The sequence below is a fragment of the Malania oleifera genome, chromosome 8, assembly GCF_029873635.1.
Source record: "Malania oleifera isolate guangnan ecotype guangnan chromosome 8, ASM2987363v1, whole genome shotgun sequence".
Classification (NCBI taxonomy): Eukaryota; Viridiplantae; Streptophyta; class Magnoliopsida; order Santalales; family Ximeniaceae; genus Malania; species Malania oleifera.
The window spans coordinates 90,559,548-90,631,636 of record NC_080424.1 but is presented as its reverse complement, the minus strand read 5'-3'; the positions used below and the strand labels follow the sequence as shown (position 1 = coordinate 90,631,636).

The window sequence follows — 72,089 nt, the reverse complement described above, 5'->3', positions numbered from 1 at the left end:
GAAGAGAGGGTGACACATAGATATATTATCGAGTTTCGGCCAATTGCCTACGTCCCCGCCTTGGCTAACAAGCACAAAGATTACCACTATAACTTGCTCACTTAACCGGGTGGATCGGCACTTATACAAACCTAGTCAATTAGCACAGGGTTGACCTCAACCTTTACAACAATCCTTACAAGACTGGATTACCGCCCCCTTAAATCATTTGTGATGTATGTGATTGAACGCATTTGGGTTGACCTCAACCTTTACAACAATCCTTACAAGACTGGATTACCGCCCCCTCAGGCCATGCCTGGAATCACTCAGATATTACAATCAAATGGTACTGACAAAAGTACTTTCAAGCAAAGCAGATATGTACCCAAATGCGTTCAATCACATACATCACAAATGATTTAATATGTAAGCTCAGTGTGGTCGAAATAGTTCAACTCTCAAATGTATTTTCTATCAGTGTAATGCGTACGTGAGATTGTCAATAACAATCTGTGTATCTCAAAATATTCAATCAAATGTGTTCATATAGAATATCAAGTGAGTTTCAAGTATGTCAATCAATAGGATGTCTCAATCACGAATATCGTGTATATGCTTAGTTTGCAAAAACTATGCAATTTTGTATTCAGAAAATGATATATACTTGAATAAATATTGCCACAAAGATTAATGTAACAAACACAAATATCCTTTCACAAATATGTCAATACAGATTCCACAAAATATTTGAGTGAGTTTGAAAATATTTTTGCAAGCCAAAAACAAATACAAACTTCCTAAACTAGTGCAAGGAGAATGCAACACTCGGAAGTTCAACACAAGTCTTCTTAGGGTGGGCTTATTAGCAAAGCCTCCTCAAAATACTTAGGTTATGCTCTTGTTAAAAATCGATTGAAACACTCAACAAATGAGAGAGCAAACCTCTAAATACTAACACTCAATACACTTATAGATGATATAGAGAAGTGAAAAAGATAAGTTTGAGTGGTTTTAAAGAGAGTATGAGCAGTAGGATATACTTTGCTTAAGAGAAAGTATTGGATTTTAATTTGCTAATTAAGTTACTAATTCTCCCAAATGAAGGGGTATAAATAGACACCCCATGAATTATGATCGTTAGGGACCTATTAGGAATTATTAGGAAAGTTTAATGACATTTCAAATATTTTAACCCTATTTAAAAAATGTTTAACCGCGGTAAAAATCAGGGCAATCCGAGAGGTCCAGTCGACCAGAACCATTTTGGTCGACCAGAGTTCATATGGTTCAGTCGACTAGGACACTTTTGAACTGAAGACTCGATCGACTGAAAGTTCCTGTCCAAAGGGCGATTTTCCATTTTACCGAGGATCAGTCGACCATGCCATTTTGAATTGAATGGTTCGGTCGACCAGACAGTTGGGATTTCTCCCGAGGACCCTCGGTCGACTAGGTAGTTACAATACAAATTTGGCTCAGTCGACCAGATGGTCAATTTGTTTACCTGAGGAGGTTTCGATCGACTGGGGGATTTTGAACTACACTGGTTCAGTCGACCAGGACCTTAGTCAACTGTTGACCTAAACCTATTTCAGTCGACCGAGGTAGAATGAACTGCCTTGGTCAGTCAATTGAAAGTGCACCAAGTGAACATTTCGGTCATGTTCTGAATCACACAAACCCCATTCAAGTGTCTAACATTTATAGGTGCAATGGTGTGTGTCATAGGATTATTTTTGTTTAATTAAAGACACCGAAAAAGTCCGGTATCGGTCGATCGTAAACCCTAAGGTCATTCTAAGGTCACTTTAGTTTACGGTTTGTTTGAGCTTACCTATTAGTTCATGCATGTGATGTGTGTGAGCTTATTACAAACCAAATCCTATTTACTATTTCAGACCCTTTGCATATGAATTATATTACAACATGAAATAGAGTACAATATGAATTGGGTCTTTCAACTTTAAGCTTTCACGTGCCATCAATGTTTCTGCTAATATAGACCTGCACATGAATTAGATATTCATTAAATACATGAGTATTTGTCATTATCAAAAACGGGCATCACCTATAAGGTCAACTGTCTCCCCCTTTTTGATGATGACAAATATGATTAGCAAAAAATATAGGGTTAAGCCCAAGAAGGCTCCCCCTCTCAATATGCATCCAATTTATTTTTAAACAAAGTCCTTTTACCCCTTATTTTTGCCCCTTTCCATCTCCCCCTTTTGGCAACAGCAAAAAGGGTCATATGAGTTAATAACCTAGGCAATGGGTATGTATTACATTTATACATGATGAATTTTGGAAAGATTTTTTAAAAATTTCGGCAAAGTGTCGTTTGTAAATCGGACTTTCCAAAATAAATCTTGTATAAGATGTAACCTGTTTGAGTTTATATTTCCTAGCAATTTATCCACAACTACTCAAACAGCCCAGTATGGTCCAATCAAGCAAATAAAATTTCAATACGATTATGAAGTGGGCAAGTTGTGCATCACAAAGGATAACCGATATTCATTTCATTCAATATGATCATGCAATAGATAAATATTTGACATGTGCACACAATCAATAATCAACTTTCACAAAGTCTAAGGCAGGAAGATAAGTCAAAAATAGTATTAGTTGTTAAGACTTGGAAAGTTTCCATTATTGAGCTCCCCCTAAATTTATGCAAGTTATGAAACATTTAAGTTTAGGAAGCTTCTCTACTATGCATTAAGCCTAATTCACATCTAATTTGTATAAACCTATCCTCGGGTAATGGTTTAGTGAATGTATCGGCCCACTGTTCATTAGTGCAGACAAACTCAAGGGCCACATCTCCTTTTTGCACATGATCACGAAGGAAATGATGTCTAATCTCAATATGTTTAGTTCGTGAATGTGAGATAGGATTTTTAGAGATCTTGATTGCACTAGTATTATCACATTTAATCAGTATTGTTTCATAGTGCAATCCAAAATCCACAAGTTGTTGTTTCATATAAAGAGTTTGGGCACAACAACTTCCAATTGCAATGTATTCAGCCTCGGCTGCGGATAAGGTAACTGAGTTTTGTTTCTTGGAGAACCAAGAAACAAGAGATTGTCCTAAGTAATGACAAGTGCTACTAGTGCTTTTTCTATCAACCTTACTACCGGCAAAGTCAGCATCAGTGTAACTAACAATCTCAAAGGTAGTATGCTTAGGGTACCACAATACTAATTCAATAGTCCCAACTAGATACCTAATTATTCGTTTAATGGCTTTTAGATGAGATTCCTTAGGGGCAGCCTGAAACCTAGCACACATACACACTAAACATAATATTAGGCCTACTAGTAGTTAGATATAGGAGACTCCCAATCATGCCACGATACAATTTTACATCAACAGGGATTCCTTACTCATCTTTATCAAGTTTAATGGAAGAGTTCATAGGTGTACCAAGAATTTTACATTCTTTCATATTAAATTTCTTTAGCAAGTCCCTAATGTATTTAGATTGGCATATGAAAGTTCCATGATTAGCTTACTTAATTTGTAGCCCTAAGAAGAAACTAAGTTCACCCATCATACTCATTTCAAATTCACTTTGCATGCATTTGGCAAACTCATTACACAACTCATCATTGGTTGCCCCAAAAATGATATCATCCACATAAATTTGAACAAGGAGCATATCATCATTTTTGAATTTGATGAATAGTGTAGTGTCAATTTTGCCACGGGTAAACCCATTTTCTAGTAGAAAACCACTAAACCTCTCATACCAAACTCTAGGAACTTGTTTCAATCCATATAAGGCTTTAGACAACCGGTAAACATGATTGGGATATTTATTATTTTCAAAATTGGGTGGTTGTTCTATGTATACTTCTTCATTAATGTAGCCATTTAAAAAAACGCTTTTAATATCCATTTGAAAAAATTTAAAATTTTTAAAAGCGGCAAAGGCAAGTAGCATACGAATGGCTTCTAACCTAGCAACAGGAGCATATGTTTCATCAAATTCAATCCCTTCCTGTTGGTTATACTCTTGGGCAACTAGTCTAGCTTTATTCCTAATTACTACCCCATTCTCATCTTTCTTATTTCTATATACCCATTTAGTTCCAATGATGGTGTGCTCATTAGGCCTAGGAACTAAGGTCCACACTTTGTTTTTTTCAAATTGGTTAAGTTTTTCTTGCATGGACATCACTCAAGACTCATCATCTATGGCTTCTTTAATATTTTTAGGTTCTTCTTGGGATAAGAAAGCAGAATGATTCACTATATTTCTCAAAGAGGGTCTTGTGGCTACTCCACGGGATGGTTCACCTATGATTTGATCTATAGGATGACTTCTAATGAATTTCCAGCCTCTAGGCAACTCCTGATTTCCATTTTCATTATCTTCAAGTGATTTTTCATTTACTTCTTGATTTTCACTTGCATTATTTTCAATAGACATTTTCTCTAAGCATTTTTTAATATCAATATCATCTTCATCATCTTTATTAGAAAATGGATTAGACTCATCAAACACAACATGAATAGATTCAATGACAGTTAAAGTTCTTTTATTGAAAACCCTATATGCTTTGCTATTTAATGCATATCCTAGGAAAATACCTTCATCAAATTTGGAGTCAAACTTTCCTAGATGTTCATTATCTCTAAGCACAAAGCATTTATAACCAAACACATGAAAATAGGAAATATTAGGCTTATGGTTGTTCCATAATTCATAAGGGGTTTTATTAATTGATGGTCTAATCAACACCCTATTCATAACATAGCATGCAGTGTAACGACCTGCTCCTTTTTCACATATATATTTATTTTTATATAAATAAATTATCATCACATCATACATTCCAACTCAGTAGGTCACAATCCACCTGGGCCCATGGGCACCAGGGATATAACAAAACATACAGCAGAAGCCTACGCAGCAGAAAGTATAAAATCATATACATCTCATCATAATGTGCATAACACATACCAGAGTCACTACAATTACTATCTCACAGTATATACATCTCAAAAATGAAATCTAGGGACAATCCCCACAAAACCTAACTGTCCCTACCAAAAACTTACCCTTCCAAAGAGGGCAAACAACTGATCTAGATCAGCGGGGCTTTTCCTGCTTTTCTATTAGGGGCTCCTGAAAAATGTATAAGATTTAGGGGTAAGACACCTCTCAGTAAGGGAAATAAACTAATACCAGTGTGTGGCAACATGAGTATTCTGTGTTCTACATATACCATACATAACATATTCAATACTGTTTATCAAATCTGGGAAAACATATGCATATCAAAACATGACAGAACATACTGCATTTTCATAAACATTTCTCATCTCATATCATAATAATAATAACATAAAAACAATCCTGGTAGGTTAGCTGGCTGTTGTCATGTATTACCCTCACATGACTAGGTTGTGTGGCCCGAAGGCGGGACCTGACAATGGTTGGCCGATCACTGCCAAGTCAAACAGTAGTCTGTAGGTCCGATGGGTCTACCTAGACTAGTCCGTACACCAGGGGCGATAAGAGCACACTTCTTGAGAATAACCACATCGACCATCCAATCTCACACCACTCCGTACAGCGGCGTTAACACAGATATCATGATCACGAGGACCATGGACACATAGCAACGGTACCGTGCAAGTGCTAGCCTAGACCAAGCCAACCAGGTTCTGATATCATATACATATACTAAAACCATGATACATAAATATCTCATATCATTTATTTTCACATCAATCATATCATTTCACATATATACGTGTATCATGAAAATCATCGGCCTGTATGTCGGTATTACACATTTTAACATAGCACGGCCCGTACGCCGGCAAATCACATAGCACAGCCCGTACGCTGGCAAACCACATAGCACGGCCCGTATGCCGGTAAATCACATAGCACAGCCCATACGCTGGCAAATCACATAGCACAACCCGTACGCTGGCAAATCACATAGCACGGCCCGTACGCCGGCAAATCTCATCCACATAGCACGGCCCATACGCCGGCAAATCACGTATACATATAAAAATATCTCGACCCGTATGCCGTTTTTCCATCATAGAAATCAATATCGTCCCCATTCCTAAAAAAAAAGTATTTCACAACATTTTTATACTCATGTCACACTAAACAAATTTTCTACGTATTCAACATATCATCATTTAAATAGTATTTTCTAAATATAAATCATATATATAAATATATTTATTTTTCCTAAAACCAGATGCTATATATATATACATACATTTTCTCAAAACAAAACTAGCTTAGTTTATCCCCTTACCTGATTCCTGAAAAGCCCCTAAGAAAATCTTCCCCGTACCCACAAGGTTCTCAACTCAACACCCTGAAAATGAAAACTCGCAGAATTAAAGTTTAATATTTTCGTACGTACAACATTTCCTATAACTACCACTAAGTCAAATTAGACTTAAAAAGTCTTACCTCAACTTAGGGATGATTCCCAACGTTCCCAATCAACACCCTGGAACTGAAAATTTTCAGTATTAAAGTTCAGTATTTTTATGCGTATATCACTTTTTTCAACTGTCAAAAATCCAAATATTGAATATAAAGTCTTAACTTGGATTTGGGATGAAATTCAACTTCGTTTCCCTGATGATCCGCTCTGGCAGACTTGTAGAGAACTTCGCCAGGAGCGTCGTGGTGGCTTCGGTTTGTCGATCCGACGTAAAACTAGCCCGGAATCAAAGAGAGAGAGAGTCATAGAAGAAAGAGAAAGAGAGAGAGAGGAGAAAGATAGAGAGAGAGAGAGAGAGAGAGAGTGAAAAGAGAAGAGAGAGAGTGCACTCACGCCCACCAAAATCCAATTCAATTTGGATTTGACTTTCAAAGCTTCTTAAAGAAGCTTGTGTTAGTTTATATATATATATAAAAAATAGTAAACCTTAATTAAAGTAAAGCTTCTTGAAGAAGCTTTCATACTTTATATATATACACACACACACACACACACACACACACACACATATATATATATATACATGCTTTAATATTTATATATATATATATATATATATTTGTTCCTTATCATACTATTCATTTTACTTGTTAATTTTATTTTATTATTTTATTATTATTATTATTTTTTTAATTTTATTTTTTTCCCGGTTACTACATGCAGTATTAAATGCCTCAACCCAAAAATATTTAGGTAAGTTATGCTCATTCAACCTAGTTCTACCCATTTCTTGCAGTGACATATTCTTTCTTTCTACTACACCATTTTGTTGAGGTGTCCTAGGTGCAGAGAAGTTATGTGATATGCCCTCTAAGTCACAATATTTTTCTATGCTTTCGTTTTTGAATTTCGTGCCTCTATCACTTCTAATGTGAGTGATTTTATATCCTTTTTCATTCTGAATTCTCCTACAAAGTTTGGTGAATTGTTCACATGATTCATTTTAATGTGCAAGAAACAACACCCATGTGAATCTAGAAAAGTCATCTACAATTACAAACGCATAAGATTTACCACCAAGACTTTGTACAGAATTAGGTCCAAATAGATCTAGGTGAAGCATCTCCAAAGGTCTAGTAGTAGATATGAATTTCTTTTTCTTAAAACTAGATTTTGTTTGCTTACCCATTTGACATGCATCATATATTTTATCTTTTATAAAAGACATCTTAGGCAAGCCTTTAACTAATTCTTTTCTAACAAGTTTAGACAGTAAATTCATGCTAGCATGTCCTAAACGCCTATGCTACAACCAACTAGCTTTATTTATAGCAGAAAAACATGTTACTTGTTATGAAGCTAGATTATCAAGAGAGGTAGTATAAACGTTTTCATGTCTATCAACAGTAAAAAGCACTTTGTGATCTGTTTTATTTTCTAGTATGCATTTGTCATTTTTAAAAGATACTTTATATCCTATGTCACACAACTGACTTATGCTAAGTAGATTATGTTTCAGTCCATCAACTAGCAAAACATTATCAATGCTAAGAAAAGAATCCTTACCAACCTTACCTACCCCGATGATACGTCCTTTGGCATTGTCCCTAAATGTTACATAGCCTCCATCCTTGGGAACAATTGATGTGAATTTGCCCTTGTCGCCGATCATGTGTCATGAGCACCCACTATCCAAGTATCATCTGTCCTTGGAGGAGTACGATCTTAGGCATACCTGCAAAATAAGCTAAATGATTGATGCTGGTCCCCAAATTTTGTTGGGTCCATGGGGGTTAGTAGCAGGATCTCCTTTAACTACCCATACCATCCTAATTCTAGCATGCTTATTCCTAAGTGGACAATCAAATTGAATATGACCAATCTGTTTACATTTAAAACATCTTAATCTACACTTAGGTTCTTTAGGAGAAATATGAGATTTTGACTCACGCGTAAAGTGTCCTAAGTAAAGATTAGGTCATCTAACATTTTCAATACCATTAAAACCAAGACCCTCTTTACTTAAGGAGTTTCTTTGGGCACCAAGTAATTTTTCAAAATTTTCTTTGCCCTTAGTGAATTTAAAAATGATTTTGGAGCTATCCTCCAATTTCTTCTCAAGCTCAACAATAGTAGCATAATTTTCTTTTAAAATAGAGACATGAAAGGTTTTTGCAATATTAAATAATTTTGACCAATTTTCACATTTCTTTTTCAAATCATTATTTTCTTTGGTCATTTTGCCTAACAATTTTGAAACACGAATATATTCAAACTGTAATTCTCTAAATGTAGGCATGTTGTCAGAATCACAATCATTAGATGAATAATAAGAAGATGATGAACTAGAAGACAATACCTCATCCTTGTGTGCCATCAAGCACAAATTAGCGACCTCCGTGTCACTATGATCTGAATCCGAGTTGCTGCTGCTGAATTGGTCCCATAAAGTCCCAGCCTTCATGGCTTTCTTCTTTTTCTTAGCCTCCTTTTTCAACAGTGGGCAGTCAGGTTTGATGTGCCCCACCTTGTTGCAGTTATAGTACGTAGGAGCATTTGATTTTTCTTTTCTTTTACTGGACTCTCCATTTTCATTAGTAGTCTCTATATTTTTTAAATGGCTTCCTGTTCTTCCTAAAAAATCTGCTAAACTTTCTGGTTAGGATGGTCATTTCATCATCAGTGTCAGACTCACTGCACTCACTAGATGTGTTATTAGATGCTTTCAGTGCAGTCACTTTCTTAGCCCTATTATGCTCATTAAGTCTTTCATTTATGGACAATTTATACGTAATCAAGGAACCTATCAATTCATCTAAGCTCGTGGCCTTGAGGTCTCTACCCTCAACAATGGTCGTAGTCTTGGCTTCCCAAACGGGAGGTAAGCCTCTAAAGATCTTCCTGATCATCTCATATGTGGGATAGGTCTTTCCTAATGCATGTAGTGAGTTTATGATGTGTGTGAATCTAGTCCACATGCTCTGAATGGACTCACCTACATTCATCCTAAAGGCCTCATACTCACTGGTCAACATATCTATCCTAGTGTCTTTCACATCTCTAGTACCCTCATATGTGACCTCTAACTTATCCTATATTTCTTTTGCAGTAGAACATGCCATAATCCTGTTAAATTCATTTACGTCAAGACTACAGTATAAAATATTCATGGCAGTGGCATTAAGACTAACAGATTTCATATCATCATCATCATATTCATCCTCAGTCTTAGGAACCCTAGCTACACCCTCAGTTTTCATAGGAACATAGTTTCCCTTAGAGACAATCCTCCACACCTTCCAATCAGTATTCTGAAAATAGATATGCATCCTCTGTTTCCAAAAGGTGTAATTAACACCATTGAAAATAGGAGGTCGTGCGGAAGATGGTCCCTTAGGGAAAGGGGTCACGGAGTTATGAGCCATATGTGATCTTTTTTGCAAAATAAAAACTAGTCTATGCTACATGGCTCTGATACCAATTGTTAGCTTTACTGTGATCCCAATGGGGGGGGTGAATTGGTATTTTTAAAATTTAATCCCTAGGTTAATATCCTAACACTAGTATATTCACAATCTTATGGACAATCTAGTGCAAGTAAAGTAAACGTATACCAGAAATTAAATAAAGCAATTTAATCAATCACACAAGCACCATGAAGTAGTAAAGAGAGGGTGACACGTAGATATGTTATCGAGATTCGGCCAATTGCCTACGTCCCTGCCTTGGTTAACAAGTACAAGGATTACCACTATAACTTGCTCACTTAACCAGGTGGAGCGGCACCTATACAAACCAGGTCAATTAGCATAGGGCTAACCTCAACCGTTACAACAATCCTTACCGGGCTGGATTATCACTTTCTCAGGCCACGCCTGGAATCACTCAGATATTACAATCAAATGGTACTGACAAAAGTGCTTTCAAATAAAACAGATATGTACCCAAATGCGTTCAATCACATACACCACAAATGATTTAATATGTAAGCTCAGTGTGGTCTAAATAGTTCAACTCTCAAATGTATCTTCTATCAGTGTAATGCGTACGTGAGAGTGTCAATAACAATTTGTGTATCTCAAAATATTCAATCAAACATGTTCATACAAAATATCAAGCGAGTTTCAAGTATGTCAATCAATAGGATGTCTCAATCATGAATATAGTGTATATGCTTGGTTTGCAAAAGTTATGCAATCTTTGTGTTCAGCAAATGATATATACTTGAATAAATATTGCCACAAAGATTAATGTAACAAACACAAATATCCTTTCACAAATATGTCAATATAGATTTCACAAGATATTTGAGTGAGTTTGAAAATATTTTTGCAAGCCAAAAACAAATACAAACTTCCTAAGTTATTGCAAGGAGAATGCAACACTCAGAAGTTCAACACAAGTCTTCTTAGGGTGGGCTTATTAGCAAAGCCTCCTAAGAATACTTAGGTTATGCTCTCATAAAAAATCAATTCAAACACTCAACAAATGAGAGAGCAAACCTCTAAATACTAACATTCAATACACTTACAGATGATATAGAGAAGTGAAGAAGGTAAGTTTGAGTTATTTTAGAGAGAGTATGAGCAGTAGGATATACTTTGTTTAAGAGAAAGTATTGGATTTTAGTTTTCTAATCAAGTTACTAATTCTCCCAAATGAAGAGGTATATATAGACACCCCATGAATTATGACCGTTAGGGACCTATTAGGAAAGTTTAATGACATTTCAAATATTTTAACCCTGTTTAAAAAATATTTAACCGCTGTAAAAATCAAAGCAACCTGAGAGGTCCGGTCGACCAGAGTTCATATGGTTCGATCGACTAGGACAATTTTGAACTGAAGACTCGGTCAACCGAAAGTGCCTGTTCAAAGGGTGATTTTCCATTTTACCGAGGTTCGATCGACCAGGCCATTTTGAACTAAATGGTTCGGTCGACTAGATAATTGGGATTTCTCCCAAGGACCCTCGGTCGACCAGGTAGTTGCAATACAAATTTGGCTCGGTCAACCAGATGGTCAATTTGTTGACTTGAGGAGGTTTCGGTCGACCGGGCGATTTTGAACTACACTGGTTCGGTTGACCAGGACCTTGGTCAACTGTTGACCCATGCATGTTTCAGTCGATCGGGCCAGAATGAACTGCCTTGGTCGGTCGACCGAAAGTGTATCAAGTGTGCATTTCGGTCCTGTTCTGAATTACACAAACCCTATTCAAATGCCTAACATTCATAGGTTCAATGGTGTGTGTCCTAGGGTCATTTTTGTTCAATTAAAGACACCGAAAAAGTCCGGTGTCAGTCGACCGTAAACCCTAAGGTCATTCTAAGGTCACTTTAGTTTACGGTTGATTTGAGCTTACCTATTAGATCATGCATGTGATGTGTGTGAGCTTATTGCAAACCAAACCCTATTTACTATTACAGACCCTTTGCATATGAATTATATTACAACATGAAATAGAGTATAATATGAATTGGGTCTTCCAACTTTAAGTTTTCACGTGCCATCAATGTAATTGCTAATATAGACCTGCATATGAACTAGATATTCATTAAATACATGAGTATTTGTCATTATCAAAACCGAGCGTGACCTATAAGGTCAACACATCTATTCCAAGTAACATGCAATAGTTATCAAAAGTTTGGGATGTAAACTTACCAGCATTATCCATACAAATTGATTTAATTGGATAATCGGTAAAATGAGCTTGTAATCTAATCAGTTGAGAAAGAAGTCTAGAAAAAGCAACATTTCGAGTAGAAAACAGAGAAACATGTGACCATCTAGTAGATGCATCAATTAAAACCATAAAGTATCTAATTGGTCCAAATGGTGGATGTATTGGTCCGCATATATCACCATGAATTCTTTGTAAGAAACCGGGTGACTTAAAATTTACTTCGAAGCAGATGGTTTGACAATTAATTTCCCTTAAGAGCAGGCAGTACATATCAAATCTCTAGACAAAAGAATCTTCTGGTTCTTTAGTGGATGACCATATGAGTTTTTAATGATTCTTCACATCATTACATCTCCAAGATGTCCAAGACGATCATGCCAAAGTGTAAATAACTTTGGGTCATTGCACTTCTGGTGCAAGAAATTATATGATTCAACTGCTTTAATCTTTGTATAATATAGTCCAAAAGATAAGGTTAGCAACTTTTCTAAAATTTGTTTTATGAACAAGTATCCTCGGTACCCACTCCGGGACCGGGATGTTTGTGTGAATATTATAATTTGGATTAAAAAAAAAAGTAGTAATTTGGGGTTGTTACAAGAACAATGGGCTTAAGAAATACTTAGGAGAATGCTTCAAACTAAAAAATCTTGGTCTCTTGAAATACTTTCTAGGGATAGAGGTGGCTTGCTCCAAAATTAGAATTTTCCTATCACAGAGGAAATATGCCTTGGAGATACTTGAGGAGACTGGTTTTCCTTGGGGCAAAACCGTGTACTCTACCAATGGAGCCAAACCAGGCACTTAGTGAGACGGATGGAGAACTTATCTTGAATCCATCTTCATATCGAAGACTGATTGGGAAACCGATATATTTGACTATCACTAGACTAGCTTTGGTATATGCGGTGTACAGATTGAGCCAATGCATGGATTAGCCTCGAACTTCCCTCTTGGATGCAGCACATCGGGTTTTGCGCTATCTCAAACAGTCATCTGGGCAAGGAATTCTTTTGTCAACTTGCAATGGTATTCAGTTACATGCATTCTGTGATGCCGATTAGGCTCAATGCAGAGACACTCGGCAATCTGTTACTGGATACTATATTTTACTTGGAAAATCACCAATCTCTTGGAAAACCAAGAAGCAAACAACAATTTCATGATCCTCAGTTGAAGCAGAATACCGCTCTATGACATCAACCTGTTGTGAAATTACTTGGTTAAAGCAACTTTTGACAGATCTCCAGATAGCTCACCCACAACCAATCAAGCTGTATTGTGATAATAAAGCAACTATTCACATCACATCTAAGCCAGTTTTCCACGAGCGAACAAAGCATATAGAGATTGATTGTCAACTTGCACAGAAGAAGACCCAAAATCAAGTTATTCAAACTATTCACATACCCACAAGTTAGCAGCCTGCAGATTTATTCACAAAAGCTCGGACCCACACAATTCAACTAGTTACTGAGCAAGTTGAGTATGATCAATATCTACTCCAACTTGAGGGGGAGTGTTAAGGAAATAACAAGATTTCCATATGAAGATCATACGCATAAGGCAACTCAAGATTCACCGTGTGGCAATAAAGACCGAAATTCTCTCTGGAGATTGGTCAAACCACCAAACACGGATACTTAATTGGTGTAATCAACATGATTTACTTTAATTGTCTATTGAAGAAATTGTATAAATAGGAGCACTGTACAATGTAAATACATACCAAAAAATATAGAAAATCTCTCTCAATTCTATTCTCCAAATTCATGTTCATGCCGGCAGACACACGAATCATATTAGCCTCTCAATAAGAACACTAACATGAGACATGAGAGTTAAATAAAATATGACCACAGTTTCATATAATTAAAGAATCAACCATACGGAAGACATCCAAAGATGAGTAAAATGCATAACAATCATAGATAGTAAAACGAAACAATAATAATGTTTACTGATTTTATACAATCAATAAGACAACAATACAAAACACTAATAGAAGCAATTAATTTCTCAATACAAATAACTAAGAGTTAAACATAAAGTCATTATCATCCCCATGCTATCCCATTACAATTTAATTTTATTATTTCAATTTCACATTTTTAAATAAATAATGATAATTTTCCTTGCCGAAAGTGGGAGCTAGCCAGCAGTCCATCCCTTTTGCCAGAGACTCCCATACAGCTTCACATTCAAAAGTGCAAACTGCAGGACCATTGTTTACTTTGGTCCAGTGGTTGCCAATTTTTTTGACTTGGTTTTTAATATATGAACTCATCATGGCATCATAACCAGTGGGGTTTGCAAATGCAGCATTAGTGAACTTTAATGAGGAAGAAATCCCAAAAAAAAAATGAAAGCAAAAAAACCTTTTTCCCCTTTAGAATTGACAATTCCTTTGGTGGCCAAACCGTGCCTTTAAGCATTTTTTAAAATTGCAAGCAAAGTCTCTTCTTAGTATTGAGAAATGGGTTGGTGCCATTAATCATATGTTTGGCCCATTCCAACATTCCCTTGACCAAATTATAAATCATGGCTTCATTTAACTATTCAAAGGAGCCCTTCCAAAAGTTGAGTCCTCCAAATACAAACCCAATTCCTCAAAACAAGGTATTTGCTCCCCTTGTTTTGCTTTATGCACATATATATATATATATATATATACCTTGAGAAAGAAAAGGGTTATAGCATTGCTCTTAAAATACAGATGTTATTTAACTATCTGATTAATTCAAGCGGTGCATGTATCACAATGTGAAAGTTGAATGATCAAATATTGTTCTTTGTAGGTGTATTTTTTTCTATGAAAAAGACTTTTTATTTTAAAAATTAAGAGGTTAGAATAAAACTTGATTAAAAAACGATTCTTAATTTGTTTAATCTTATAGTCGAGAGCCATCAGCTCACTTCATAAGTTAAGAGTTTTAAAGAAAAAAAAAATTCCTGAAGCAACCACTAATTCCTATTTCTTTTGGCTGATTAATACTAAATTTTCTAATATAATTAAAAATAAGGAGGCAATAGTTTTCAACAAATTGAAATTTTTTATTTGAAGTTGAAGTTAACATTTAGGTGTAGTTTCTTTTTGATCTATCTGATAGGACCACCTGTCTGGTGTGCTCAGGTCAAAGAAGAACGTGGAATTTTTGAAGGGATAAATTAGAGATCTGTTCACATTTTCAGATATGAGAATTTTTCTTTTCAATTAATTAACAAGTGTGAGCATTAATTACATGACATTTGACTTAGCTGTTGACTGGGTGCTGAATGGTGAATAGGCTTACTAGTTGAGATGGTAACTGGCGCAACCTCCCGTCCAATATGGTGGAATAAATTTTGGTACAAAATTTTACTTGTGAATTTCTCACGCATTAGCACAATATTTAACCTAATAACTTAGTAATTGAATTTAAGTTATGAATTTAGATAACAAATTGTAAGCAAACCATGGTAGAGAATAATATAGGTTTCACATCTTTCCTATGAGAATTTATTAAGTAGATTGAATCTGCCACGTCTAGGGGTGTATTTGAATCAAGTCGAGTCGAGTCAACAAGTAAAATATTAAAACTCGACTCATCTCGAAAGTGTTGAGCTTGAAACTTGATTTGAATTCGATCAATTTTATAATTGTTCAACTCGAACTTGACTTGACTATAAGTTCATAAAATTCAAGTTCAACTTGATTAAACTATATTCAATTATAAATAAATATTAAATGCATATATGAATATATTTAATGTATATATTATATTACATATATTTATAAAATATATATTATATGACATATAATATAAAAATAATAAAATCAAAAAATTCGATTATGCTCGAAACTCGACTTGAGTACTATTATTGAGTTCAAACTTAACTCGTTAAAATATTCAAGCAGAATCAAGTCGAATCGAGTGAGTGGATGAATCAAGTCCAAGTAGCTCGCAAGTAAATTTGACTCACTTACACCCCTAACCACGTTATTTATAAACATTAATCCAATATAATAGTGATAATGTTAGATCCGGAGGATTTCATGGAAGAGCTTGATACACATTGGCGAGCAGCAAATTGATCCAAAAGCATAAACCTATTTATTAGGTCTTGGGTCTGACTATGTATATAAGCACCCATTTTTCATTTAAAACTCATGAGTGAAATTCTCAAGTGACAATTTATACATTAGATCAGATAAATAAATTATAATTAATTTTATTAAAAAAATAAATTAAAAAAAATTCATGAGTTATTACCATTATCTGTAGAATTGATCTATTTAATATATATATATATTTCAAAGGTAAAGGTCTGTGGTCTCCGTGACCCAACAGGACCACAAGACATGCAAATATAGTAATTTGGCAATTTCCACAGTAGAGTAGCCAGAGGATGTAGCTCTGTGGCAGTTCGACAAACGTCATTCATCTCCGTCCCTCCACAGTTTCGTATCCCTCCATCTCTGCAAATTGCCACCGGACGTTTTCTCTCGTCCTCGAATAATCATCTGCTGCTCCGCCTGCCGTCCGGTCGCCATCTTCTGTAACTCTCCCGGTCTTATCATTGGTACTGTCTGCCAGATTAAATTACTGTTTCCTCTCTATCTCTCTCTCTCTCGATCTGCATATCCAGAGATTAGATTAATTGCATTGCTCCCATCAACAGCTCTCTGTTTGGACGAACTCCCCTGTTTCTTGTTCGGTGCTGATTCCCATGCTTCAACTTCGCTTTCACTCACCCTCCTTTCAATTTTTTTTTTCTTTTTTCTTTTTAAATTTAAATAACAATGTTTTCACTTGTTTACTTTCCAACAGTAGCTCAAGAAAATTAAATTCCTTCATGATTTTCAAGGGATACGGTTGGATTAAAAATTTTATTCGGATAAAAAAAAACATAGAAAATTCATTTTTCAATATATATTCTTTTTATATTAAATTTGATTAAAAATAAAAATTTATTTAATATGATTAAAAACGGGGAAAAATTAAGTATTAATGATGTGTAAAATTATTTTTTTTTTCATGAATTTAGTATATTTTTAATTTTCTTTCTTATTTTATAACCAAGCATGACAACATTGATTTCTTTTTCTTTTTTTTTTTCATTTCCCTAATAGTTTTGCGTTTCAAAGAATACCTAAATGTAAGATTTTATTTGAGAAAAGAATGAAAAAAAAAAATAAGAAGGAAGATTATTTTTTATTATATTTTTAATATATAAAATATTATTAAAAAATTAAAACTTCAAAAATTATTCTAATATAATAAAAAAAATTAAAAGGTGTAAAAATTTTGTTAAAATATTCTCTATTTATTAAATATTTTTAAGTTCCAAATGAGACTCCACTATTTACCTTACTTTTTTGCTTAACTTTGACTGTGCCTTATGCTATATAGTTAAAATTGACTTAGGACTCCCGTTTCTTTACTACCTTTTATTTTAATAATGTCTTCTATTATTACTCTAAAAAAAAAAACATTTACAAATTCATGGTAAACCAAAAAAAAATTTAAAATTTCAAGTTGTGGGATTTAAAGGATAAGAAGGTATTTATGAGTTGAAATGTGGTGTTCGATGACATATCAACATTGAGATACAAAGAAGATGGACAAAACAATAAATTTAACAAGGAGTCAAAGGTGCATGTGGAGCTTGGTAAACTTTAGGACCAACAAACAAAGGTTCCTTCAATTGAGCAACATAATCAATGACAATCATATGATCACAGTGTAGCTACAAACAAACCCAGACACACTATAAAGATATGGTTTTAAGGGTATGGTTTCTTTTGTTCTAGTTAGTGGTAGTGGAGATCCATATTCTTTCCAAAATATATATTTCAATCTAGAGAGAAATAGGTGAATGGTAGCTATAATGGAAGAGGTGGAGTTTTTGCATAAAAATCAGACTTCAGAGTTGGTGGAGCTTCCTACAAGAAGAAAAGCAGTGAGATGTGTTAGAGATGGAGCCAAAAACACAGCTGGAGACGCGGCATTGCTGAGTTAGAAAACGCGTGGTGAATTTAATTTCATGTGGTGGAATTTATTCTCCATTTAATCTATTCTTTTAACTTCCAATTTGTGATTAAATTGTATTGATTATCATGTAAAATCCAAGCCTATATAAAGAGGCTGTGGAAAGTGATATAATATAACAACACAGCACAGTGCAGAGAGAGCTGTGAGGAAGAAGGGAGGAAAAGAGAGAGAGAGAGAGAGAGAGAATTGTAACATTTTCCAGCGAGTTATTGAATAGTTGGTGTGTGCTCCGTGGACGTAGGTCGTTCTTGACCGAACCACGTAAATTTCTTGGTGTCATTTTCTTTTGGATGCTCACAGGGTCCTAACAAGTGGTATCAGAGCCCGGTTGGAGCAGAAAATCCAGTTTGGAAGTGATCCCGAAATTCAGAACTCTGTCCAATAGATTGAAAGTGTGTTTTGAGGCCACCAACGTATTCTTCTCGCTGAGACGAAGAGAAGGGTGCCCCCTGGAGCTCGAACGGAGTTCAGACAAGCCCCCACGCACCCCTACGCGCCTTGTCGGAGAAAGACGCCTTTTCACGCGCTGCACGCACCGCACGCATCTTCTTCGCCCGTTCCGCCTTGACCCGACCCAAAGAGAACCCAACCCGACCCTGCAGGTGACTCAGATCTGGGTGAACCCGAGATCCGGTTCCTGACCCGGGTCTAACCTCAGTGCCACGTCAGTGCGCATACTGCGCACGCGCTAGCAGGGCCACGTTAGTAGGAGTGCCACGTGGCAGAGGCGCCACGTCAACAGACCACTGCCAGGTAATCAAGTGGGTCCCACTACCACGTCAGCAGGTGGACTCCATTGCCACGTTAGCAGTTTGACCAGGTTTGACTGAAAACTTTGACTGAGCTTTTCGAGGTCATTTTGTGTCCGTTTTTCGAGTGACTCAAACCATTTTTAGGGTTTTTGATCGTTCCGAATCCATCTGTGCTATCCATTTGAGATAATTCCATCTCTAGATTAGAAAATCAAGATGTCGAATGAAAAGAGCTCAAAAATCGAAATGTTCAATGGGAACAATTTCGATTTCTAGAAGAAGATACAGATAGAAGACTATTTGTTTGGGAAGGAATTGCACTCACCGTTGAAGGGTAAGCCAACATCCATGAACGAGGACGAGTGAGAGTTGCTTGATCGAAAAGCCCTCGGAGCCATCAGAATGACGTTGTCGAAATCTGTGGCATTCAATATCAAGCATATAACATCCACAAAGTTTCTGATGGATGCGCTCTCAAATATGTACGAGCAGCCTTCAGCCGCAAACAAAGTACATCTCATGAAAAGACTATTTACGATAAACATGTCTACAGTTGAGAGTTTCAGCAGGCATCTGAATAATTTCAATGAGTTGTCTAATCAACTCGCCTCAGTCGGGATAACGTTTGATGATGAGATTTGGGCTCTACTGATTCTTAGTTAGCTGCCTGAAAATTGGAATGGTGTCGTCACTGCCATCAGTAGCTCCGCAGGAAAATCGAAGCTTGTATACGATGAGGTCGTCAGCATGACTTTGATGGAGGAAATAAGAATGCAGCCAAACCATAACTCCAATTCGATTTCAACCTTAAACATGGAGAATCGAGGCAGAGGAAACAAGCATGGACGATCAAATAACCGCGACAGATCTAAGCCCAAGCGATCTCAATCCGAAAATCCCAGAGGTACTCAGGACACAGGTTCCCAGAGCACTAAAGTTATTAAGTGCTGGAACCGTGGAAAGACTGGTCATTACAAGAACTAGTGCAGGAGCCAGAAGAAAGAATTCGAGATGAGGGCAAAGACAGAAGCAAATATTGCTTCCAAGAATGATGAGATGTTAATCTGCTTTTTGAAGAGTAAGTCGGAGTCTTGGGTCATAGACTCTAGAGCCTCATTTCATGCCACATGCTGTAGAGATTGCCTAGAGGAGTATACACCAGGTAATTTTGGTAAGGTGTACCTTGGCAACGATTAACCTTGCGACATAATCGGCAAAGGAGTTGTGAAGATCAGTATAAACAGGTCAGTATGGAAACTGAAGGATGTCAGGTATATTCCAGACCTGAGAAAGAATTTGATCTCAGTTGATCAGCTAGCAGATAAGGGATACACGACGAAAAATTCATTGGTGATGAATAAAAAGTCTCAAAGGGTGTACTAACGATTGTGCGAGGTAAGAAAAGCGGAACACTTTTTCTAACCTCCAATGCCTCCATGTCTATTTTAGTTGCTGTAGGAAATGGCGATAGCAACATTTGGCACCAACGACTTGGTCACATGAGCGAGAAAGGACTCAGGGTGAAGCACTTAAAGGAAAAATTGAGTGGTCTACAGTCAGTGCAGGTTGACATGTGTGAGGATTGTATAGTCAGGAACCAGAAGAGGGTTAATTTCCAGATAAACACCCATGAATGTGTTGGGACACATCAGCAGAATACCGAGAATCCTTAGGTGGAGGAACCAGTGGAGCAGATCGTCGCACCACCATCTATTACTCCAGTTCCGGAGCTTAGGAGATCTACTCGGTCCCATATACCAGACAGAAGGCATATTGATTACTTATTTCCTACAGATGGAGGAGTGCCCGAATGCTATGATGAAGCATGTCAGGTGGCAGATATGAGTAAGTGGGAGCTTGCGATGAAGGATGAGAGGAAGTCCCTCACCTCCAACAGAATGTGGAAGTTGCCCAAAGGCCTTCATAACAAGTGGGTGTATGGAATCGAAGAGGAGCATGACGGCTCCAGAAGGTACAAGCCTCAATTGGTAGTCAAAGACTTCGAACAAAAGGAAAGGATTGACTACACCGGCATTTTTACACCAGTTGTGAAGACAGTCATCAGATTTGTCCGCAAGAATCGAGCAGACAGGAAGGTGACGACTATAGAGAAGCTGAAGTTGTGTTCAACTTCAGTTGGTCTTAATGCTTGAAGATACATATTATGAGCACATAATTTATTCATGATACTCTGGTTGAGGAGGTGTCTCTGTCTCCAAGTGGGAGATTGTTAGAGATGGAACCAGAAACATAGCTGGAGACGCGGCATTGCTGAGTCAGAAAATGCGTGGTGAATTTAATTTCATGTGATAGAATTTATTCTCCATTTAATTTATTCTTTTAACTTCCAATTTGTGATTAAATTGTATTGATTATCATGTAAAATCCAAGCCTATATAAAGAGGCTGTGGAAAGTGATATAATATAACAGCACAACACAGTGCATAGAGAGCACAGAGAGTGCAGAGAGAGCTGTGAGGAAGAAGGGAGGAAGAGAGAGAGAGAGAGAGAGAGAGAATTGTAACATTTTTCGGCGAGTTATTGAATAGTTGGTGTGTGCTCCGTGGACGTAGGTCGTTCTTGACCGAACCACGTAAATTTCTTGGTGTCATTTTCTTCTGGATGCTCACAGGATCATAACAAGATGCAAATCAGTGTTTAGGAAGAAAGATGATATTTCAAAAAGAGATGGTAAACGATTTAAGGATAGACTAGTAGTAAAAGGGTACTCTCAGCGAGAAGGGATAGACTATTATAAGGTATAGACTATTATAAGGTATTTTCTCCTATTGTTCAACATACCTCAATTTGGGTTTTATTGGCCATGGTAGCTCAGTTTGATTTGGAGATAGAGTAGTTGGATGTCAAAGCAACATTTCTTAATGGTGATTTGGAAGAATAAATTTATATGGAATAGCCGAAAGGTTTCATGGAACTTGAGAAAAAGAATTATGTTTGCAGATTGAAGAAATCATTATACGGTTTGAAACAGTCGGCAAGGTAGTGATACAAGCACTTTGATTTTCACATAATGAGTATCGATATACCAATTGTGAGTATGATTGTTGTATTTACTTTAAAAATATATCTGATTATTCATTTATCTTTTTACTATTATATGTTAATGATATATTAATTGTCACAAAGAATATCCATGATGTCAATGGTTTAAAGTCTTTATTAAGTAAGGAATTTGAGATGAAGGATCTTAGTGCTACAAATAAAATCCGTAGGATGGAAATATGGAGAGATAGGAAAGACAAAAAGTTTTTAAGTCTCATAAAAGGCTTATATAGAGAAGATGTCAGAGAGATTTAGTATGAACAATGTTAAGCTAGTGTCCACCCCATTAGAAAATCATTTTAAGCTATATTCAACACAATATCCACAATCAGAGGAGGCTGTGAAGTAGATGTCAACGGTACCATACGCTAATATAGTGGGTTGCTTGATGTGTTTCATGGTTTGTACTCATCTAGCTCTTGCACATGCAGTTAGTGTGGTAAGTTTATGAAAAATCTAGTTAAAGAACATTTGGAGTGCTTTGAAGTGGATCCTTGGGTACTTAAAAGGCACTGTAGATTTTGACATTGAGTTTGGTACATGATAGGATTCAGTTCTAGTACAAAAATTTGTTGATGCAAATTACGCAGGAGATTTTGATGACAGAAGGTCCACCATAGGTTATGTATTCACTATAGTAGGTGGACCTATTTGTTCGAAATCAATGTTAGAATCAGTTTTTGCATTATCTACCATTGAGGTAGAATACATGACAATGCCAAAGACTGCAAAGGAGGTTATGTGGTTAAAGGGATTGATAATTGAACTTAGCATAGAACAACAGACTATTTATTTGCGTCATGACAGTCAAAGTACTATTTACTTAGCAATGAACCAAGTTTATCATGTCAGAACAAGACACATTGCAATTAGATATCACAAGAGACAAGAGTTTATTAATACTAATGAGATTCAGTTGGTTAAGATGGCTACACAAGAAAATGTAACTGACATGTTGATGAAAGTTGTTACTAAGGAAAGGTTCTTGCATTATTTGAACTTAATCCATATTACTAATTATTAAATCAATGATGTGCAACTTCAAGTGGAGGTAAAGGTATGAAAGCTCCAAATGGGTGATTATTCGCTAAGGTGGGAATTGTTGAGTTGTGGCTCGTATTCAGAGAGTATATATTTGGAGGTTGTTACAAATGGGAGGGATGGGGGTGCAAGTAATTATGCATCATATGAGGGTACTTTGAGATTTTTCATATGAAGATATATCTACACATTGTAATCAAGGGTTGAAATCCTAAGACAGTTTTTTTATTGCCGAACCACGTAAATTCGTGTTCTTCTTCTCCCTTTCAATTTTCTCTAATTTTTGTATTTGCTTTGCTATGTGTGTGCACACATAATTTTAGAGTTTAATTATGCAATATAAATTTACTCTAATTGAAATTTAAAGTTTTTTAAAAAAATTTATTTGTAAATGTTGTGTAATTTCAAATTTTATATTTGAAAAATTGAGTGAATTAAAAAAAAAATTATTATTCATCCATATTTATACAAAATCTAAATTTAAGTCTCACAATCTATGTTTTACTTACATTTTGTTAAATGCTATTTTTTTTTTTATTGTAACACTAGTCTACTACTTTTGTTGTTGTATATTTATGAAGTATTTGTGGTAGAATTATGCAAAAGAAAATAATTAAAAAGCATACTTATTTTGTGCTTGGAATCATAATTCTAAATCACACAAATTTTAAAAAAATTATAAGACGCCATAAATTTTAACCAAATGACATGAAAAATAAATCGTGTCATACGCTCCAATTGCAAAGAGTATATTTAATTATAAAAAATAATTTTATTTTTGAATAAAGGATACTCACCTTTATTGAGATTTGACAAAAAAGATACTAACCTCCTTAAGGTTTCAAAATCTCAAGAACTTCCTCTAAACTTTCAAAACCTTCACAAACTTCTCCTAACATTTGATTTTTAGGATAGTTACATTTTTCAAAACTTTTGTAATTTTACAAATTAAATACATGGGAGATTAGTGACTTTTTGACAAACCTAAAGGGAGGTATGCCGAATTCACAAAATCTCGGAGGAGGTTACTATCTTTTTTCTCAAACTTTAAGGGAGGTAAGTGTCTTTTACTTATTACTTATTATCATTTTTTAAAATAATTACAAAATTACCGTCTTTCTTTTTAATTGTCGAACATTTGCATAGGAAAAATAAAAAAAAAATTAAAAATTTTTCTAATTTTTGTGTACAAATATTGAGAAACTTAAAATAAATGTTGTTTTTTTAATTAGTAAAAAAAAATGTAAAAAAAAAATTTGACACAAGTTCTTATAAGAAGTAATTTTCTCAAAAAGTACTTATTATTATTATTTTAAAAATATATATATGCTCCAAGCGCGGGCATAGTTTCTAAATCTAAACATGTTCTTAATTAATGGAAATGTATTTAATTTGCAGAAGGAGCCTAATTAGCGCGGCCACATGATGATGGCTCAAGCCGAGGCCCAACCCAATGAATTACTGGGCTCTGAATTCAACGAGGGCCCAATAGGCTCGGAGTAAGCCCACAAAGAGGCTTTTCATTTGTTGATTTTGAGGCCTCAACCAGAGCTCAGAATTCTCAAAATGCCCCAACTCCCAAGCCCAAGCCACTTTGTGTCCATCACATTTCTATCCCAAACTACTTTTTTTTTATTTTCTAGGAAAATAAATACTTGTCTTAAGCAAAAATAATTACTTTTTTGAATTTTTTTTTTTTTAAGTATAAGTAGTTGGAAACAATTTCAAAAGAGAGGTACATAAGTGGATGTGTTCCAATTTTAAATTTTTTTTTATAAAGAAAACCTCAACTAATATATTTTAGGATAAAATTAATCCTAGCTAGATTTATATTAAAAAAAATGTAAATTGGGTGTAAAGAAGTAGATGCCCATGAAATATTTTGTCACAAAAAGACTGTTTAGTGATGTAGGAAAAGAGAAATTATTAAGTCCGAGAGTCTAACATGCCACATTTTAAGCAACCAATTATATTTTTGAATTTTGAATAAAAAATTAATCATTTCAAAATTTAAAGATATAATTGATTATTTAAAATACAACGTGATTAAGTTACCTAACTTAACAATCATAGGGATTTAGTGTCATATGGTAAATAGCCACTTATGCAAGCCCCTCAAATTGCATGTTAAGACAAATGATTTTGTTAACGTAAAAATGTAAACTTGATCATTTGCAATCAAGAAGAAGAAAAAAAAAAGAGAGATTGGAGAGACATCTTGCAGCCTTCAGGAGCCTTCTCGCATATACTTAAGTTAGTATTTTTCTAACCCCCACGGGGCATGGTGTGATGGAAAGGCATCAGCACGTAAGAAGGAGTATTGGGGGTTCAATTCTAGGTAGATACACTCACGGAACCAGCGGTACCTCTGGATGGTGAGAATTTACTCTGTGAGCCAGCGGGAACCGTGGATGGTGAGAGTTTGTTCTATGAGCCAGCGGAGACTGTAAATGGTGAGAGTTCTCTATGAGCTAGCAGGGACCGTGGATGGTAATGAAAATGTATCTTGGGGGTCAAGTTGACCGAACATCCAACTGATGCACAGAAGTCATGTCCGCATTTCGAACTTTACCTGATCAGCGAGACTTAAGGAGAGGACGTTGATTCGTAAGTTTGGTGTCACACCAGGGGGTCGGAAGGGCTTGTTGGTGGTTGGAGTCCTATGTAATAAAAAAAAAAAAAGTTAGTATTTTTCTAAAGCATGAAATTCAAACTCTAAATTTAAATATTTGCAAATTAAGGTAAAATATAATTGAAAATTATATTGAATTTCCTCAAAGTTTTTACAAATTCAAATTCAAGACCTCAAATAGATACTCCTAAACATAATCAAAGGTTTTATTTGAGAGCATATATTTCAAGCATGAAATTTGAGTTTGTGTGTATGCAAACAAAATTTTACATAATTATGTATTGTGTTCTGTCTTATTTACCAAAATGCAAATCCAAGGCTTGAAGTATAATACTATATTGGGAAAAAAGAAATACATATAATTGAAAAAAAATAATTAGTGTTCATGTCATATTAAGTGAGACTATGTATGAATTTAGCTTATAAGTTGTGTTATTACCAAACTAAAAAATGCATAATCAATCTCATATAGACTTGCAAGAGAAGAAAATATTCCTAGAAATCGTTTTGATGCTTAAGCATGAGAAAAAAAAAAAAAAGATTATGAATCAAAGTAAAATGGTAGTAATGAATGTGACATATAGATTGTAAAGATTTCATGACAGTCATCTATAATTCATTTGAGATTGCTCATTTTCTTTTACTTATGTGAAGGTTTTAGAGTTCCTTCAATAATCAATACCTTTGAGTCTAGTGGTTCACCTTCCCATTCTCTTTGAGGAGATGGAGGTTCGAGTCTTCTTGATTGCTTGAAAAGGTATTTATTGTGACTTGTTAGTTTGGTTGTACCTTAATAGACCTTAATCCAACCAGCATAAACCCATTGGGTCAAGGTTTAGTTCCACTCCCAACTCTTGCACTACTGTATGCGCCTCTTAGTTTGCCCCATGCCCACATTAAAATTCAAGTCAAAATACTTAATTCTCATTATCAAAACAAAAACCTTAAATTTATGATCTGAAAAAAAAAAAAGAGTATAATTTTGTGATTGGTTTATCTTATCATAATTAAAAAAAAAAAATCAATTATCATGTTATGAAATAAAGTTGTTCATGATATGGTAAAAAAATTATACTAGGAATGGAAACAATGGAATATACGCTATTTGCCACAAATTATTCAATATGAATTGCAATGAATTCACCACTCAATTGAGTCGGATATGGATTATAATTTCCTCGTATGATAATCCGTCTAATTCCTGATTAATCCATTTTATTACATCTAGAACTCCCCTTAGTCAATCCAATCCATGAGTTTGGTTGCACCACATAAATTGTTTTGAGTTTAAGAAAAAAAATTATAAGAAAATAACTTTTACACAAACAAGATTCAAAATTAATTATTTATAAAATTTACTAATATTTAGACATATTAAAATAATATAAGACACAAATAATTGAGATTCACATAAAGCCTACAATTCAAATATATTTTTACCTTATTTTTGAAGAGATCTTGAATTTGAATTTGTATCGAATTTGAATAAAATGGAATATAAAATTATACTAAAATTTATCTGAACCCACTCAAATCCAATTCTTCTATGCTTCCAAACACAACGTAGAGTTAACATTTCAGATTTCCAACTAACAAAACTTTTATTTAAAGATCTTTTAATATTAAAAATAAGTAAAATAAAATTTACAATGAGAGATGATTATTTTCTGTTATTTTCAAGAGTACTTGGAAGCATGAATTTGAGACCTAAAATTTCGAGTGAATTTGAATGAATTTTAATATAAGTTTATATTATATTTTATCTAAATTCTACAAATCTAAATCCAATGGCAATGAATTTTAGAGGAAATAAAAAAAAAAAAAGGCCTGAAAATTTTAAATAAACAAAATTTAAATCTTTAAGCTTAAAAATTATCAAAATAGATGAGCAGGTCAAAGGGCAAAAGAGTCAGCAAAAAGATTTGGTAACTGAGAGTCACCGGACTTCTTATATGTGTGTATATATATATATATATATATATATATATATATATATATTTAGTGCGTGCTTTGACGATTGACATCTTCATAAATACATGGATTCAGTGAATCCCGGATGACGTAAGCACTTACGTTGCTGCCTCCACCACATCAATAATCTTCATTAACACCACTATTAAAGTAAAAAAAAAAAATTATAGTAAATGATTTGAGAGAATAAATTTTATATTTTATGTTTAAATTTATGTAAATTTAAATAAAATGCAACACAATTTTTATCAGATATTTAATATACCAATTTATACTGAAATTATATTACGATAAATGTTTTTTTTATTTTTTATTTTTTCAAGGTTCAAGCTTGACATTTTAAAATAAAAATTATAATTTAGTTACTAAAATATCTCTTTAAAATTAAATGAAATTAAATTTGAAGGGTTTAAAATAGCAATTTTATTAATTAAAAACTCATCATTACCTACTAAAAAAGGAAAAGAAGAAAGAACGTGTACGTCAACTCGTCAAGTACCAAGCCTCCCCAGATGGCGAATTGCGTTTTAAAAAAAAAAAAAATTAAAAATGTTCACGAAACTTCGGAGAGGCTTCTGCAAAAAATTATTAATAATAAAATTAATGAGAAACAAAAAGAATATAAAAAGTCGAAAATTTTATCTGTAGAAATTGCCGGGAATGTCCCCAGCCGCCGGATCGTGCAGGTGTGAATGCGGGGCATTTTCGTCATTCGGCCTTCTTATCCGCACACTCCGCTGGCAGGCAGACGAGAAAGAAACTTTGCAGCAGCAACGGACAGTGTCATGCAGCGCCGTTTGAATTCAAAGTCAACGAAATTAGTGGAGGATGACTGGCAGTTACAAGCACCCTCGTCCTTCGCGAAAATTACAATGCCCTGCCCCTCTCCCCTCACTTTTGCACTGTGCACCCACGATTCCGGCAAACGGTCCACATTCTTCTCGCCCTTCACTTTCCCTTCCAAAAATAATTCATTAAATAATTACGTTGTTAAAAAATTTTAGTACGTATAATACTACAAATATGTTTATCAAAATTTTATATTATACTTATAATATTACTCTTATCTTTTCTAAATTGTTTAGATAACATGACCAATAATCATAATGGAATTTTTACAAGTAATTTTATTATTTTTTATAAAAATATAACTTAATAGTTCATTGCTAATAAAATTATTAAAGAGAATCATTAAATAAACAAGTTAATGAATATCTTGATATAGAAATTATTTTATTAATCTCATTCTTGATTGTATCTATTTAATATTTTTGAGATGTTATATTAAAGTTGTCATATATATATATGTATATATAAATATATAAATATATAAATATTTCGGAAGTTGAGTTGGCCGAACGTGCAACGAATGTACGGAAGCCATGTTTGCATTCCGAATTTTACCTGATTAGCGAAACCTAAGAGAAAGACGTTGATCCGTAAGTTTGGTATCACATTAGGAGCCCGAAAGGCTTATTGATGGCTGAAATTCTTATATAATAAAAAAAAAATTTAATAGGAGTAAAAAATTATAAATTTTTAAAATATTAAGAAAAAATGTATTTTATTTATTAAATTTCAAATAAATTTAGTGTCCCTTATCCCACTAACAATACTATTAACAATTTTGATAATTTAAATTATCACGCTGAACAAATAAAACGTGCATTGTTTAATTAAATTTTAAATCCTATGTTATTTTGAATAGAGGAATATCTTAAAGTAAAAATGGAGAATATAACTTTCAAAAACTTTTAATTTGAATTTTATGAATCTGAATAATATACCGTAATTTTAATATCAAAATCTAAATACCCCGAAGAGATTGCTAGGCGAGAATATAATTTTTAAATCTCGCGGCTATAGGTATTTTGGTAATTAAGAGAAGAAAGAATCACAAATTTGAAGCTAGGGTTGAAGCTCCTTTAAAGCCCTTTCCTTTTACGCCGTTCATCATTTCCGAATCCCCTCTGCTCCTGAGCATTGCTCTCCTCCGAGACACAGCTCGGGACCCTAGTTTTTCTCGTAGCAGTTGTTAAACCCTACATTTTTGCCTCTCCTTGTTCATAATCGACCTCTACCCTCTAACTTGGCTTAGAGTAACCCTCAATTCAACCCTTTCGTCTCCGATTCACTGATTCTTTTTGCAGAGATGGCATTCCTTGGAATCTAGGGTTTCTTGTATCAACCCAGTTGTTCCCAGAACCCAAAATTTACCAGATCTTGATTTCATTCTTTAAAATTGCAGTTATGGCGATCAGAGTCACCGCTAGCTTCTCCGGCTACGTTGCTCAGAGTCTTGCCTCATCGGCCGGCTCGAGGTTCGGGAACTGCCGATTTTTTCAGGAATGTTGGGTTCAATCCGAGCTTCGACGGCCAAGGATGAGGAATTCTTGGCACGGGCTGTCGGCCCCGAAGTACTGTCCGCTCGCCGAGGAAATTCTCGGCGAGGGTTGCAAAAGCCCTCTTGTGTTTGGTTTGATTTCCTTGATGAAGTCGTCGGCGGGTGTTTCGGGAGCGAGTTCTATGGGAGCTTTCGGAATTTCTTCGTTTAAGGGTTCTCCTATAGTGGAGTTTTTGCAAGGGTCGAAGCCGCTTCCTGCTGGCGAGGTTTCGGTAGCTGAGGAAGTGGATAAAGGGGGAACAGTGTGTTATGAGGATGAAGATGATGAGAAATATGTGGAGATTTCTGAGCAGTTTTCTGAGATTTCTGAGAAGTTTGGTCGAAAGGGACTGGAGAGGAGCAATTGGCTTGCGCGATTGCTGAATTTTTGTTCGGAGGACGCGAAGGCTGTTTTTACTGCTTTGACCGTGAGTGTATTGTTTCGTTCTTTCTTGGCGGAGCCTCGATCGATTCCATCTTCTTCTATGTACCCGACCCTGGATGTGGGTGACCGCATACTAGCAGAGAAGGTAAGCGAAGTTCAGTTTTTAACAAATGAAAATTTGCGAAACTGAACGGCATCTGCTAATTACGTTGACCCAAAAAAAGAAAAAAGAAGAAAGAAGAAAAACACACTCACACTTTCACACACATTCTATTACATAAATATGAAAGCGTCTGATTTCACTTCTTGAGGATTGAATGCTATTCTGATTATGACGAGAATCATAGATTGAACTTCTACGAACCTAGATTTAATCCAGGTAATTTTGTTTGTATCAATAACAATTATGCTTTGTACCGATTCAAATATAAATGCAGATCAAACCGCCTCACTGGCATGTTATTTAAGTGCAGAGATGATTTGGTTTTGTTTGAAAAATCATTGGTAAAATAACTTCTTCCATTAATAATAAGCTACTGCAGTTTCAGGCCTAATAGTTACTATCCTCTGAAAGGAAACAAGATGAGTAGTTATGGAATTGCTAAGAAGATGATCATTGGTTAATTATTATATTTGTGAATTCTCTCGTGTGTTTTCTCCCTTCTTGTCTATACTTGCGCGCCTGTTTGTAAATGTGAAGAAAGCATTCATAGAAGACATTGGACTTTGTCTTGATCTAGGGCATTGGGATAAGATATATGTAGTGGTTGAAGAGTTGAAATAATTTGGGGAAAGTATTAAGCTTATGCTTCTTTATTTTATCTATGTTGTGTTGCAGGTTTCTTACATTTTCAGAAGGCCAAACATTTCTGATATTGTCATATTCAAGGCACCACCAATCCTGCAGGTATGATTTAAAAGGTCTTTCCTCACACAAATGCAAGAGCAAGTTTATTGTTTTTGGGACGCCGATAAATTTTGCTTAACGTGTTTTTTTTTCTTAAATGTGTAATGTAGGAAGTCGGTTTTAGTTCAGGGGATGAATTCGTGAAAAGAGTTGTTGCAAAGGGTGGAGACTATGTTGAGGTAAGCTGATCAATCTCCTTGTGTGTGTGTGTGTGTGTGTCTTAACCTAATGACAAAATATTATATTGCTTTGTTCTTTGACTTCTCTCTCATGATGTGTGGGTTCTGTATGACAGGTCCGCAATGGCAAATTAATTGTGAATGGTATTGTTCAAGATGAGGATTTCATCTTAGAACCACTTGCTTATGAAATGGATCCAGTGGTAATATGTCCTTGTGCTTCTTATTCATTTAGTCCGTGATGTTGTTAAGAAATAGAGAAAAAAAAAATCATGTCTTACATTTTCAATCTGTTCAAGAGAAACACATTTGAACCATGGTAATGCTTCAATAATCTCATGCTTTGCTTTGCTTTGGTTATGATTGCAGCTTGTACCTGAAGGCTATGTATTTGTGATGGGGGACAATCGCAATAACAGCTTTGACTCTCATAATTGGTAAAATTCTGAAACCGAGTTTATCTGTTTAATTGAGTGATTGAGATTGCATTTGCATGAGATCGAGATATAGAAATAAACGACATTTTGGATTGTGCTATTTTCAGGGGTCCGCTGCCTGTTAACAGTATAGTCGGTAGATCAGTGCTCCGGTATTGGCCGCCCTCCAAAATTTCTGATACCATATACGAACCACATGAAGGGAAGGCCGCGTTGGTGGTTTCTTGACCATTTGCCCTCTGCGTGCCAGGGGAGGAGCTTGGATGAGCTCCTATACTTCATCATCCGACCGTTTTTACTTTTTTATTTTCCTTTTTTCTTGGATACCATTTTTCCCTTTCTCGGGCTTATTATGATTGGCCAACTGTGAATATTTTTTTTTTTTTTTTTACCTTCTCTTTGATGGGTCATGTTGTCCATCTGCGTGTGATATCTTCCTCAATGACCCAACCGACCATGTTTGGTGATGGGTTCTACTCTCCCATTGTTTCTTCCTGTTTCTTGTAATGACACATTGACAGTTGACCAATTTCATTATATTCCATTCTCAGCCATCAAAATGTATGTTTGAATGCTTGCTTATTTCATCACTCTTGAGACAATTTATGGCTAAATTTCCCAATGAGAAGAATTGAAGCCTTTGACAAAGTTGTACATTTGGTAGCTTATAGAATGAAAGCATTGTCATTATAATAAACAAACAACAATGCAAAAGTTTCTGCAATGTCTCTTGTGTAGTGGCACAATGTCTTTCACAATTTTTTGTCTTATGATCAACAACTGTCATGATCGGATTTATATAGTCGATCCACTGGTACTTGAGGTTTAGTTTTGTTATTATTGTTGTTATATGTTTTATGATCGAACTATAAGAGGAGAACATAATAGATTCACTGAATAAAATAAAATAAAAAACTATCAATAGCCCATGATGATGAAAATAAGATGTTTAAATGAGATAAAAAAGCAAACCACTAGAATAGTCATCAGAAAATAAAAATAATAAATATTGGCTTCTATTTGGATCTTGAACGTTTGATTTCTCGAAATTCTGATATTGAAGATCTAAACATAAAATAATAATTATACACTAGTTCTTCTCGATGTAAAAAAAGTATAACATATTTGAGAACTAAAATATTCAAATGTAAAGGTTAGCTTAGGTGACACTTGCTAAGCCACAATATTTTGTGTTATATGAAATTTGAATTTTTAGGGGGCGTTTAATATCATCGTAAAAAATTAGAGAAATAAAAATAAAAAATTAGAAACAGAAATTAAAAATTAAAAACCAGCAACCTATTTGGTTAATATTTATAAAACTAATATAAATTTAAATTTTAATTGAAAAATACATCTTTTCATCTTTAAATCAAATAACATTATAAAAATATGATTAAAATAATAAAATTACAAATTATACACGTTAAAAAATTAATATAATAAAAATCAAATTTGTTATAATTATTTTACTTAATTTTTCTACTTTTAAAATTTACTTTAGAATTAAAATTTTAATGGACATAACAATTGAATAATAGTAAAAGTATTTTGTAATTGACTTTATTATTATTTTTTGAAATTTAGGTATATTTTATTTTAATTAAATTTAAATTCATATGATCATTTAATTTTAATTTTAATTTAGAAGTGTATAAATGGATAATTTAATTCAAAAAAACTATTTCTAGATATTAAAATTTCTGACAACAGATTGTTAAAACAAATGAAAATTATAAAATTTAGTTTTCAATTTTTTTAACAAACAACTATAACCTAACAACAAAAATAAAAACTGATAATATAAACAAACACATTTTTATAATATGTATCTTCACTATAGAGAAATAGAAACAAAAAACAGAAAATAAAACGATACCAATAAGACCCTTAGTCTTTCAAAAAATATATAAAAAGAACATACATTGACAAATAATTAAAATGAAAATTTTTTAAAAATATAATATTCATATATTAAACGAGGAATAATATAAAATTCTTGCAACTTTTCCTATAGCAAATCCATCGTGCCCGGTATCATTATTAAGAATTTTGAAAACAAAATAAAAATTATTAATGAAAACTAAAAAAATGAAAAGAACAAGCAAGTTGTTTTGTTATGAGTTTTTTTTTTTAATTAAAACAAATGAAAAACTTAATTGATGTTTATTTTTCATCCTTGAATTAAATAACAATTCAATATGTTTTGAATACAAAATATAAAAGTGATACAAATATAAAATATTATAATAAAAATTATCATAATTATTTTGGGCAAACAACATTTACCTTTCTTGAAATTCGGCAAAAAGATAGGATGTAATGATTCCAAAAATATATGTACAATTAAAATAATAATAAAATAATAAAAATGGTCATTAAGTTAATATCAATACAAAAGTGCTTTTTTGTAAGATCCTTGATTCCATGTTTGATGCTTAAGAAAAACCTTATCTTAGCGAATGCTTAGAGATCATTGTGGTCCAGTCACTCCCTGGAGGTCGGTCTGGTCAAAATGAAATTTCATAAGATAAACATAGTAGACACTTTATATACGTAAATAAGTATATATACATAAAATAATATTTTTACTAATATAATAATAATAATAATAATATAGGTATCTTATGCGGTGCCCACATGAGTTCCAAAGTCGTGTGGAGTCCAGTCCACATGAGTCCCGAAACTATGTAGAGTCCATAAGATCGTGTGAGGACTATTGGAGTTACGTATGACTCATTTGAGCCTTAAAGTTATGTAGGACCTACAAGATCCTGTGGGACCCACATGAGTTTTCAAAATTCAAATATAATTATTTTTTTTCATAAAAAATATTAAAATATAACTTAATAATAATAATAATAAATAATGATTATTTAAAAAAATTAATTAATTAATTAACTAAATTAATTAAATGAGAATGTCATAAGCACTCTTATTTTTCCCTACATGCACCCCATCCCAAGCCCATTTCATGCCCAATCATTTATTTAAAAAAAGAATTATAATTTCACTCCTCTCCCTACATTTTTACAAATTTTATTTTCTTTTCCAAAATTTTCTTATAAATAGGAAACTCTCAACCTTCATTTTTCATAAACATTTTCTAAAGAAAGAGAAATATTAGTAAGTAAAAGAATTAGTAGTGGAGGGAAAACTTTTGTTATAATTAAAATTCTTACTCACCCACTCTTTCCGCTCTCATTTTTCAGAAATATTCGTTGTGATAATCTCACAAGGTTAAGTAAATTTTGATTATATTAGTTATTTTCATAAAATTTTCTTGAGTTTATTTTTACGCCTATTTAATTATACCAATTTTATCTTTAATATACTTGTATTTATTTTTGAGTTAATAAATGTTATAAACCCATTGAGCATTTTACAGCATTAATTTCTATTTAAGAAAATATTTTTAACACGAAAATCGTGTGACATGAGTTTATTTTTATGTTACATATTTTACAAAAATAAGAGTAAAGATGACATGAGTTTATTTTTACGTTTCGTATTTCACGAAAATATGAGTAAAAATGAGATTTTTATGATATTATTTTAATTGTATAAGTTATATAATAATATATTTTCAAAACTTCTTATGGCTCAAATAATACAGAAATTACGAATGCTCGATATCGTAACTTAAAGTTTAAACAGATTATAATGCACCCACATTGTTTATAGAGTGATTATATATGGTAGTGAATTTCTCCTGAATGCATACGTGATCCTAGATCAGGACTTAATAGGAAAAATCTCACTTAATGATTATTTACGTTGATTTAGTTTGGCCAGCCAGTCAGTTAAGCCTAATCTTCGAATTGCACAACCCGGTCATAGGAGTAAACATGACTTATGGTTAACAGAAACATAACTTACGGCTAACAGACTTAAAGAGTGATTTTTATAGTATATGTATATACATATTTAATTATGTGTACAGGGTCATTTTTGTGTTTAAATGATAATCTAAATAAAATATATAAGGAAAAGTATATATGTATATAATTAAATATTATAGTTACAGTTTTAAAGTTAAAAATTTAATTTAACAGTTACAATATATGGTTATAAAATTTTACTACTGTAGTTGATGGTAAAAGTTTTGTATAGAAATTTTAAAATTTACATTTATTTTAAAAATAGTTTTGAAGTTATAATATTAAATATTATTTCACGAAATTATAATATTATAAAAACTCATTTTGGCCACACACTAATAATAATCTTATTTACGTATTGAACGTCGTCTCACCTCAATCATATTTTAAATTTCAGATAATTTTAAAGGGTGTATCAGAAATCTAGTGTAGTAAGTACATGAGCGGGAATAGAATGAGTAAAGTAAAATAAAAATTAAACATAATACAATTTAGAATAATATTTGAAACGTATATTTGTAATAAAACTAATTAGTGCTCTGGTAATAAAGATTATTGAAATTTATTGTGTCCACTAAAAAATTTATATGTAGGAACCCACTCGGGTTCGGGTCTTTACATAGAACCTTCCATGAGATTTCAAAAATTCCATTGAATTCCTTTGAGGTTTCAAAAATGTCACCAACTTCCTAATATTTGTAAAAAAGGTACACAAACCTACTCTTAAAAGACTTGTCTTTTTACAAAATATAAGTGGAGTTGAAGAAGTTTGTATCGTTTTTGACAAATCTCAGTGAAGGTCTCTGTGATTTTTGAAATTTTAAGGGAGACCTATGAAATTTTTGAAGCCTTAGAAACGTTATAGTCTTTTTATCAAACATCAGGGATGTCGGTGTCTTTTGCCATACTTAATAGTTGTATTTTAAAACTTATTTTTAGTGTTGTAGAAATAATTTTATTGAACATGATAATTAAAAAATAGTAAAAATAATTTTTAAAACATATTTGTTTTAGTTTCAATTGAAAATTCTGTATATGAATGATTTAATAAAAAATAAACTTTAAGTATTAAAATATACGACAAAAGACACTTATCCTCCTTAAAGTTTGGTAAAGAAACAATAACATCTCCTGAGATTTAAAAAATTTTAGGAATCTCCTAAAATTTCAAGAATTTCAAGAACATTTTCTTAACTTTGCAAAAAAGACACAAACATATTTTATTGAACACGGTAGTTAAAAAATAGTAAAAATAACTTTTAAATGACATTTTGTTTTAATTTTAATTGAAAATTGGGTGTGTGAATGATTTAATAAAAAATGAACTTTAAATATAAGGTGAAAGATATTAACCTCCCTTAAAGTTTAATAAAAAGACAACGACTTCTCTCGAAATTTCAAAAATTTCAGGAAATTCTCCTAAGGTTTCTAGAATTTTAAGAACCTCCCTTTGATATTTGCAAAAAAGACACAAATCTCACTTTATGTTTTGTAAAATGACAAATTTTTAAGGCACTGTTTGTGATATTTTTAAAATCTATTTTTATCTTTTTACTAAATTTCAAGGAAGGTAAGTTCCTTTTGTCCTAAAATATATGAACAACTTGACAAAACAAAGAAATAAATCATAAAATTAAAAGTTTATTTTCTAATAAACAATTAAAATCAACAATAAAACTAAAGTTAGTAACATTTTTTAAATTATTAAAACAATAAAAAATAAATATACCAAACAGTCCCTATAAGATCAAACTAGACTCATCCTCCGCTCCATTTGCCGCCTTGGTGCTGCACATCGCCCGTGTCTTGGACCTTAAGTACCTACACTAACAACACAAGTCCCCTACATCACTTATCATAACTAAGGGAATCAAAATAAGGCTAAAATACACTTAATGGGAAAAGATGAGAGGGTTCGAGCGATTGAACCTATGCTGTGTAAAGCGGCTCGGGCGACCGAACCGGTCAACATATTGACTTGGTCTTAGGGCACCCAAACCTATTTTGAACGTATCTTCCTTAGGCACCCGAATGCCTGTTAGTGTACTTTTCAACTACTCGGGCGACCTAAAGTTTACGTTCAAAAAGTGGCTCAGGCGACCGAATTGTGAGTCAGGCACCTGAACTATCAAACAATTGCAACTGACTTTGGTTCAACTGACCGACTCACCCTTCAGGCACCCGAACCTCTAAAAGATGAATTTTTGACTGTGTCTGGCCGGGCACCCGAACCTCGCGGGTTAACATATTTTTTATCAAATTTTTAAATGAGGTAAAAAGGGTTAATATTTTTAATGGTCTTTTAAACAAATTTAATTATACCCAATATATCCCAACGGTAAAAAATTCCTCCTTGTCTATATATACTCATTCATTTGTCTTAATTAGTAAGGATTAACAAACTTGATTAGGGCAAAAATTTCTTAACTTTCAAAACCCTATAGTAGCCAAATAATACTTCCAAACACACACACTCCTCATTCTTGATTTCTCCAAGCATTGTGAGTACTTTCTAAAAGCTATTGTGCTTAATTTCTATAACTAAAACTCTCACTTGCATTATTGTTTGATTGCTTTTGTTTGAGAGTTTAGCATTAAAGTCCTTCCACTGATTTCATTTGATAAATCTAGTGTGGAAAGACTTTGAGGGTTGAGGTTATTGCATTGTTGTTACAAGTTAACTAAACCTAGTTTTTGTGTACAAAAATCATTTTCAAAAGTTAGTACTTCAAACAACTTCATTGCGCCTTGAATATTAGAATACATTGATTGAGTTTGTTTGTTTGAACTTGCTCAGCATATTTTGAAACCCTAATTTGATTTGTGTTTTTCACATAGTGCGTTTCAAATATTACTTGAATATACACTCTAGATCTGAACTAGAAATCTATACATGATTGAGTGTTTAGCACACATTAGAGCACTGAGCATATTTATATATCATTCGTGCTTGCATTATTAACTGAGCTATATTGGTGCACACATCTGCTTGTCTAAAAGTGTATTTTCATGTACAAACATTTTATACACATTGGTTGTATTTCGGGCACCAGCCTGAAGAGGGAGACTAACCTTGTGAAATAGTCCCGGATTGGCTTTGACCCGGTTAGGAAAGTTAGGTGCGCTATCCTGTTAAGGCGTGTCGGTTGAGGTCAGCTTCTTGAATTGACCTGATTATATTAGGTGTCACTCCATCCGTTAAGTGAGCCTATAGTGGTAATCCTTGTGCTTGTTAGCCAAGGCGGGGACGTAGGCAATTTGGCCTCACCTCAATAACATATTTCGTGTATTGTTTACTTTTCTGCACTTTATTTTTATTGAATGTTTATGTTTATTTGTCAATCGCATAGACTGACCCTGAGTTGTGTAATACTGTTGTTAAACCAATTGACCTAGGTGGTAAATTTTAAAATACCCAATTCACCCCCCTCTTGGGATTGCACCAAAGTTAACAGTCACAAACTTCCTAATATTTGTAAAAAAATACACAAACCTACTCTTAAAAGACTTGTCTTTTTACAAAATATAAGTGGAGTTGAGGAAGTTTGTATCCTTTTTGACAAATCTTTGTAAAGGTTTTTGTAATTTTTGAAATTTTAAGGAAGACCCATGAAATTTTTGAAGCCTTAGAAACGTTATAGTCTTTTTGTCAAACATCAGGGGATGTCGGTGTCTTTTGCCATACCTAATAGTTGTATTTTAAAACTTATTTTTAGTGTTGTAGAAATAATTTTATTGAACATGATAATTAAAAAATAGTAAAAATAAATTTTAAATGATATTTGTTTTAGTTTCAATTGAAAATTTTGTATATGAATGATTTAATAAAAAATAAACTTTAAGTATTAAAATATACGATAAAAGACACTTATCTTCCTTAAAGTTTGGTAAAGAAACAATAACATCTCTGAGATTTAAAAAATTTAGGAATCTCCTAAAATTTCAAGAATTTCAAGAACCTTTTCTTAACTTTGCAAAAAAGACACAAACATATTTTATTGAACACGGTAGTTAAAAAATAGTAAAAATAATTTTTAAATGACATTTTGTTTTAATTTCAATTGAAAATTGAATGATTTAATAAAAAAATGAACTTTAAATATTAAAATATAGAGTGAAAGACATTTTCTCTCGAAATTACAAAAATTTTAGGGAATTCTCTTAAGATTTCAAGAATTTTAGAAACCTCCTTTGAAGTTTGCAAAAAGATACAAATTTCACTTTATGTTTTGCAAAATGACAAGCTTTTCAAGGCGATGTTTGTGATATTTTTAAAATCTTAAAGAAGATTTTTATCTTTTTATAAAATTTCAAAAAAAGTGAATGCCTTTTGTCCTAAAATATATGAATAGTTTGACAAATAAAAAAATAAATCATAAAATTAAAATTTTATTTTCTAATAAACAATTAAAATCAACAATAAAACTAAAATTAGTAACATTTTTTAAATTATTAAAACAATAAAAAATAATATACCAAACAGCCCCTAATAAGATCAAACTGGACTCATCCTCCGCTCCATTTGCCTTCTTGGTGCTGCACATTGCCCGTGTCTTGGAGGGGTATTACGGTCATTTGAACTGGTTAGATCTCGGGCCCTGTCTTAATTCCCCATGGCTGCAAACGTCTGAGTCGATTCCATGAACAGAGTAGTCGTCGACCTCGACGCCGTGCCTTGACGACCACAACATGATCATTCGTCTCTCCTTCTCCCTCATCCTCCTTTATCTCCAAACCCTAACTTCGATCCTATCACTCCCCACTGATCCTCCGTCGAACGCTCCGATCTCTCCCCATTCGAAGACCGACAATTCCTCTCATTTGGTCAAGGTATGCTCGTTTCCGTTAATCATTTCTAATCTGTCTTTGCAACTCTTAATCGCGATTCTTCTCATTTTAAATATGAAATTAATCGAAACTGCGTTCGATTTCAGGACGTGTTGAAATCGATCTCGTTGAAGCAGAGTTGGAATCTTGAGGAGGTTAGGGTTTCGAAATTGGATGCTAGAAAGGCTAGGTTCGGCAATTCGCAGCGGTACGAGTTTCGGGTGCGCATTGGAAAGAGTGACCTGCTTTTGAGATTCTGGGATAAGGAGAGTAGGTGGAAGAAATTTGGTAAAAAAGGAGGCGATTTTGGATCGTTAGTCAGTGAAGCTGGCTCCATGGCATTACTCGATACGTTCCGGATTGATGGTCCTTTTGAATTAAGCGTCGACAGCGCAGACGATGAGCTATCGCTACTGTTACCGGTACGGTTATGCTTCATAAATCCTCTTTAATTTCATTACCTTTTACAAATTTCTTTAATTAAGCCTCTTTAATTTCTTTACCTTTTAAAAATTTTGCTCTGCTTCTTTGCCGAGAGAGTTGCCTCAACCCCCGAGGCATTTAGTTGTGTAATTCAGTGTCAGTAGAGCACAAGTTCTTGTTCTCTCTTTTGAGCGTTTAATCATTAAGAAGCTAAATTTAGTTTCTTTATTCTTACCTGAGTGCTTTTCCAGCGGCGTAGACCTTAATAAAACTTTGACATATGTACTAATTTTGATGATGAAGGATTTTAAATTATTTGAGGGATGAAAAATTAACATTAACAGAGCAACTTAAAATTTTTTTGGATGACCACCTGGGTATTACGAGGTAAGCTTGTTCAGGGCATTATGCTTGCCTGTGACCGCTTGTCTCGTGTGCTTGAGGATGGGTTTCCATCATGTAAATACTAGTGTAGGGTTATTTTCTGCTAGTAGTGTCCTTGAATGCCAAATAAGATAGTATTACTCCTTAGTCACTTTGATGTTTCCTAGTGCTAGAGTGGGAATGACCTAGAAAGCTCTTTAGGGGAGGGTGAGTGTTCATCGGTCATTGTAAAACTCACTAGCTATTGTCAACGTGTTTAGCCTACTTGTCTCCCTCGCTAAACACACGATGTCAATAGAGGTATTGTTAATAAATTGCGTAGATTCAATGTTTACTACTTGCTTGCTACTGTTTTTATGAATGCTTACTGTTTCCGTTGCCATTTGATTGAATGTTAATGAAAGTGTTTTATGGATGAATGTTGGTAAACGATAGGCTGTCTAGTTAAACAAGAGCGCTTTAGCTAGCGCCGCACAACCCTTTCATAACGGTGTGAAAATAGTCAAACCGTGACACTTGGTATCAAAGCCAAGGCTCAATTGCTATGAGAATTTAGTTACCTTCGTTGTGGGATTTGGAAAGCTTTGGTAAGTAACCATAACACCAAACAATGCTGAGAGGATCAGCGTGCTGGAAGCACAAGTTGAGGCAACAACCAATACTGTGGCCGCGGAGGTGGCTCAGATGAGAGAACTTGTTGATGAAGTGATGGGATCACAAAAGCATCAAGTAAGTTTGCTAGGTGAGATGTCAGAGGACTTTCGCCATATAATGGAAAATTTGCAATCGGATGGTGGATCTAGATGCAAAGCTGAATTTGATGATTGTTGTTATGGGGAACTCCAACACTTCGAGAGTTGGGAAGACCAAGGTACCAGAACTCAGGACGTATGGGGGTGTCCGAGATGCCAAGGAGTTAGAGAACTTGTTGTTTGATGTGGAACAGTACTTTTGTGCTGTGAGGATGGTCTCAGAACAGGCAAAGGGGGATACGGTGACCTTGTACTTGGTTGGTGATGCCAAACTGTGGTGGCGTACCAAGTACCAAGAGATTGAATTGGACGCTGTGTAATCGATAGTTGGGGAGACTTGAAGATAGAGCTCAAGACCCAATTTTTTCCTGAGAATGTTGAGTATAATGTAAGGAGAAAGCTGAAAGATCTCAGACATACGGGGTCAATTAGGGATTATGTGAAACAATTTTCTGTTTTGATGTTGGATATTCGGGATATGTCGGAGAAGGACAAGTTGTTTTATTTTCTTGAGGGGATGACACCGTATGCAAAGACAGAACTTCATAGGCAAAGAGTTCAAGACTTGTCAACTGCACAAGTTGCTGCAGAACGCTTGACTGACTACGCTAGTGATGATACCGCTTCGTCCAAATGGCTTGGCGGAGAGGGAAACAGTGGAAAGTCTTTCAAGAAAGGCAAACTCAAGAGTAAGGGAGCTGACTCTAAATCATCAATCTCAAAGGAAGTTTCATCGTCTTAAAGGTTCAACACACCCAATGGAAAGGGGTAGAGTAAAATTTCGTGCTACTTGAGTGGTGGATCTCACATAGTGAATAAGTGTCAACACAAGGGATTACTTAATGCCTTACAAGCTTCCACTTTGGGACAAGTGGTGGAAAGCGAGAAGAAAGAGGATGATGCCCTGAGGGTGGGTTCAGTGCGGCTGGTGAGCGCATTGGAAAAGCAGGCAAAAGCATCAAAAGTTATACGAGCAAAATGGTTAATGTTTGTGGGCTTGAGGATTAGTGGGAAGAGTACCCGCGCTATGGTGGATACGGGGGTTACTCATAATTTTGTTTCACAATTGGAACTATGGAGACTCAACTTACCCTCAGAGAAGGATACATGACGCATGAAAGCAGTTAATTCTGTAGCCCAGCCTACTCTGCGAGTACTCAAGCAAGTTACTGTAAAGATTAGATAGTGGGAAGGTCATGCGAATTTCACAGCGGTGCCATTGGATGACTTTCCAGTCATTCTAGGAATAGAGTTCCTAAGGGGAACGAGGGCAGTGCTGGTGCCTTCGGTTGTTTTCCTGTGTCCGATGGGAGATCACTCGTGTATGGTGCAGGTTGTTGCGATGAAAGGAGACGGTGGGGAGTCCCTTTCAGCCATACAACTCAATGAGAGATTGGGTCAGGGTGAGTAGACACGTCTAGCGTCGGTGGTGGTAGACAAAGAAGTAGGCCAAGAGTTGGAGCCTACGACCATCCAAGCGGTGTTGGATGAGTACAAGGAGGTGTTGTTGGATAAGCTGCCTCACAATTTGCCTTCACGACGGACTGTGAAGCATGAGATCGAGTTGTTATCAGGAGTGAAACCACTTGCTAAAGGGCCATGTCGGATGGCGCCTCCAGTGAAAGTAGAGTTGGGGAAACAACTTGATAAATTGGAAGTAGGATGTGTTCACCCTTCCAAAGCACCATTGGGAGCATCGGTGTTATTTCTGAGGAAACATGAAGAGCATCTACAGGAGGTGTTCGACAAGCTGAGGGGAAACAGATTGGATATGAGAAAGAGAAGTGCTTTTTCACTCAGTGGAGCAACAAATTCCTTGGTCAGGTGGTTGAACAAGGTCGTATTCGGAGGGGTATGGAGAAGGTAAGGATGATTTAAGAACGGAAGATCCCTACTACAGTGAAGGAGTTACGTTTCTTTCTTGGCCTTTACCAAATATTGCAGTAAGTTCGTTGAAGGGTATTCACGGAGAATGACTCCAATGACAGGACTACTGGGGAGGTATTGTTGGTCACAACCGCGGGATGATGTAGTCGATTATACCAAAACTTGTCTCATTTGCAAACAAGACAAGGGGGAGTGGAGGAAGTTTAGTACGTTCATAGCCGCACCAAAGTATTGTTCGGCAGAGGAGACGACACAATTGTTCCTTGTGACTATTGTGAGATATTGGGGTTTTCTCCAAGTTATTGTTTGTGACCGAGACCTAATGTTCACTGACAACTTCTTGACAGAATTTTTCAGGATATTCAGGTCACATCTTGACATCTCTTCGAGTTATCATCGATAGACAGACGGACAGATGAAGAGATTCAGAGAGCTACTGGAAGAGTACTTGTGCCATTTTGTCAACGACAACCAGAAGAATGACGTGCAACTACTTGATGTGGCTTCGTTCTGTGGCAATGCCCAAAGGAGTTCAACAACCAACAAGAGCCCTTTTGAGCTTGTTACAGGCTAACAGCTGTTGTTACCTCACACAGTGGGCGAGCCGTACAGACGAAAGAGTCCCACGGCGTACATCTTTACTAGAGAATGGAGATACAATGCAAAGTTTGCCCGAGCCTATCTGGAGAAAGCTTCTAAGCAGATGAAGAAGTGGGCAGATTAGGGGAGAAAACCGCAGTTTCATGTCAGCTGCCTTAAGCCGTTCAACGCCGACACCAATGACCTGAGCAGAAGTCAGTCCAACAAAACAGAGTTGAAGACAGTGCAACCTAACAGACATGAAGTTGAAGAGATCCTTGTAGACAAAAAGTTCATATCCTCAAGGAAGAAGCGACAAAGGTTCCTAGTGAAGTGGAAATGCTTTGATGACAAAGAAATCAGCTGGATTTCTGCGGAAGATATGGAACCATTTGTGGACAAAGTTGAAGTGTACCTAGCGCCAAAGCCTATGAGGACATCGACCGCATAAGTGGGGGAGAATGTTACGAGTTAAGCTTGTTCAGGGCATTATGCTTGCTGGTGACCGCTTGTCTCGTGTGCTTGAGATGGGTTCCATCATGTAAATACTAGTGTAGGGTTATTTTCTGCTAGTAGTGTCTTTGTATGCCAAATAAGGCTGTATGACTCTTCGGTCACTTTGATGTTTCCTAGTGCTAGAGTGGGAATGTCCTATAAAGCTCTTTAGGGGAGGGTGAGTGTTCATCAGTCATTGTAAAACTCATTAGCTATTGTCAACGTGTTTAGTCTACATGCCTCCCTTGCTAAACACACGATGTCAACGGAGGTGTTGTTAATGAATTGCGTAGATTTAATGTTTACTGCTTGCTTGCTACTGCTTTCATGAATGCTTACTATTTCCGCTGCCATTTGATTGAATGCTAATGAAAGTGTTTCATTGATGAATGTTGGTAAACGATAGGCTGACTAGTTAAACAAGGGTGTTTTAGCTAGCGCTGCATGACCCTTTTCACGACGGTGTGAAAATAGTCGGACCATGACACTAGGCAAGCCCTTCGGACCTACCCAGGTGACACCAAATCAGGATGAAAAAAATTAATCCCCGCCTATTGATGCATCCCTAGTAATTTATCAAACAAATTATAAGTGGGGAATCAAACCTGGGACTTTGTAATTACCAAGGCCCAACTTCGCCCTTACCATTATCACCAACTTCATATTGGTGATATTACTGTCTTTGGAATGCTCTGACTCGTGTGTGGAAACACATGTTTATCTTTAGTCTTGTCAATTAGCTAGTAACTTAAGAAACGAAATATGATTGCCATATGTGTAAGTGCATGCTTGCTTTAGTGACTTAATTTTATCTCCCGAAATATGTTCTATGTTGTTCCTTGCTGTTAGGAATTGTATACAACTTCAACTTGTCAATATTTAAATTGGTTTTACATTTTGTTTGTTGCATTTCTGGTCGATGTGCAATAATATTTGTTAGTTTCAAGCAAGGGTATTTTTAGAACTATATGTATCCAAAATATGTTTTGGCATTTTCTATAATTCTTTGGGTTGGTTCAATATAGTTTCTTACTGCCTGGAAATTTTACTTGAGGATTTTTTAATTGGAGATTTATTTGAGTAATTGCATGAAATTAATTCTAACTTGATGATTTGAGGTGTACCTGGAGATAATCGATAAAGAGTTTAAGAAGGTACATAGCAACTCTCAGTTGGGTCATACTTACTTATTGATGTTGCCGTGAGATTGATTTGCTGCATAGTTCGTTTGGACATTTTGCTTGCTATTGAATATTCAAAGCGGACACCACTTACTTTTGGCAACTTGAGAGGGGTTATTAGTCATATCAGAGCTGGCAAGAGATGTTTTCCCTGGGAATAAATTCCAGAGGAGGTCTTGTTGGAATGATTTTTCTTTGAATGATTGTTGGAAGTTGAGCACCTTTCACACGCAAATGCTCTTGTTTGAACCACCTGCAATTATAATTCAACTCAAGAAATCTGCCCATACTATTATAAAAAGGGAAGAGTTGTTGGTCTTTCTCTCCCTTCTATCTCTCCCATTATGTCTTTCGTATAAAATTTCAGCCAATGCTCCCATTCTAAATTAAATTAGTTTTAGAAATAAAATGAAGGGCAAAATAGTAAAATATATATTTAACTTCTTAACTACTCACCATTCTGTTTGAGATTTTTTTGCATGTTATACTGACAACACTTTTGTGTGTTGTATTTCTAGTTATTAATGTTTTGAACAGCCAAGGCGTAAGGTAACATATTTTAGTCCTTATGAAACGAGGTGTGAGCCTTAGGCATTGAGATATAAGCCTTTTGAGAATTTTATTTTTTAGATGAAAATATGTAAATAAATTACATATATGTTTTTAAAAAAATTAAGAAAACTAAAAATAAAATGTGAAAAAATAAATCAAATATAATTTGTAAACTCCTTTTTGGCCATTCAAATACTAACTTGAATTCACTAAGTTAGTCATGCTAAGAGATAGTTGTAACATTACAAAGTTCAAATTATTTTCAAGATTTAAGATGCAATTCTCAATTATTTTGAAATAGTTGAGGTTCAAGAGTTTTAGAGATAATCTCATTTGAGGACATTTCTTTCATATAAACATGTGGGTAAAATTTTGTGGCCAAGTCTAACTTGAGATTTGTGCACTCAAAATGTGTGAGCCTCAACAAAAAGGTGCAGAAAGCAAAAATTTTGTACAAATGTGATATGATGTCTTTTTTGGAATTTGGAATTTTAGATTGAGCCTGAAGGCGTTTTAGGCATGCTTCTTCTAGAGGCGAGCATCAATTGAGCCTTTCAAAACATTGCTAGTAATTACAATAGAAAGGAAGATTTAGAGAACATTTTGTTGATATATATGTTGGATGTTTCAAACTAAAAAAAATATATTAGTTTATTAAAAAGTCGTTGGTTTCTATTTTAATTGAGTATACGTTAAATTTAATATATTAGTTTTAATGTTTTAAGAATATTAATTACTGCTTTAACGTTTTGTATTTATGTTGTTGGAAGTTATATTTAATTTTGTCTATATAAATTGTGATTCAGCTTAATTTCAAAGTATGATTTTTCTTCTTCGAGATAACTTTATTGTCTACACTTTCTTGAGATTTATATTTTGTTGGGTAAGATGCTGCATCTCCTATAGTTCTTGTGTCCGCGACTGCACACATAACCGAGCTAGTTGAGTAATACTGGAGGTCGTGCGTGCATTGACTATATGCACTGAGAAATGTTCTTTGTAGACACAAAATGGGCTTTATGGACAGTGGTCCTTCCACGTCTCAGCTTTTGATAAGTATTTATATTTTTATTTAATATTAATTTTATTAGTAAATATTTTTCCTTCTATAATATTTCCAACACATTTGTCTCGTCTTATTTGTGCCACTCAAATCCATCATAGTGGCTAGTCAGTTATTCATCATTTAAACTAGCTGTGGGGTGGGGCACATGCTACATGCATTCTCCATGACTCCAAAAATTCATATTTTCTAGTTTTAAAAATTGATAGTAATATATATATATATATATATATATTTTGTTTTGCCCTTTTATTTAGCAAAGAAGATGACAATTAAAAGGGCATTTCAGGAATTTTGAAATCTAGACTAACATGTGCATTTTGATTAGAAACATGTTCCTTTAAGTAGTGCCTATTCATGATGAAGTTATGACAACACGTGCATTTTGATAATTATTCAATGCTCTGTGTAGAATTGAGGTATAATTATAATGTCTCAAGAGTAGAATCTTCAGACTTTTATTGAAAGGCAAAGGTTTTTTGTATGTTTGGCCCTGCGGGTAGATTTATGCAACAACTTAAATTTTGTGGGAGCTGAGATTAAAGGTGTATTACCAAGAGGACGGTGAATTGGGTAATTAAAAATTTTATTAGCGGAAATTTAGATTACCTTAAAACTTTTTTAATTTAAACTTGCACAATCATACAATTTCAATGTCTAAGCAGCTACCGTACTATACCAATTGAGAATCCTAGATATGAATATGAATATGAATTCTGAAATTATAATCCAAACTCAATACTTCAATTAACTTAGTTGAGCAATTTTCAAAATAAGATTTTCAGCAATACTTCAATAATATTTTCAAGATGCAAATTCAGTATTACAACTATGATTATCTTAGTATGTATGCTTCAATTAATGGTCAATCACAAACCCTTTACCTCAGCTGTTTCACTTAACAATTCAGTAATTTATGCTTGTCTGAATTTTCAATCCAACAACATAAACATACAACCAATCTCCAAGATACAACTTAGTTCAAGCACAACCAAAATCAAATATTCAGCAAGTTCCCAATAACCAGCAAGTTCTCAATGATTATATAAACATACACAGGTTATAATCTTGCAAGAATGTAAAGAGTTAAGGGAAGAAAGAGCTGTACACCGGATTTTTTACGAGGTTCGGCCAACAGCCTACGTCCTTACCTTGAGTAGCCCGCTTTAAGGATTTTCCTTTCCACTTCGTTACCAGGTGAAGTAAGTCTCATCTCCGTTCAAGGTGGAGCCGCCTCTCTAACGAGAACAATCCTCTCGCTAGGCAACGATTTAAAATCCCTGAATCGTCAATAACAAAAACAAGAAATAAATTTGTTCGTACAAATAGAATACTCTCAGTTAGAGCAGATTTGTACAAGTTAGTTTCACAATATACTTCAATAAAATCAATAAAGAAGTTGAAGTTCAAGATTATATCACCAGTATTTTGATTATAGAGTGAGGATTTTGAGAGATTGAATCAGAATTTTGTGAGAAAATTCAGCAAGAACACGGCAGCACATTCAGAAAAACTTTCAGCAGTATAACTCAAAAATATGATTTGTATGTGTTGTGAGTTAACTTAATTTGAGAAAATATAATGTATATATAGTGTAAAAATGTTTCTTACCGTTTTCCCCAAGTTTTCTCTGAGTTTGGAAACGAAGAAATCAAATTTGGAAACAATATCAGCGCTATTAAAAGTTTAAAATATAGATATTAGTTGACTACGCACAAGGGTCAGTCGCCTGAGCTCTTTTAAAAATAGCGCATTTAGAAAGTCAGTACTGGGTCAGTTGATTGGTCATGGTAGGTTAGTCATCTGCTCCTGTTCGGTTTGTTCATTAACAAAGTCAGTAGCACATTAGTCGCCTGACCACCTAGCCACTCTTTGTTTTTTAAAGTTTGGTACCAAAACTTAACTTGTAGTTTGAAAACCTTATTTGAGATTTTATGAAAATATTTTCCATGTTTAAAAATAGGTCTCTAAGTTCATAATATTTCCTAAGAGCTTCAATCAATATATTGAAATTTGAAGTACTTACATGAGACTTTGACAAGATAAAAACTAGCTTAAGTTTTCATGTCTTATAGCTCTCACACTTTGTCCAAGTTGTAACCAATTCTTCAATATGCTTTCTATCCTTCATGGCTCATAGCTTTAAGCGTAAACTTCATTCAAACTCTTCAAGCAAACTCACTTGATTTCATAAAAACACTTGAGCCCTGAAACTTAAACAAACATGTTAAGTAGCCTTGATTTGTTATCATCAAAACGAGATTAAGCCTTGTTAGGCCAACTGGAGCTTCCCTTTTCTAATCACCCTGCACACAACTATGCAAGTATTTATCTCAGCTACATGCATTGCAAATCTTGTAGCCTTTGACAGACTGATTTAGAATGATGGTTGCATGATATTCTAATTTTACTCTTATCGTTGTTTTCTTTAGAGATGAATTTTGCTAAAACTCCTGATCGTCCAAATCTTCTAAATATGCTTTTCAGCGGAACTCTACTTTTACTGGTCTGAAACGAGTTCTTGTTGGTGAAGGCATCACAATAGAAGTAAGAAGAGCTCGAGAAGTCTCCCTGTTTCGCACATCTGATTTTGGTTTTCCTGTGAATAGGAGTGTTGGTATTAACAATGGAAGGAGAGAATTATGGCCCTTCTGGAAATCATTGTGCTTCCCATTACTTCCCGTAAAGATTTTAGGATCTGCTTCATTAATTGCCTACAAGAGCCGAAACCCTGATGCCTACATTGAAAGTAATTTTCTGTCGAGGGTAACAATTGAATTGCTGGCAGAGAAGTGTTACAACACTAAACGTACCTACAAGAACCGGACTTATCCCTTTGATTTCTTAAGTTTGAGGATAGCAGTACTAGAAAAACTCTTGAGGAGCTTCTTAGGTGACAGAATCCATCAGAATGGGTTGCTGAGTCATGTGAAGGCACAAATTAAAGCATCAACAATTGTTCGCTTTCAGTTGGAGCTTGAAAGGGATGTTGGGCGGAATGACACTCTCCATGGTACATTATCTGAATGGAGAACAAGACCTAGCATTGAGCGGGTTTGGTTTGAGGTAGTCGCAAGAATTGAAGCTCAGAGGCTGAAGCCTTTAACCATTAAGAAGGTACAACCTTTCATCGCAGCTGATTCAGCAGCATGGAGCAATTTAATGTCAAATATTTCCTTCACAAAGTTCCCGTCAGTTCTTGTCCCTCCAGAGGCTCTTACACTGGATGTAAAATGGTAGGCTGTTTGTGCTGTCATTTGTCTCCCTGTTTGATGATGAGCTAATACCACCTCACAGGTTTATGCCATTAGTAAAAGGGCAGTCTCATTTGTAAATGAAAAATCTCAAAAAGAAAGGAAAAAGAAAAATGGTAAGAGTGGGGTATTATAGTGGATACTATGCTGTTCTTGGTTCTTTTGTACTGTGGTGTTCATGAAATATTATGATGTTAGCACAGATTGCTTGAAATTTTTTGCAGTGCAGCGCAGATATACGAATTCTACATATTTTAAAATAAAAATTGATATATTTTTGTAGATATATAATTTTTTCGTCAATTATGTTGTTTTTATTGGAGAAGAACGCTATTCCAGTTTTAAAATGGAAGTGTTCCTTGCCTTGATGAAATCAGTCCTCAATTTTGAATAAAAGTTGCAGGTAAGATCAAGAAAGTGCGTGTTTGATGGAATGGAGCTTATACACCAAGTAGCTTGCATAGGTTTTGGCGTGCCTTGTTGAACTTTTTTTTGGAGCATGTATTCAGTTCAGAACTGTAAAAACCCAGCATGTATTGACAGTTTTAAAAATAGTTAGAGCAGTTTCTCTTGAAACACACCATGTGTTGGATTTTTCCTTCTTGTGGGGCCCATGCTTTGGAAAGATGTTTCTTTATTATTATTTTGGCTTCTGGAAGTATGAAATGTGCTGCCTTGCCTTTTCAAAGCTATGCACAGCCGTCTCTCATTTATTTTGGATTTCCCTCGCACACAGTAGCAGGCTGCTCCACACGGTTTCGTCTCCATTCAGATTTTCCCACATAGCACTTCACAGCTCCTCACCCCTGTAGCACTCCTTCTGCCTACAGCAGCTCCTCACAACTGTAGGGCTGCCAGTCTTCTTCTCCAGCAGCTGCGGCTGCAAGCTACTGCCCTCACTCTTGGACTCCGACTGTGTATTATTAACAACATATTGAGATATTCTGGTTGTACTATTTTGGTTGGTTCTTTTAGGAGTTTTGTTCAGAATATTTGGTGAGAGCTTTCCATCTTGTTACATTTATTTATACACTCTTGTGTATTTGTAAGGCTTATGTTTTTTGTATTCATTTTGTACAATATTTTTGGTGATAGTGGATTTGGACCGCCGTGCCCCGTGGATGTACCTCAACATTTGAGGGAACCACGTTAAATTTCTTGTGTCTTATCTTTTTTTATCATTTGCATTACTTTATTAATTTACTTGTGGGAATTTGTTCGTATATATATTATATTTTTTCCTAACAAGTGGTATCAGAGCCGTGTTATTTGTATGCATTAAATTTGTGTAAATCATGGATGGTAATGTTGGCCGTATGATTAGCTTTAATGGAAGCAATTGGATAACTTGGAAAACAAAAATGCAAGATCTTTTGTTTTGCAAAGATTTGGATGGGCCTATTGAGGGTGATAGCCAAAAGCCTAAAGACATGAGTAATGATGAGTGGAATATGCTTAATAGGAAAACCGTTGGTGTTATCCGGCAATGGATTGATGATAGTGTTTTTCATCATGTTTCTATCGAAATTTTGGCGCATGAATTGTGGAAAAAATTAGAGGGTCTTTATGATAGAAAGTCGGCTACAAATAGAGCTTTTCTTTTCCAAAAATTGGTGAATTTGAAATATAAAGATGGTGGTCTTATTACCGAACATTTGAATGAGATGAAAAATATTATCAATCAACTTGCTACTACGAAAATAGTTTTTGATGATGAATTGCAGGCCTTAATGCTTCTTAACTCTTTGCTGGAAAGTTGGGAAACTTTGGTTGTGACAATTAGTAATTCGGCTCCCGATAGAATTGTTACTATGAACTAAGTAACTAGCAGCTTGTTGAATGAAGAAATTAGAAGAAAATCAGTTGATTCTTCTCATTCAAAGGCACTTGTGATAGAAAACTAGGGGAGAGACAGAAGTAAAAGCAGATATTCTCACCGTAATGATAAATCAAGAGGTCGGTCTAGCTCAGTTTCGAAAAAAGATGTTGTGTGCCACTATTGTCATAAAAAGGGGCATATGAAGCGGGAGTGTAGAAAATTGAAATTCAAGGAGCAAAACAAAGAAAATTTTTCAGAAAAAGCATGAAGACACAACTTCAGTTGCATCTGATGGTGATTTCATGGTTGTTTGTAGTGAAAGTTGCATTAATTTGACAAGTCAAGAGACTGATTGGGTTATTGATTCCGGTGCATCATTCCATATCACTTCTTTGGGAGATTTCTTTACTTCTTATTCCAAAAGAAATTATGGAGTTGTTCGAATGGGAAATGAAGGTCTGTTAAAAATTGTTGGCATTGGAAATATTTGTTTGGAAACAAATCTTAGATGTAAGTTAGTGCGCAAAGATGTGAGACATGTACCCGATATTTGACTAAATTTGATATCTATTGGAAAACTTGATGATGAAGGATTTGACAACCATTTTGGTGATGGAAAATGGAAGCTCACAAAGGGTAATTTGGTGGTGGCTAAAGACAAGAGGACTGGTACACTTTATATGATGTAAGGTAAAATTGGTAATGGTGTTGTGAATGCAATTGAAAGTCACTCTTCCACCGATTTGTGGCATAAGCAACTTGGGCACACGAGTGAAAAGGGAATGCAGTTTTTGTTAAAAAAGAAGCTCCTACCCGGGATGAAAGGTACCTCTCTTAAAGCTTGTGTTCATTGTTTGGCTGGTAAGCAACATAGAGCTCCTTTTCGTGCAAAGTTTGTTACAAAAAAATCCAATGTTTTATATTTGATACATTCAGATGTGTGTGGTCCTTTAAAAGTTAAATCTCATGGTGGTGCACTTTATTTTGTTACCTTTATTGATGATTGTTCAAGAAAAGTTTGGGCTTACACTTTGAAGACTAAAAATTAAGTCTTAGATGTGTTTAAGCATTTTCAGGTTAAAGTTGAAAGGGAGACTGGAAAGAAGGTGAAATGTGTGCGCTCGAATAATGGTGGAGAGTACATTGGCCCATTTGATGCATATTGTTACAGCCAAGGAATTAGACATCAAAAGACCATCAAAAAAACCCCTAAACAAAATGGTATTGCTGAAAGGATGAACCGCACTATACTGGAGAGAATGAGATGTATACTCTCTCATGCGAAGTTGCCAAAATCATTTTGGGGTGAAGCAATGAGGATAGCGGTGGACTTGATTAATTTTTCTCCTTCAACTCCTTTACTTGGTAAAGTTCCTGAAAAAATTTGGAAAGATAAGGATGTCACTTACGATCACTTGAAAATGTTTGGTTGTCGTGCATTTGTTCACATTTTAAAAGATGCAAGATCCAAACTTGATGACAAGACAATGCAATGTGTTTTTCTTGGCTATGGGCATGATGAATTTGGATACAGATTGTGGGGTCCAGTTGACAAGAAAATTGTTAGAAGCTAAGATGTTGTATTTTTTGAAGATCAAACAATTGAAGATTTTGGCACGATTGAACAACCACAATCTAATGGGAATGATTTTGTTGACTTAGACTTACCTTCTCCACCTTTGGTACATGATGAAAATTTAGAAGATGTTCTTCCACCTCTTGAAGATGCTGGAAATGATGAAATTCCTAATGATGTTGAAGATGAAAATGAGGGGGAGCAACAAGTTCAAGAGCAAGCTCAATTGAGAAGGTCTTCAAGAGAGCTAAGACCTTCATCTAAATATCCATCAAGTGACTATGTTACTCTAACGGATCAAGGGGAACCCGAAAGCTATCAAGAAGCTATGAACCATGAAAATAAAGTTGAATGGATGAAGACTATGCAAGAGGAAATGAATTCCATAGTTGACAATCACACTTATGATTTGGTTAAATTTCCTTCTGGAAAGAAAGCTTTGAAAATTAAATGGGTGTTTAGGCTAAAAAATGATGGAAAGAATCTTCGGTACAAGGCTAGGCTTGTGGTAAAAGACTTTGGTCAGAAAAAGGGAATTGACTTTGATGAAATATTCTCACCGGTTGTAAAGATGTCATCTATTCGGGTTGTTCTTGGTATGACAGCATACTTGAATTTAGAAGTTGAGTAACTAGATGTGAAAACCGCTTTCTTACATGGTGACTTGGAAAATGAAATTTACATGGAACAACCGGAAGGCTTCAAATAAAAAGGGAAAGAGAATTTAGTGTGCAAATTAAAGAAAAGTTTGTATGGGTTGAAGCAAGCACCACGGAGATGGTACAAGAAATTTGATTATTTCATGATTGATCATGGTTACTCAAAAATCTCTTCGGATGATTGTGTGTTTGTGAAAAAATTTTCGGATGGTACTTATATTATTCTTTTACTCTATGTTGATGATATGCTCATTGTAGGACAAGACTTCTCCAAGATTGACAAGTTGAAGTTGGAGTTTAGCAAGTCTTTTACTATGAAAGATTTGGGACCAGCAAAACAAATTCTTGGCATGAGAATTGTTCGTGATCGTGAAAAAGGGCAAATTTGGTTGTCTCAAGAAAACCCATTGGTTGCCCACTTGTTAGTCACTTCAAGTTTAGTACAAAACAAAGTCCTACAAGTGAGAAAGACAAGGAAGAGATGAAAAAAATTTCTTATGCTTCGGCCGTTGGTTCCTTAATGTATGCAATGGTTTGCATAAGACCGGATTTAGCTTATGCTATTGGAGTTGTTAGTCGGTTTCTCTCTAATCCAGGAAAGGAGCATTGGTTAGCGGTAAAATGGATTCTCTGATACCTTAAGAGGCACTTGAAAGGTGTGCTTGTGCTTTGGAAATGGTAAATCTACGCTCCATGTATTCACAGATGCTGACATGGCCGGTGATGTTGATTCTAGAAAATCCAATTCGGGTTATTTGATGACTTTTGTAGGGGGAGCTGTGGCATGACAATTTAAATTACAGAAATGTGTTGCTCTATCTACTACGGAAGCCGAGTTTATACCCATTACGGAAGCTTGCAAAAAATTGCTTTGGTTGAAGAGATTCTTAAAAGAGTTGGGCATGGAACAAGAAAGGTATGTTCTTTATTGTGATAGCCAAAGTGCAATTCATTTGAGTAAAAATTATATCTTCCATTCAAAGTCAAAATATATTGATGTTAGATATCATTGGATTCGAGATGTGTTGGATAAGAAAGTGTTGCAGCTTGAAAAAATTCACACTGATGATAATGGTTCAGATATGATGACAAAAACATTGTTTAGAGATAAGCATGTAAGTGTCGAGTTTTGGCCGGTCTGGTGGAGTCGTCCCCATAAGTCGGGAGGGGGAGATTTGTTGGATTTTCCCTCCTTGTGTGGCTCATACTTTGGAAAGATGTTTCTTTATTATTATTTTGGCTTCTCTAGGAAGTATGAAATCTGCTGCCTTGCTTTTTCAAAGCCACGCACAGCCGTCTCTCATTTATTTTGGATTTCCCTCACACACAGTAGCAAGCTGCTCCACACAGTTTCATCTCCATTCAGATTTTCCCACGCAGCACTTCACAGCTCCTCACGCCTGCAGCACTTCTTCTGCCTACAGCAGCTCCTCACAACTGTAGGGCTGCCAGTCTTCTTCTCCAGCAGTTGCGGGTGCAAGCTAGTGCCCTCACTCTTGGACTCCGACTGTATTATTAATAGCATATTGAGATATTCTGGTTGTGTTATTTTGGTTGGTTCTTTTAGGAATATTTGGTGAGAGCTTTCCATCTTGTTACATTTGTTTATACACTCTTGTGTATTTGTAAGGCTTATGCCTTTTGTATCCACTTTGTACAACATTTTTGGTAATAGTGGATTTGGACTGCCGTGCCCCGTGGAGGTACCTCAACATTTGAGGGAATCACATTAAATTTATTGTGTCTTATCTTTCTTTATCATTTGCATTACTTTATTGATTTCCTTGCGGGAATTTGTTCGTATATATATTATAGTTTTTCCCAACACCATGAACAGCAGCTACAGCAAATGAAGCTGCCCAGCAATGAAAAACAGCATTAACGAAAAAAGAAAAAATACAAACATTTCAGGAAACTAGACAATCTTAGGAATAGTACAGGAAGCTAGACAATCTTTGGAAAGAAAATTCCAGGTTCTATTCACCAAGCTCCTTCCATTCTGACCTTCCCTCTAATCCCCTCCCCACTACTATTTCACTTCCAGTTACGTCTCCACCTTCTTAGATCTATACCAAGATGCACACACCAAATAGAACACAAAATTTAGCACACTCAACAATGATAATGACCAATAGTAGTAGTTCAACTTATCTTTGTTCAAATTGTTGCTGGCCAACCACCCACCACTGGTCTTGTTCACCACCTCCACCACCACCGTGCTCGTGAAGTACCCAAATGCTATGGAACACCATGAGATGGCTGTGCTCAATGATTTCATGCCAGATGAACTCTCTGCATAAAAGAACTCTAGTAATCCCACCAGCGTGAACACATCAGCTGCTCCCAAGAATACATATTGGAAGCTAAGCCAAAACATGCTCATGGGTAAAGGATCTTTTGAGTCAACCATGTTATGCTGAACTGCAACAGACTTTCGACGAGTTTCTACTACTCCGGCTATGGCCATGGAAATAGTTGAGAGCAATAATCCAATTCCAACCCGCTGGAGATGCCGGATTCCAGTAGGAATCCCAGTTAACTTTCGAACCAGTGGGATGAAAATTTGGTCATATATGGGGACCAAGATGAACATGAACAGCAGGGTGATTGCTGGAAGTGAGGCATTAGGTACTCGAAGACCCATAATATGTGTGTCCATGGTGGAGCTTTGTTGGATGAAGAAAATCTGGATCTGAGACGCACATGTATTCATGAAGACGGTGCTTAGTAGGATTGGGATCATGCGGATTAGGATTTTTGTTTCTTCAACTTGTGTGACTGTACACAGGTTCCAGGGCCCGGGAGTAACGACTGTTGATGCGCTTTGGGTATTGTTCCTAATTATTGCAGCCCTATCCAAGAACCTGGGAAATACATTATTATCAGCTAAAGGTTGATCACAACATGCTTATGTGCAAATCTAAAAAGTTTGGAGGCATACCTCAGCTGATCAGTTCTGTGAAGAGTTTCAGTTTTCATCCTAGCCTCGTTGTCACGAATCTCATGTAATTCATCAGCATTCTCTGGTACTGGGAGGTTTCGGTTCCGTATGGCAACAACAAATACCTACATTCAAGCACAGGTACTCTCCTATTATTCTGACTTGCATTTTGCCATTTTGGACCGAGACCATATTATCAGCTTCCTTTTTTCTCAAGTTAAAATATAAAAATCATTATCAGCTCTGATGATCCAGACAGGTCCGATAATGGTGAATTTTTTTTTTATGTTGCACTTACCTGTATATATATTTATTTTATTTTTAAAGAAGGACGGCACCTCCATTTATTTATTGAATGTTGCACTCACCTGTAGAATATTAAGGATGGAGCTTCCATGGGGGACACTGTGCCGATAGAGAGATTTGCCAACGCACAGGAAGATGATGGCAAACAAGACAGCAATGGTGGATGCTGCGAATGCCCAATCCCATCCCTTGTTGCTGCTTAGCCAGGGAATAAAAATTACTCCAATTAAGGACCCAACAATGAGGCTGAACCAGAGCCAGTTGAAGTAGCTTGAGAGAAGGGCTCTCTCTTTCGGGTCGTCATCGTTGAATTGGTCAGCTCCCAACGGTGGCAAAGCTGCTTTAACCCCACTGCCCCCAAATGCAACCAAATAGAGACTGGTGAAGAGAAATGCAACTTGTCCACTGCCTGCAGAATGGCACTCGTTCATTTTGCTTGGTGCAACATCTTTGCAGGGAATGGGTCTCAGTTGGGGGAAGTGTGCCTGTATTGTTAGGAGGGCGTAGCCCTGGAGAAGTATTACAAACGTTAGCCAACAACGTTATCTTCTGAGATTCTAGCTGTAGTGATCATTTTAAATAATACACACCTTGGCGTGTGCAGATTTTTTTTTTCAATAATACACAACCCAGTTCGGGTTGTAAACAAAATCAAATCCCAATTTCACCCAGCAGTAGATGAATTCAAGAAAGGGAATGATGGCAAAGATGAACATTCAAGAAAAAAACAATAAAAAATTACTCGTCAATGTCATGACATAATCAAAAATTGGTGTGTAGAAGTGAACCGCAATTTAGAGCTGATGCTTAATGGGGAAAGAGGGGAGAGAGAGGGATTGTTAAGCGAGCCTCTAAATGGCATTCCATAATGAGCTTTTAGGTGATTGAATCAAGAGTTAAAGAATTAAGGGAACTAAACAAGCAAAATTAGTCTCTTATTTTTTTAATTTTATTTTATTTTTATTTAGGGCGTGTTTGGTCACAAATTTTACTTAAGGAAAGAAAAGAAATAAAAAAGGAGGATGAAGAAATTCAGAGTCTAGGAATTCAAAGAGAGAAGACAAAGAGAGAAGGAGAATTGAGAATTGTATATTTTTCGGTGTGAAGATTACACTTTATAGAGGTTCCTATTTATGCACATTCTCTACATATAAATTACACCAATTTAACCTAATCAATTATGTACAATCAAGCCAAATCAATCAATAATATCAATCTTAACAAATCAGCTCTTATTTGTTTCTTTGATCAATCTCAAGAGTGATTCTCTCTCATCAATTTCTAATGCCAAATCTCCAATATCCTTAACACTCCTCAAGTTGGAGTGGATATTAATAACACTCAACTTGTTCAGTCGGTGGTTGAATTGAGTAAGTCCAAGAGTTTTGATAAGTAGATTTGTTGGCTGTTGACTTGTAGGTATGTGAATGGTTTGAATGACTTGGTTCTGGAGCTTCTCTTGAATGAGATGACAATCGATCTCTGTGTGCTTTGTTCGTTCATGGAATACCGGATTCGATGCAATGTGGATAGCTGCTTTTTTATCACAATATAACTTGACTGGTTGTGGTTGTGCTATTTGGAGATATGTGAGAAGTTGCTTTAACCAAGTAATCTCACACTAGGTTCATGCCATAGATTGGTATTTTGCTTCAGTCGAGGATCGTGAAATTGTTGTTTGCTTTTTGGCCTTCCAAGAAATTGGTGATTTTCCAAGTAGAATACAGTATCCGGTGACTGATCATCGAGTATCTCTACATCGAGCCCAATCTGCATCACAAAATGCATGCAATTGAACATTACTGGAAGTTGATAGGAAAATTTCTTGTCTAGATGATTGTTTGAGATATCGTAAGACTCGATGTACTACATCCAAGTGAGATGTTTGAGGTTTGTCCATGAATTGACTCAGAATGTGTACTACATATGCGAAGTCTGGTCTAGTGATGGGCAAATATATAAGCTTCCCAATCAATTGTCGATATGAAGATGGATCTGAAAGTGGTTCTCCATCAGTCTCACTAAGAGCTAGATTTGGTTCCATGGGTAGATTTCTTGGTTTAGCACCAAGAAATCTAGTTTCCTCAAGTATCTTCAAGGCATATTTCCTTTGTGATAAAAGGATGCTAGTTTTTGAGCGGGCCACTTCTATACCTAGAAAATATTTTAGAATGTCGTGATCTTTGAGCTTAAAACATTTTCCCAAGTATTTCTTGAGCGCATCAATCTGTTCCAAGTTGTTTCCTGCCAAGATGATGTCGTCTACATATACCAAGACAATTGTAAAACTGTTTTTGTAGGATCGGACGAACATGGAATAATCGGCTTTAGACTGTTTATATCTGGGACTAATGAGAGTGGAAGAAAGCTTGGCATACCATTGCCTGAAGGCTTGTTTGAGGCCGTATAGGGATTTGTTGAGCTTGCATATTCGGTTCTCTCCCTTTCGTCTTAAACTAGGAGGAAGGTGCATATAGACGTCTTCATCGAGGTCTCCATGTAGAAAGGCATTGTTGACATAAAATTGATGGAGATGCCAATTTTGTGCAGCAGCAACGGCGAGAACATTGCAAACAGTAACTATTTTTGCAATAGGGGCAAAGGTTTCAGAGTAATCGATATCTTCCTTCTGATTATACCCTTTAGCAACGAGGCGAGTCTTATAATGTTCCACAGAGCCATCTGGATTGTGTTTGATTTTGTATACCCATTTGCAACCAATGAGTTTCTTGTGGGGCGGATGAGGAATCAAGGTCCAAGTATGGTTGGCTTCCAAGGCATCAATCTCAGCACGCATGACATCACGCCATTTAGGATCCTGCATAGCTTGCAAGAATGACTTGGGTTCTTGTGCAAGGGAGATGGCAGAGGTGAAGGCACGGTGTGTAGAAGAAAGAGAATCATAAGAAAGAAAATTAGAGAGAGGATAAATAGTACCTAAGGAGCAGACTGACACTGAGTCAGATGGTGATAGGTCGAGATGAGAGTGCTTGTTCAACATGAAAATCCTGTAAGTAGGTAAGTGGCTGAATGTAACATTTGGATCGCCGAACTTGGATAGGTGGGGTAGGAGAAAGGAGAACATCATTAGGTGGGGAAGTATGTGGCTGGGTAGAGGGTTTAGAAAGAAGATCTGGAGAGTCAATGGGATGAGGTAAAACAGTAGAGGGCGACTCTGAGGTAGTTTGGCTAAAAGGAAATTGATCCTCGTAAAAGACTACATCACGAGATACAAAGGTTTGGCGAGTTACAAGATAGTACAACTTATAACATTTTTGGTCGTATGGATAGCCAAAGAAGACGCAATGGGTCGCACGAGGATCAAATTTGAAGGGATGGTAGAAGTGAGTGGAGGCATAACAAAGACATCCAAAGACTTGAAGATGGTTGTATTTAGGTAGGGGTATTGTATAGCTTCTCATAGGGAGATTTCCCATCCAAAAGAGGAGTGGGTGTTCTATGTATCAAATAAGCTGCAGTGAGAAGAGCATGACCTCAAAAATGTTTAGGCATATTGGCCTGAAAAGAAGGGCTCAAGAAACATTTAAAATATGACGATGTTTAAGTTCCATAACTCCATTTTGTTAAGGAGTGGATATGAAACTCATTTGGTGAATGATGCCTTTTTCTAAATAGAAGGAGGAAAGATCAAATTCTGGCCTATTATCACTATGGACAATTTTGATCGTAGTGGAATGTTGGTTTTCAATGAGACGAATAAAAGAAAGAAGAAGGTGCCAAGTATCTGACTTATGACGCATTAAGTATACCCAAGTAGATCTGGTGTAATCATCGACAATGGTCAGAAAATATTGAGTCCCACTGAGTGATGGGACATGGTAACCCCCTCAAATGTCTACATGTATTAAATGAAAAGGTGTAGGAGAAGAAATTGAACTAGAAAGAAATTCAAGACGGGTTTGTTTAGCCAATGGGCAAATATAACATGGTTTGGAATTGAAACAAATTCCATAAACATTATTGAAAAGTAAAGACAAAACTTTATTAGATAAATGGCCAAGTTGGCGTAGCCAAAGTTGGGAATTTGATGCAGCCACCTGACAACAAGCATGATTCGTTTTGGTGAAGTAGTACAAGCCATCCCGCTTAGTGCCTAGTCCAATCATCCTCATCGAGCGTAGGTCCTGAATTAGGCACATATGAGCAGAAAAAATGATTAGACAATTGAGAGTGTGGCATAGAATATGAATGGAAATAAGGTTAAAATGAAAGGAAGGGACACAAAAGACATTCTTAAAAATGAGGGAGGAAGAGAAAACAATAGAACCAATATGAGTTACCACAACATGAGAGCCATTAGGGAGTTGTACAGTACGACCATGAACACGAATGGAGTAGGTTAAATCAAAGGTAGAACACACCATATGATCGGTGGCTCCACTATCAAGGATCCAAAGTGTTTAAGGAGAGAGGAGGGGTGGTTTGCTTGATAAGGATGACGCAATATTACCTATGTGATTGGCCATAGATGATGGCTGAGTAGCAGTGTTGAGCATGGCTAGGAGCTGTTGGCATTGATCAAGGGTAAATGGGAAACTACTAGTGGATGGGTTGTTGTCAGCAGAGGAAACTTGGTGTGCACCTGGTTTCAAGCCTGAGCTAGGCTTGCTAGAGCTAGATTGGAACCAATGGATAAAGCAACAATGCTCAATGGTATGACCTTCCTTGGGGAAGTGCATGCATTTCGGCCATGGCTTGTGAAAATTCTTCCCATCTTTTGGAGTGAGGAGGATACCTTTGGCGGCTAAGGCAACACCGTCGATGGGTGAAGGAGTCTAAATGTTCCTTTGGCATTCCTTTGGAAGAACCAAGCTGTAGATGCAATTGATTGTGGGGAGAGGGTCTACTAGCAAAATCTGGGCATGGATGGCACCAAAAGACTCATTAAGGCCCATGAGGAACTTCATGGCGTGCTGGTACTGCTGGTATCGAGCAATATCTTCTTGGAACAAATGGGATTGGAGTGATGCAAGATCATCCCATAATAGCTTCAGCTTGGTAAAATATGTAGCCATCGATGTATTGCCTTGAACAAAATTATGAATTTCTAGTTCAAAGGTGATACATGTGAGGGCCATTGACTTGGGAAAAACGATCCTTCAAATCTACTCAAATATCTCGAGTAAGATCACAAAAAATAATGCTAGCCTAAATGTCTTGAGAAAAAGAATTGATTAACCAAGCTTTTACCATGTTGTTGCAGCGGGACCATTGGCGGTATTTTGCAGGGGAAGATTTGGAAGGCTTGCGAATAGTGCCATCGATGAAGCCAATCTTGTTTTTGGTGTCAAGGGCAATAAGCATAGATTGACTCCATGTGGTGTAATTGGTTTCCGTCAATGGTTGAGAAACCAAAACAACATCGGGATTGTCGGTGTTGCTGAGAACAGGCGGTGATTGGGATCATCAAATTTTTGGGAAGGTTGGGTGCTTTCAACATTGGAAGCCATAATGTAGGAAGTGGTGCAGACGGTAATCTCGACAAGACAACTAGGTAACCTCCCAGGAAAGTGAGAGGAGTCACAATGGACCGCTTAAAACCCAAAATTTTCCTTAGCTAGAGCTTGCCTAGACATTGTATTTGATGAGAATACTATAAATCCCACTAATAAAAATGACAGCCTTTGTAGAAAGGAGAAAAAAAAAAAAAAATGGAGTTGTAAAGAAATAGTAGAGAATATAGGGCTGAACAACGTGTGATAATCACGTTGAGGAGCTTGGAAAAGAAAAACAGAGATTGCTCTGTTTTGTGACTGAGAAGAAGAAATTGAGAAGAGAAGATTATGCCCTTCAAAATCCTAAATGTCTGATACCTTGAAGAAATTTAGAGTCTAGAAATTCATAGAGGGAAGACAAAGAGAGAAGGAGAATTGAGAATTGTCTATTTCTTGGTTTGAAGATTACACTATACAGAGACTCCTATTTATACACATTGTCTATAGACAAATTACACCAATTTAGCCTCATCAATTACCTACAATCAAGCCAAATCAATAAATAATATCAATCTCAACAAATCAGCCCTTATTTGCTTCTTTGACCAATCTCAAGAGTGATTCTCTTTCGTCAATCTTTAATGCCAAATCTCGCATATCCTTAATAGAGGAGGAAATTTATTTTTCGTTTTATTTTTCTTCTATATTAAAAATATTAAAAATATAAATTTATTTTAATATGATGAAAAATATGAAAAAGTCAAAAATTAATGATGTATAGAATCAAAATATTATTTATAGATTTGATATATTTTTATTCTCTTTTTCATTTTCCTTGGTAACCAAACATAAAAAATGTGGATTCCTTGATATTTTTCTTTCTTTTCCTTAATATTTTTCGAGTTCCAAACGGAACCTTAGTAAATCAGATCTACAGTTTATTAAGTACAAACAAACCCCTTTGCCTTGTATATTTTTTTTCTTAACTTTGTAGTTTTAATTTTTCATCACATTTTCTAATGTGTGAATGGTAACTTTGTATTTGGTGCTTAATCAAAGTTTTTTTTTTGGCAACATAAAAAGATTTAAGGTAACATTTTGGAGCATAAATTTTAGATCTTGATTTTAATTTTGGATGAATTTATATTCAATTTTCTACAAATTCACATAAATTTAAATCTAAAATCTCTCACAAACATAAATAAAAGTGTATCTGTTGATTCAATATACGGTTATGGATATAGGCCCAAATAATTTTTTTTTTGAGAAGGTAAAGATTTTATTAAAACGAAATAGGCCCAAATAAATTTTTTTTTGAGAAAGGTAAAGATTTTATTAAAACGAAACAGGCCCAAAAAAAATAAGCAGGCAGAAAATACTCTATAGATGGGAAATCAGATTTATTTAAGCATGAAATGAAGGGAGCAGAAATTAAGATGAAGTTGTTCTTGGGTGTCTGGGTAATAAAAAAAAAAGGATTGATATTGCTGATATGAGTCTTTAAATAGGTCGATAAATGAGCATATGTACAGTAGCCTGTTTATGGGCTTATTAAATGAATTAGTTAACAAGCCTATTCAATAAAGCCAATGGAGCAAAAGTGAGCATATCTCAGTGCCTTGAATATTGAATTAAGACAAAATTTTTCATTTTTTTGGGAGGTGTGCGTAGGCAGTGGAAGAACCCAGATGAAAAATTAAAAATTAAAAATAAACGTACCAACAATTCAATGCATCCAAACAGGACGCAAGTGTTGAATCTGGACAAGTAGGTGTCGGAAACAAATCCCCCAAACAGAGAAAGCATCAACGACGTGCCTATGAAATTTGTAAGCGTTGTGGCTGATCTTGTAATGCTGAAGTTCATGTACCCGGAGAAGTATGCTACCAGGCTATTCGCGCTTGAGGCGTATGCTATGTTTTCAAGTCCCTCCATTCCTGCACATACAATATAATCCAGCCAATTGCAACTAAAGAAGAAGAAGAAGAAGAAGATAGTATATCATGTATTAATGTTACCATATACAAAGCGAACGGCTCTCTTTCCACCAAGCCTTGTTTCTTGTTCATCGGCACCTCTTGCAGCCATGGGCGTTTCGTTGACCTAGCCTCGTTGGTCGTGTCAGTTTTATATATGGCACTATGGCAGAGCCAATTAACCACCCCCGGCCATTTACGGCCACGCGCCAATTTAATTTTGCACTCACCTCAGCTACTACACGAAGGGGATGCTTCTGATTAATGGGCCGAACAAAACGTTGATTTGTAATGCAAGATTCAGTGAAAGTGGGGAGGCATCAATGATAGTGGGGAGGCATCGATGCTTTCTGTATTATGCAATGCACCTTCAAAGTGGGGAGGCATCAATTTAATGTTGCACTGCACTCACCGTATACGCGCATGATCGATGACAAATTTCAACAAATGAACTGATTTAGGACAAACCCTTTTTTTTTTTTTTTTTTAAAATTAAATTTAGGACAAACTTGATGCTGTATTTAATCCAAAAAAAGAAAAAGAAAAAAACTGCATTCCTTTGTGCCTTATTACCGTCTGCGCATATTTTCTTTTGGCAAATGAGTGGAAGCATTAATCTCCCGAATCTGAATAATTAACAGCTACTGTAGTAGTTGAAATCAAGTGTTGGTGTCGAGGAATCTTCATGGACAGGCTTGATAGACATGGATAGGATTGATTCAAAAGTTTAAGTTTATTGGATCTTAGGTCCAATCATATGTATATATATATAAGTACCTCTCTTCCATTTTATTTTTTCAATATGGGATAAACTCGTAAGTGGAATTGTCAACATTTCCCCTCACTTGTGAGTTCCAATTGTTTTCCTTTGAACGGAAACCATCTCCATCATCGAGTAAGTCCAATTCTCCAACAATTGCTTAAGTGGGTCTTACTATCGCGCCTTACGTGTCTTGGATTGCATTTCACGTGCCTTCGAACCATCCTACCTCCTGCATCTTGAGTCTCTTTAGATCCATCTTCTAGGCCTAAATGATTCTTATTGGCCTCCGTCACGTACTTGACCCTCCAACTATTAGCACGTCAGGAGAATTAACTTCATATCTCGACTTTACGGTGTTGCTCACTTAGATTTACGAACCGCTAGTTCGGATACCACTTTGTTGACATTGGGGAATCTTTATGCGTAGGTTTGATATACATGAGTGAACACCAATTTGACCCAAAAGCTTAAGTCTATTGGGTCTTGGGCCCCACCATGTATATAAACACTCATCTTCCATTCTATTTTTTCAATGTGGGACAAACTCACAAGTGGAGTTCTCAATAATATCTTTGTTGGGAAAGAAATAAGGCAACAAGCGTGTAACGACCCGAAAAATAATGATATTTAAATATTAAGAGAGAGGGAAATGAAAACAGAAATGGAAGGAGGCAGGAGGCTTTCGTCGACGACATTGCATTTTGAAAAGAATAACCTGAAAGATTTTCCATAGGTCCTCGTCGACAAACACAGGGAGTTCTTCGACGAGTGCATAAGGGAACTCGTCGTCGACGAGAAGATATCGAGAAGGGTTTTTGGGACAGACTGAAATTCGTTGACGAGGGAGGAAGTTTGTTGACGAAATTATTGAAGGACTCGTCGACAAGGTGACGTGTCTCGTCGATGAATCTAGCCCTATAAATAGTTGAAGCTCGGATTTTTATCAAAATTTCAGCGCAGAACTCTTTTCTCTCTCTCCCCTACAACTCCCTCCCCTTCTCTCTTCGATCTTGGCCCCATTTCCCACTGGATTGAAGATTCAAAGCCGCCACGACGCTCCTGGAAAAGTTCTCTGCAAGTCTGCCAAATGATTGCATATTTTATACAGACGTAATTTGTATATACTTACATAGTTTATTTCAAATGATTACATAGAAATTTATTTATATATCAGTATATAGATATTATTTAGAACAATATATATACAGTGTATATAGAGAGAGTTATGTTTTCCTAAATGCCATAACACTTAGATTTTACAGAAAGAAAGTACAGACAGATTACACAGTTATAGCATCAACATGTTACAGATATTACAGTATTTACAGTACAATAATATAATGTTATGATTATTTTGGAAATATAATGAAAACAGTATAAAGAGTATAGTACGTATATATATATATATGTATATATATATATATATATAAATATATAATATCAAATCCCTGTGGAAAAATTACAGACAGATACAGTACATATATAGAATACAGAGTACGGTACCGTTGCTAGATATAGATAGAGTGCAACCACATATTTTAGATAGTATGTGGGTACTGTCAGCCGTGCTCGGAGAGTATGCAGCTTCCTAGTTCGTTGGGTTGAGGGGGGGCCGATTTGACAAGGTAGCAGCCAGCCCTGCGCCTAGGAGAGTATGCAGTTTGGCCAGACTGAGGTAGTGTAGAGTATAGTGACTTACCTGGAGGGCCGACTAGGTTAAGTTCCGCCTACGGGCCGCACAACCCTGTCATGAGGGGTCAAATCATGACATACAGAGTCTCAGGAAAAGAGCACAGTTATGTATATGTATACAGTTTTACAGCTTTTATTATATATAGATGTAGTACTATGAATGATAAAAAGTTCATATGACACAAATGTTTTAAGATACTATACATGTGTTGTACATAATTGCCAGATTATGCAGTTTTAAATACTATTATTATAATTTTATGACTCGGTCGCCACATACTAGTAATAGCATATTTCCACTTACTGAGTGTTGACTCACCCCATTACATTATCATTTTTCTGGTGAGACAGGTGGGCGAGCAGATCAGACTCGCGGATAGAGAGTATATCGATTACCCTGGTTTAGAGGGTAAGTTTTGTGTAGGGTTTGTATTTTTGGGTAGTTGGCATTAGAGAGAGAGATGTATTGTGAAGTTATGGTTGAAAATACTGAATTCTGGTATTGTATATACATGTATATGTAGTTATGTGATTTATATTTTTCCGCTAGATAGGGATGCCCATTACATGCAGGTGTTGGAGTAATTTATTATTATAGAAAAAAATGGTAAGAATTTTGAGGATGTTACAAAGCGAAACCAATGCAACATAAAAAACTTCAAATGAGAATCTTCCAGAAGCACACGAAAACACAATCCAATAGAGATACACAATTGTAACGTGGAAAACTCATCTAATGTGAAGAGTAAAAATCATGGGGCCTATGAGATCCAACAAAAAAAACTCTACTATAATTTAAGGACAAGTTTAAAGTAGTTCAAGCACCACAAAAAGGCTCACAAACTTAGAGCAAAAACAAATTCCCAAATATATATATAGCCAGGAGTTTGCAAGAGATCACCCAGAAATGTGGCTATTATTTTGCCACAAAACGTAGGTTTCCAGAGTTTCAAAAAAAATCTCCACTGTTTAGATTGAAGGTTGACAAGTCTTAAACATGCTTTTAAAATTTCAAAAAAATCAGACCACAAATGATAGTTCGGGTGGCTACTTGATCAAAATTTTTCTAGTGAAATTCTCCAGCTTCTCTTGTTTCAAAATTGTTGTAGTTCCTCTCTACCTCTCCATTTGGATATGACCTTATCTAACCATATGAACAAGGAATTTGAATGCTCCTTTGAGCAAAATAACACTTCTTTCTTCACATGAAGGTTGCCCACCATTAGCCTATTGAACAACTTCCGTAGATGCTCTTCATTTTCCCTCAAAGTCGAATTATAGACAAAAATATTATCTAGGTATGCCATAAAAAACTTATTGAGGTAGTCATGAAACACCAAATTCATCAGCATGCAAAAAAATTTTCGTGTATTCGTCAACCCAAAAGGCATCATCAAGAAATCATACACCTTACCTTATGTTAGGTGAGTAGTATTTGGTTCATCATATCTATTATCTTCACTTGATAGTAGCCTTGCAAATCAAATTTAGTGAAATACTTGGCATGAATTATTTAATTAATCAAATCAAAAATCAATGTAACTGAATGCTTGTAACGTACAATCACCTTTGTTGAGTACGCAGTAGTCAACACACATCTGCAAGCACCATCATGTTTCCTATGAAACAACATTGGTGCCCCAAATGGTGCTTTGGGAGGATGTATATATCCTTCTTTTAATAACACATCAAGTTTCTTCCTTAATTTTTTTTAGCTTTAAAGGTGTCATCCAATATCGCCTTTTAGCATAAGACTTCACCCATGGTAATAACTCGAATGCATACTCCACACCTTGTTGTGAAGACAAGTTGTACGATAACTTATTTGGCATCACAATTTTGTATTCATCCAACACATCTTGAATGACAAGACATGTTTACTCACTCATTTTCACTCCTTTCTTGAGTTGCATTATTGAAAGGGAATTCTCGTGCCCTTTCTTCAAACTACTTACACCATGCAAGGGCGATCTCTTATCAAACAAAGGGAACTAACAAACAACATCGGTACTGCTTTAGTTTCCCTTGAGAATTTCACTTAAGTACCACTTGGAAATATCATCAATTGGCATGATTGTGAGACAAAGTTGTGGATTGCCCTAGTATCCATTGTATTATAGGTGCTCTTCTAATTGATCCACAAATCTAGAAACATTAAACCTTTAGGTTGGGTAACTTTCGATTCTTTTGTGTGCCTCTCCAGTGCATTGAACAACTACATTGTGTCAATTTTTGGGATTTCCTCCTTATCCTTATCCTCTCCTTGTGTCCCCTTCGTAATGGAAGCTTGCAAGGCATTGAATGACAATTTGTGGAGGCAATCAATGACTTTATAAAGATCCCAACATAAGAAATATGCCAATTTACTATTTTTAAATTTTAAAAATAATTGTATTATATATATATTTTACTATACACTTTTTTAATGAAGAAGATGAAATATTAAATTTATAAAACTATACTAAAATTAACTGTAAGGTAATTGTCAAGTTGGGAATTCCCTTTCTATTGGCAATAAATTTCTTTTTAGTAGCCCCTATTTAGTTATGTTGATTTAAAAAAAAAATAAGAATTCATTAAAAGAAATAAAAATCTTACTTATAGGTAAGATCAAAGTTATCTGTACAAACAAAAAGAAGAGGGGGTGTTTAATGAAGTTCCCAGAAGAAACCATTACACTTTTTGCTTCATAGTGAGTAGGATCATTACAACTTCTTCTAGTAAAGTCAAAAGCACAACTCTAAAAACTAAGCACCCAACATCATCTGGAATCGACTAGCACTCCCAAAATTAACAACTCATGATCTTGATATTATCAATCACTCCATTCAATCTGAAAGGCTAAGAATCCTATTGAGACTAGCCTTCTTTGCTTGGATCAAAGATTCCTTAATAGCCTAAGCTTTTGTGTGGCGAGTTGAGTATGCCTCCATATAAAGAAAAAACATCGTTGTTTCTTTCCTTGAAAATAACTCCTATTAACACAATAGATTTATAATGGTTAAATCTAGCATCACGACATAAAATTGCTTCAACATTAAGAATAATCATTCTATCCATGTTATCTGATGGTATGGTATTTCCATTTTCAATTGATATGGGTTTTATTTGTTGATTTTTAGTTTTAGAGCATTGAAGAAAACATTTTTCTTCATGGATGACCCACGAGAAGCTAGCAAAAGTCATAAGGATAAAATTGAACTCAATTCTATTTAGAGTAAAACTTTCTAGGTGAAAAAGGACATTCTACTACTTTGAAAAAAATTTCAAGCCTAAACTGAAGTGGTGATGCAAACCAAATATAGTGTCATAGGATAATGTATAAAAAGGTGGTTAATATTGTTGGCCTAACATGACTTTCAAATCTCTTTTTGATAATAACAAATGAAAGTTGATTTAACATGTGTTGTTAAGTGATAATGTTTTAGGAATGCTTAAATGAAAAAGTTCAAAATATCAAAGGAAATGCAAGTTCAAAGATCACCAAGGACCACAAAGCCACACTCATTCTCAAAGTGATCCAAATGAAGCTCAAGTGGACCAAAATGATTCAAAGAATTTGGAAACCTAAAGTTGACTCAAGATCAAAGTCTGAGAGGACTCAAAGCAAAGAATCACATGAAGACTTCAAGTTTAGAGTTTTTAAGGCTTTAGGATGAACTATGTAAGTACTTTTGTTGGCCTTATAAGACTTAAAATCTTATTTTGATGATAACAAATAAGAGGAAC

General features: G+C 35.3%; 2 protein-coding genes across 3 annotated transcripts; one reads left to right on the top strand and one right to left on the bottom strand.

Moving 5' to 3' along the window:
• Positions 1-29,539: 29,539 nt before the first annotated feature.
• Positions 29,540-51,386, top strand: LOC131162805 (protein TUNICAMYCIN INDUCED 1-like). Its single transcript, XM_058119404.1, has 9 exons — positions 29,540-30,516; positions 31,210-31,278; positions 31,389-31,457; positions 31,574-31,660; positions 31,827-31,894; positions 32,002-32,113; positions 40,429-40,605; positions 40,710-41,024; positions 50,406-51,386. The coding sequence occupies exons 1-9, from the start codon at positions 29,854-29,856 to the stop codon at positions 51,156-51,158; spliced, it is 2,313 nt and encodes a 770-aa protein (XP_057975387.1). The 5' UTR covers positions 29,540-29,853; the 3' UTR covers positions 51,159-51,386.
• Positions 51,387-57,005: 5,619 nt separating this feature from the next.
• On the bottom strand, positions 57,006-66,337 carry LOC131161540 (protein NRT1/ PTR FAMILY 4.5-like). Of its 2 annotated transcripts, XM_058117369.1 has the most exons (6): positions 65,948-66,337; positions 65,649-65,866; positions 62,532-62,618; positions 58,536-58,982; positions 58,168-58,292; positions 57,006-58,090 (listed from the first exon to the last, which is right to left on the bottom strand). In XM_058117369.1, exons 1-6 carry the CDS (start codon positions 66,015-66,017, stop codon positions 57,271-57,273), a joined length of 1,767 nt encoding a protein of 588 aa, XP_057973352.1. In that variant the 5' UTR covers positions 66,018-66,337; the 3' UTR covers positions 57,006-57,270. The 2 variants fall into 2 exon arrangements, with proteins under 2 accessions (XP_057973352.1, XP_057973353.1); XM_058117370.1 differs by lacking the exon at positions 62,532-62,618 and having other exon boundaries at positions 65,948-66,266.
• Between the last annotated feature and the right edge of the window lie 5,752 nt (positions 66,338-72,089).

Coding starts and splice junctions, on each gene's coding strand:
- LOC131161540 (XM_058117369.1), bottom strand. CDS start 66,017: ATGGCTGCAAGAGGTGCCGATGAACAAGAAACAAGGCTTGGTGGAAAG. Junction 62,619..65,648: donor TTGGATGCATTGAATTGTTG/GTACGTTTATTT, acceptor TGCCTAATTCAG/GACCTACGCTCGATGAGGAT. Junction 58,983..62,531: donor CGAATCATGCTTGTTGTCAG/GTGGCTGCATCA, acceptor ATACTTCTCCAG/GGCTACGCCCTCCTAACAAT.
- LOC131162805 (XM_058119404.1), top strand. CDS start 29,854: ATGGCGATCAGAGTCACCGCTAGCTTCTCCGGCTACGTTGCTCAGAGT. Junction 31,661..31,826: donor CTTATGAAATGGATCCAGTG/GTAATATGTCCT, acceptor TTATGATTGCAG/CTTGTACCTGAAGGCTATGT. Junction 32,114..40,428: donor AAGGGAAGGCCGCGTTGGTG/GTTTCTTGACCA, acceptor TGAACAGAGTAG/TCGTCGACCTCGACGCCGTG.